The 72,089-nt window shown below is 39.2% G+C and overlaps 2 protein-coding genes across 3 annotated transcripts in view; both read left to right on the forward strand.

Moving 5' to 3' along the window:
• Positions 1 to 15,403: 15,403 nt before the first annotated feature.
• LOC116622775 (putative dimethylaniline monooxygenase [N-oxide-forming] 6) lies at positions 15,404 to 31,057 on the forward strand. Its single transcript, XM_032389431.1, is given in 10 exon segments — positions 15,404 to 15,535; positions 20,122 to 20,310; positions 21,427 to 21,589; positions 22,630 to 22,772; positions 24,141 to 24,186; positions 24,189 to 24,239; positions 24,242 to 24,338; positions 27,123 to 27,478; positions 29,246 to 29,318; positions 30,715 to 31,057. Coding segments are annotated over 10 exon segments (1,593 nt in total).
• A 37,145-nt stretch (positions 31,058 to 68,202) lies between these two features.
• Positions 68,203 to 72,089, forward strand: part of FMO2 (flavin containing dimethylaniline monoxygenase 2) — a 34,739-nt gene continuing 30,852 nt past the window's right edge. Inside the window, exons 1-2 of one of the 2 annotated variants that reach the window (XM_032389389.1) lie at positions 68,203 to 68,252; positions 68,618 to 68,755. In XM_032389389.1, the coding sequence (XP_032245280.1) occupies positions 68,624 to 68,755 (132 nt within the window). In that variant the 5' untranslated portion in view covers positions 68,203 to 68,252; positions 68,618 to 68,623. Of the gene's footprint in view, positions 68,253 to 68,617; positions 68,756 to 72,089 lie in introns of those variants that run through there. The other variant, XM_032389391.1, reaches the window with a different exon arrangement.

Below are 72,089 nucleotides of genomic sequence, written 5' to 3' on the forward strand. Positions count from 1 at the left end.
TCTTGTCAATGATGACTTTTTCCTCCCTGTGTCTTCACATGCTCCTTCCTCTCTGTGTGGCTGTGTTCAAATTCCCTCTCCTTAGAAGGACACCAGTCTTAATTAGGCCCACCCTAAGACCTCATTTTAACTTAATCACCTCTTTAAAGACCCAATTTCCAAATACAGTCACATTCTGAGGTACTAGGGGTTAAAACTTGAACATAGGAATTTGGGGAGGACACAGTTCAGCCCCTGACACCTCACCATCTGCCTATCCACAGCGTCAGCGAATGTTTTCACTTCTCTCTGCCTCCACAGCCTCTACCCTGGTCCAGGCACCATTAGGTCTCCCCTGTGGTTCTAAGAGCTTCCTACGTTGTGTCTCTGCTTCCGTTCCTGCACCTTCCACTTCCTGTGCAGCAGCAGGAGCGATCTTTCTCAAGCATGAATGGGATCTTGTCACTGCCATGCTTCAACTCTTACAATGGCTAACCATTGCAATAAGTATGAAACCCAAGTCCCATCATGACCTACAAGATCCCACTCTACCTTCAACCCCATTTGATACTTTTCTCCTCCTTTTCTATATTCCCAGGAGACTGGCCTTCCTTCCCATTACATTCATTCCCAATTGAGAGCATTTATTCTCTCTCTCTGCCTGAAATGCTTTATCCCAAGATCTCTGCATAACTAGCACTTTCCTATATTCAGATTTCAATTCACATAGGACAATCCCAAAAATGAGACGCCTTCCCTGGCCACCCAGTTTACATCAGCACAACCCTCTTTCAAATCATCCTATTTTGCGTCCTTCTTGGCACTTTCATTTCTGAAATCATCTTACTCATTTTTTTTACTTGTTTATTTTTCTCTCTCTATTTTTTTAGATTTATATTCAATTAATTAACATATAGTGTATTATTAGTTTCAGAGATAGAGTTCAGTAATTCATCAGTTGTATATAACACCCAGTGCTCATTACATCCCATGCCCTCCTCAAGGCCTATCACCCAGTTACCCCATTCCCCCACCCCCGACCCCTCCAGCAACCCTCAGTTTGTTTCCTATAGTTAAGACTCTCTTATGGTTTGTCTCCCTCTCTGATTTCATCTTGTTTTATTTTCCCTCCTTTCCCCTATGATCCTCTGTTTTGTTTCTTAAATTCCACATGTGAGTGAGATCATACAATAACTGTCTTTCTCTGATTGACTTATTTTGCTTAGCATAATTATCTATCATCCCCTTTCTCACCTGCAACTAGAATCTAAACATAAATATTGCTTGTTTTATTCTTCACAATATCCTCAGTGCTTTCAAAGTGCCTTGCACGTAGTAGACACTTAGTGAATATTTATTAAAATAATCAATAAATCTGCATGTATATTGACTATACACATTTAATATACATTCTTAATACATATTAATTTAAATAAAACTATTTAATATGTTCCTTCTAAAGTCATTTTTATTCAGTAAAATAAATAATATTGTTCATTACTGACCCTCCAAATGTCATATATTCATTATATAAAATGACACATCCATTGGCATTTGGGTAGTACAATATAAATTTATTTTTACTGCTCCTAAGTATTATGGTTGCCTTTCATCAAGGAGACTAATATCAAAATCAACCTATCATAACAAATTATGTCAATAATATTAAATCAATAAATCCTATGTGTTTTCTTAAGCACCTTCTTCTAATATCCAATCTACTATTCTTGAAAAGAGGTTTAAAATATGTAAAGTGATAGACCAGGTTAAAGTCAAATTTGCACTCTATTTGATATATTCATATTTATAAAAGTAATTGGGAATACTTAAAAAATACAAGTTATATTCTTAAAAACAATCCCTTTTTATCAGAGAAAGACATGTATCATATGATCTCACTGATATGAGGAATTCTTAATCTCAGGAAACAAACTGAGGCTTGCTGGAGTGGTAGGGGGTGGGAGAGATGGGATGGCTGGGTGATAGACACTGGGGAAGGTATGTGCTATGGTGAGCGCTGTGAATTGTGTAAGACTGTTGAATCACAGACCTCTACCTCTGAAACAAATAATACATTATATGTTAAAAAAAAAAAAAAAAAGGAGGGGAAGAATGAAGGGGGGGAATCGGAGGGGGAGACGAACTATGAGAGATGATGGACTCTGAGAAACAAACTGAGGGTTCTAGAGGAGAGGGATTGGGGGATGGGTTAGCCTGGTGATGGGTATTAAAGAAGGCACGTACTGAATGAAGGACTGGGTGTTATACGCAAACAATGAATCATGGAACACTACATCAAAAACTAATGATGTAATGTATGATGATTAACATAACATAATAAAAAAATCCCTTTTTTTTACAGTTATTCCAACTGAAGACTTTACTCATTTTGAAACTATTTGAGGGTTAAAAGTCAACTAATGAAAAGAAACCCATGTTACTATGTCATGTGGCAAATCAGCTTACTGCATGAAGTCCAAAACTACATGGTTAACCTGGTTCACTATTCTCACCATCTCTAGCAGATAACATTACCGTTCTCCAAGTTACTTCATATTGACCTTGTCCTTTTTTCAAAAAGAGCATGTAACCTGGCCAGGACATGCTCCCTGCCCATATCACTATGAGGAAATACATACACAAAGAAGTAGTGATATATCCAGAGATCTTCCTTCCCCGGCAGGGTGCAAGCTAATCCTTATGAAAAACCATAGGAGGGAAGCACCTATAATCTAGAAAACCATCTATCTGTTGACAGTTTCTTCAGGTTAAGATAACACTATCTAAGGGTCCCTAGGTGGCTTAGTTGGTTAAGCGTCTGCCTTCAGCTCAGGTCATAATCTCAGGGTCCTGGGATCTAGCCCTGCATCAGGCTCCCTGCTCAGCAGGGAGTCTGCTTTTCCTCTCCCTCTGTCCCTCCCCCACTTGTGCTCTCTCTCTCTCTCTCAAATAAATTTTAAAAATCTTTAAAAAAAAAAGTAACACTCTTTAATAAAGGAAATTCTGACTACGATTTCTAATCCTTAGATGGTGCCTACACTGCTCAAACCTTTTCCTAGAGACTTTTGTTTCTACTGTATTCACAACTTCTCACAGACTCAGTTATCAGTTTAAATATGGTTGAAGCCCTGAAGATAAAGAGCTTGCTAAATTGGAAACATAAGCTGTCAGGAAAATTGCCCATTTCTGATTGCCAAAGGGCCTAAGCTGTAATGCTCTAGCCTACGTGGAAACCTAGAGTGTCCTGCCTGTTGTGTAACTGGGTGGGTGTCTGACAAATAGAGACTTCAATTCCGGTTGAGTCCATGACACAGGTACGTAGAAAGCCCACAGCACTCCCTGACATTGGAACAAACTACGGCGGTAATGAGGTTTTACTTTGAAGTTACTGGCTTACCCTTTGGCTTTTGTGCTGCTTAGAATATTTTCTGTGTCGCTCAAATATCTACTGCTTTCATATATCTTCTGCTTTCACATTAATCCCAATAAATATCTGTAATTCACTCTTAAGGATTGCTGAAAATGTAACCTCTCCTAAAGAGAGTATATTTCAATTTCTCTTTTAGGTTATCGGTACTCTACCTCTTGATACACAGGAAGGTAGGACATCAGCTCCAGGCTGGTGTGAAGGGAGCAAGTCCCCACATCATGCAGGTTACAGCCTTATGTAACTATCCTGCACATTCCAGGATTAACACCACAGAAAGGTGGCCAGTGGTAAAAATTCCAGTTTCCAACTTAGATCAACTCATAGTTGATATCCAAGAGGAGGATAAGTTGATTTTTTGTCTCAGCAATAATGATGACAAGATAATGAGTTTCTAGGTGGTAGCAATAGTGAAATTCTTGCAGATAGTTCTGGAAGAACACTGTAATTCTAGATGGCCCACCCATTTAAATAAGAGTCCCACCAGAAGCAAATGGCATGTAGGAAAGATTCAGCATCTAATTAAAGAGGAGAGAATATTGCTGAGAACCAGAAAATATCAGAGTCCTGATCAAGTGACCTAGGGATCAGAATAGAAGTTCAGTTCTGATTTAAAAGACAAAGAGGGTAAAAGCCCAGTCATAGAGAATGAGTGTGTTAGTCCAGGGTTCTTCGAGAAGGATATGCCAAGACAGAACTAACCGAGCCAGGATTTTGTTAGGAGAAAGCCGTGAGAGGTAACAGGGAGGGAGCAGGGAGACAGGAACAGCTGAGAGATAGGGAGGTAGGTCTGAACAAAGCAAAGAGGGTAGGAGGGCTGGGTGAAGAGTCCTAGACTGCTGAGCAGTCTAAGAAAGGTGTGTCAGGCCTTAGGAGAATTGCAGATCTAAAGTTGGGCATCAGATGAGTCCTGTGTCTATAAGGAATAGAACCGCTTAGTGTCCCTGCCACTCTCAATCATCCTGGGAGCAGCTCAAATGAGCAAGGATGGCCTCAGTTTAAAGGCAGTGTGCAGTGAACAGCTTGGGTCCTTGGTCAGTTATGCTTCCTATAGTTGGAAATCTGTGCATTCTCGTGGCTGCCAGAGGGGCCAGTGCAGTAGGATTTCTCAAAAGGCTTGGTGAGGGGACAAGTGAAAAGCTTCTACCAGATACTAATATTACTAAAGCAAGACTCATCCCAGACCCTGCAGCTGGCCAGTGTGAACTTTCCACCCTGGGGCGTGGATCAGCTCAAGGACTGGCTCAAGGACTGACAGCAAAATGAACAGATTGAAAATTCTCTGTGTATAGGTGAACAGGTGCCTCTATGTGAAGGCATAACTGGAAATTATTAATCCTCCTTTCCCAAATGTATATAAATTCAGGGGAGGCTCTAAACTATCAATTTAAGACCCAGAGCTTTCAAATAAGGAAATAATAACTTCTTGAAAATTTTCCAACAAGATAATGGCAAACTCCTATCTAAATGTCCGTGTGTCACTTGCATCCTCAGATAACACTATTTGTATCCAGTGTTTCCTGTTATTCCCCTGACCTCTTCTCAGTCTTCTTCCTGCAGAACAATAAACAGATAGTACTGGAGGCAACAGAATCTGCTTCTTTCTCAGACTGCTGCTCTGCTACAAATAGCATTTCAATGTTAATGCTTCCAGCCCCAAAACCATTACCATGTTTTCCAGTCCAAAAGTCTCAGTAAAAATGATAATACTTAGGATAGAATTCATATTTTCTGTCAACAGTTATTAAATGTTTATTACATGCTAGAGTTTATCTAAGGCTTTGGGATCTACCAGTGAGTCAGATAGAAATTGTCCCTACTATTAAAAAGGTTACATTCTACTGGGGAAAACCAATCAATAAACAAATATACAAATTAATTTTTTAAATATCATAGAATAATAGAAAATAAAGAATATAATAATTAAAATATTTTATCTTATTTCATGTTATTATACTTCTAGGAGTTATCATTATATATTATATTTAATATTCTTTTAAAGAACAAAGGAAAGACTGGAAAGAAAGAATAAAGGGCCAAAAAGTGATCTGGTCCAGTCCTCTAGCTTTAGACGAAAGTGACCCAGGAAAAATGCAATGTTGATGGTAACCAACCCCAACAACCCTGCCAGAGTAATGCGTGTACTTGTCTCAATCTCTCCCCTCCACTGCCATTCTCCTCTGCACAGACATGTCCATGAAAGATGACCTATGAATGCTGGAACAGTAGTGCCTCCTTTGTCCCCACATCTCCTGTGACTCCTCAATAGCTCATTATCAATTTATTCACACTGAATCCCCAGTGCCCACAACTGGACTTGGCACATAGTAGGCATATATATTTTAATGAATGACTAAATGATTTAGTGAATGAATTTAACTGAATTGAATAGCAATCTGGGGAAACCAGGCTTGGCTGACACCAGGGGTTTTCAAATAAGGGAAAGCAGTAAGTCATCTTTGTGGAGTGACTGACCTAATCTCAAATTCAGGAAACTTCTCAGGATCTAACTCACTGCCTTCCCCACTGCTCCCTCAACCATGTCAGAAGGAATACGTATGCCAAAATCCCATGGATTTAAGTGGATCCATAACCCGAAACTAGTTTCACATAACACAAGAAATGTAGAGAATGTGTTTTGCAACCAATTCTAATGACAAAAAAAAATTTATTTGGCATGGGCTTGCCTGAAAAGATAAACATAGCGTATTATATTCAAAACAAAGGAAGAATGGCCCCAAGCATTCCTGTGGAAAGACATGAAGTCTGTTCCAAATCCTGTGGTACAGATAGTACCCTGGCAGATAAAGTTAATCACTATTCCGTGTCACTAATAAGGAAACACTTAGAAAGGGATCATCAGGTTAAATCCACATTTACTTATGGAGCTCCTGTTGAATACCCAGCTCTCCACTAGGTGCTGAGGAAGATCAAATTAAAAGTACACATGATAGGAAATATGAAATCTCTTTACAGAGGTCATTAACATTCATGAGACAATTAGCAGACAATCCTTAGAAGTCTGCAATGTTGAATAGTGTGGGACACAGTGTTTGATCTCTGGGAGCTCAGCAGCAACAAGTGCAGGTGCTAAGAAGCCTTCTTGGGGACACTGAAGTTTGTTCACAATCTTGACCCATGGATAAGACTTGTATGGACAAAATGAAAGTGGAAGGGCCCCCACCCCCAGCGTCAGAAAGACAAGAAGGAATGTGGTATGTGTGATGGGCATTCAGGTGTTAGACATCCTGATAGGCAGGGTATGTGCAGAGAAATGATGAGAGCAGTGTGAATGCCAGTGGGGCGAGGCTGTCAACCCCTAAAGAGGGGCTCAACATAATGGGTGGATTAGGAAGATTAACTTCCCCAATACTAGTTGAAGTCCCAACCTTAGAAGAACTTAGAATGATCCCTGAGAAAGAGAAAGAAACTTACTGCTACAAGTGAAAGATCTCCACTACAAGAACTGAGTTGAGCTTAAGTTCACTGGATGAGCAGGGTGGTGTCAAGAAGAGGAAGTAGTCACTGGAAAAGTGATCCTGCCCTTCTGGCCCTTTAGGCTTCCTCCCTTGGCCCAGGGCATCCTTCTGGCCAACATGAGGGGTCACTGCAAGGTGATGTACCAACATATCTGGTTATGGAAGGAAACTTCAGGAAAGGGAAGGCTAAATCTTTTCCCCTGTGTCCCTCCTTCTATCCCTGGGATAAGACAGAACCAGTGAGGCATGGGTCCAGACAAGGAGGTGCAGGAGTATGTCTGTGGTAAGAACTGGCCTGGAGATGTGATAGAATGAAGCCAGGAATCCAGAAATCATAAGAAATCAAGATCTCTGCATACAGTTGTAGATCCTCAAAAACTCCCTTAAATCTAGCAAAATGCAATAATGAGAATTACAAGATATAACATGATCTGGAAAATCTCCCCAGATCCTCATGCATTCTGCAATAATCAGCTTGTCTGGTGAGCACCAGGCTTCCCACACTTTACCACGAAGCCCAGAGTAAATTCTCTTATCCCCTCCAAAATCCTAGTTGTTGCCCAGGGAAGCCAAATAACAGGCACCCTGTGTAAACCACTCCTGCTCAGTTTGGTATTCAAACTACAAACTACTCATGGAATTTGAAAACTGGCAAGTCTATAAAAAATCCAAGAGCTTGACAAGGTAGTTGCTGCTGTCCCATCATCTTGTAACGTACTTAGTCACTTTGAAAGGAGGGACAGATTTTACAACCCTCTTAAATTCCTTGCAGCCCCTTCAAGGGATGGAACTCTGTATTTCCAAAACACACTATAATCCCCGGGTAGCTAATGAGTCATTTAATAAAAACATACTTATTGAACACCTGCTACATGCTTAGCAGTGCCCTAGGTAGAGAGATAGGAAGATGAGTAAGGCGTGGTTTTTGAGGTAAAGATGCTCACTACTTAATGGTTGAAACAGTGCACAGTTAAAGAATAGCTTAGAAAAAAAACATATAAATGACCAACAGTTACTGGAAAGATGCTCAACATCACCAGTCATCAAAGAAATGCAAATCAAAACCACAGTAAGACTTACCTCACACCTGTCAGAATGGTTTATGAAAAAGACAAATAATAAGAATTGGCAAGGAGGTAGAGAAAAGGGAACCCCTGGGCATTGTTGGTGGGCATTTAAGTTGGTGTGGCCACTCTGGAAAACACTATGGAGATTCCTCAAAAAATTAAAAATAGAACTACCATATGATCTAGCAATTGCACTTCTGGGTATTTACCCAAGGAAAATAAAAACAGTAATTCGAAAAGATATGCACCCCCATGTTCACTGCAGCATTATTTATAATAGCCAAGATATGGAAACAACCTAAGGCCCACTGATGAATGAATGGGTAAAGAAAATGTGGTATAGATATACAATGGAATATTATTCAGCCATAAAAAAAGAATGAAATTTTGCCTTTTGTGACAACATGAATCAAACATGAGGGCATTATGCTGAGTGAAATAAGTCATATAGAGAAAGACCAATACCATGATCTCATTTATATGTGGAACCTTAAAACACAAAAACAAAAACAAAAAAACCCAAGCTCATAGACACAGAGAATAGATTGGCGGTTGCCGGAGGTGAGGAATAAGGAGCAGGGAAAATGGGTGAAGGGGTCAAAAGGTACAAATTTCCAGTTATAAAATAAATAAGCTATAAGTATGTAATACACAGCATGGTGACTTTGGCTAATAATACTGTATCATAAAAGTTCTTATTATTAGAAAAAAATTTGAAACTATGTGTGGTGACAAATGTTAACTAGACTTATTGTGGTGATCATTTTGCAATATATAAAAATATTAAATAATATCATATACCTGAAACCAATATAATATTATATTTCAATTATGCATCAATTTAAAAAAACAATAAAGTATACTTCTTATAGTAAAAATAACAACAACAACAATAGTTTAGAATACTGTGAAACTGACTAGAAAAGGATTAGGAGGTCAGAAAAGAGAGAGTCTGGTGGAACCTAGAATTTTGGGAAAAGCTCCCCACAGTGCATCACCACCCACATGAGTGCAAAACCCTAAACACGCTGGGCAACAAGCCCAGTTGGAAACATTTGCTCTGAGTCAGAGCCTTGGGGAAACAAGGTGTTTGCATCATTTAAGAAAATGGTTCTCCTTGGTGGACTTGTCTTCTTACAAAGTAGAACCGTTCAATAAGTAAAATTAAGTCTTACAGAAGACTATTTTGCACTTGTACTGTAAGAAGTTTCCAGGAAACAGACTCTAATCTAAGACAGTAGCTACCAGAAAGAGAGCCAGCTGTGTTTGTAGAGGCTGAATGGGCCTCTGGGATGAAATCTGAACTAGGGTAAGAACATCTCTTATAATAAGTAGGGTGACCATATCAGTTTTCAATTAAACCAGACTACTTTTGTGAGTGAGAGAGGGCACTATTAATAAAGATGCCAACACAGCAGTTCCAAGACTGTGTGGAGTAAACCAGGATGCATGGCCACCCTGCTTATGAAAAACTACCCTCTCTACCAACCTGACCTTTCTCTAATGGTCAAAGTTCCACTGTTAGAAATACATTCCTTTGGTTTAAGACATTGCTGTCCCTTAAAAGCCAAATTCCCCTTTCATGAGTTGCCATATCAACCCTTTCTTAGTCATTCACCACTTAGTGTGACTGTTATTCAGATCCCTTGCAGAGACATCATTACCTGGAGAGAAGGCTTTGAAAGGTTCAGGTGGGAGATACACCTCCCTCTGACTCACGCATTCCTGTGCACTCTCCCAGGTGCATGCCCACCCTCCCTGTGCACTCTGACAGGTGTGTGCATTGCTCTTGTGGTCCCCAGGGCTGACAGGCTTTTCCTCTCTCTCTCACTACATTTTTTGTCCTCATGCTTCAAGACCTAACTCAAACACTGATGCCACTGCAGATCTTTCTCCAGTCCCTTCCCGTAGGGTAAACTCCTTACCCTTCTGAGTTTGAAAGACCCTTTTATAAGCCTCTGTTATTGTGCTAATCATCAAAAATGTATCAGCAGCAGCAGTGTGTGTGGCATACTCCCATCTTTATGTTCTACCACAGTGCCTGGCACCTAATAAATACTCCATGCACATTCATTCCTTTCCCCCTACCTTTGTTCCCCTTGAGAGGAGCCGGCAAAGGGTCACAGCCCTATGGCTTGTTAGCTGTGTGATCCTGTGCAGCTTAACCTCTCTAAGTCTCAATTTTTCCTCTGTAAAATGGAGACAGTAATACACCTGACTCCCCAGGTCCTTACAAAAATAAGTGAAATAATGTGTAATAGCATGGAGGACATTAGGAAAAGGAAGGGAAAAATGAAGGGGGGGTCAATCAGAGGGGGAGACGTACCATGAGAGACTATGGACTCTGAGGGGTTTAGAGGGGAGGGGGCTGGAGGGATGGGTTAGCCTGGTGATGGGTATTAAGGAGGGCACGTTCTGCATGGAGCACTGGGTGTTATACACAAACAATGAATCATGGAACACTACATCAAAACTAATGATGTAATGTATGGTGACTAACATAACATAATAAAATTAAATTAAAAAAATAAAATAAAATGCTTAGCTCACTGCCTGGTATGCAGTGAATGACCAGTCAACACAAACAATAGTGGTTATTATTAGTGGTAAATCCCAATACCACCCAGTCATTTCCTGAGCATCAGGCACGGTGCAAAGCATTTTACGTACTGTATCCTGGAGTCTGCACTAGAACAATGCATTCTTAGGGGCTGGTACTCTGTCCTCTTTTTGTTGTTGTTGCATCAAACAGTGCCTGGCACATCATAAGTGCTCCATTAATATTTGTTGGACAACCCTCTAAAGTATTATCTTCTCCATGCTTTCTAAAGTAGATATTCTCATTACACTCATTTTATAAGATATTGGAAAAGACACACCCTAAAGTCATAAATTTTTGTTGGTTTAATTAATTTGAACAGCTCAATTTCTTCATTAGTAAATTGAGAATCATGGTAATAATTATCTGACAAGGGTGTTAGGAGATAACAAATGGAAAGGAAACACTTTCTAAATAGTTGTTAGTATTCTACAAATGTTCCTTAATCTCAATCTGATCTTCATCCAGTTCTTAGAAAGTCTAGTGTGAACTTCGGGGTGCTGTCAGCCTCAGTGGTTTAAGCTACAAAAAAACAGCATGGTATTTTGAGGACATGGAGAGCTGGGGCCAACCAGGAGATCGACTCCCCACTCATGGGGAGGTGAAGGAGCCCTGGTAACGCCTTCCTGGTCTTAACACATTTCTGCCTCCTGGTCCTCCATCATGCTCAGGGTCAGAGCTGAAGAGGCAGCTCCAGGGCACTTCGAAAAATGTTCTCTCATTGTTTCTCAGTCGTGCTCACTTTAATCTATCACATAACTCTGAGGACATTTTCATTCATCTGTTTAAGTACCTGGAATACCACCACTTATGTCCCTAAAGATGCTGTCAAACTGCGGGAACTTAGAGGAAAAGACCCCCAAGCTCATGACTTTACTGATTACTTTTGGGTAATAGACATTTCCGCAGTCTTGTTAAGTCACAACCACACTCTTAATTCAGAAAATGGAAGATCCGGTCTCTCAGCAATAATCAAAAACTTGGACTTCATTTAAAGTTCTAATCTTTTCTCTAGTACCTCCACCTGGGCCTGCTGCTGGGGGAACCTAAGGTCCTGGAAGGGGGCATAAAGCTTTTCTTTACCACTTAATGCTTCCACTCTTCCTCCCCATGATGCCGATGGGGAGGTTTCTGAAGCTTCCAGAAAGGCCAGGAAGGGAGTAGAAAGAGGGAAGGGAAAGAGAGGTTTAAAAAAGGCCGAGTAAGGGACAGGGTGGAGGGCTGGTGGAGATCTAGTTTCATTGGTATTATCCTATTGCAGCTTCCAGGTCTCTGGGCAGGTAGATGTTTAAAACTAGTTCTTACTTGTATGGATGTCTTGGCTTATACTTCAGGCACCCCAAACAATGGTGACCTCTCCCCAATAATTCTCTTGACCCAGAAGAATGAACCCTATCCTGGCAAACACTTCTGTAGCCCTATTAGACGGGACCTAATATGGCCCCATACTTCCTCTCTCTTGGTGAATCACATCTGGCCCTCAGGAAACCCTTACACATGCTTTGTCTCAATAAACTCTGGGAATGCTGGCCAAACACAATATAAACACAACTCCCTGTCACAGTTAGCCAGCCCAAATCCCATCCTCTAGATTTCCCAGGCAAGATCAGGTAGACAAAAATTCCATGGAGCTCCCAAACTGCTCTCCAGGTGGTAGGATTGAGCCCCTTGCCTCATGTTTGCCTCAAGAAGCAGGTCTTTTGATTCCATTTCTTTGATGGGAAAACAACACACAGCACACCAACAGCTCTTTCCAAAGAGATCTACTCCAAAGATTCTCATGCTCCACGTTCTTGACTCTCTTATATTCTCAGTTCTAGTAGCTGAAACTTCCTTTTTAACAAGAGGCTCTCAGGAACAAATTAAATCAACTTTTTGACAGTTGGATATGTCGAACAAGAAAGATCCTCTTAAGCAAATGAAATGCATTTGTGTCATCTTTGGCTTATATTTTCTATTTTTAAGAAGGTTTACTGAGGCTTAGTCAATAAAGTAAGAGATTTGTGGAATGTTGAAAGGACTTCAGTAAATATCTAGTTCAACTTGTTCATTTTACAGAGGAGTGATCTGAAGGCCAATAAGAATTATCACAAAATATACAACCAAGGGGCGCCTGGGTGGCTCAGTTGGTTAAACGTCTGCCTTTGGCTTGGGTCATGACCTCAGGGTCCTGAGATCAAGCCCCATGTAGGGCTCTCTGCTCAGCGGGGAGCCTGCTTCTCCCTCTCCCTCTACCTGGTGCTCCCTGTTTGTGCTCTCTCTCTCTCTCTCTCTGTGTCAAATAAATAAATAAATATTTAAAAAAAAACAAAAAGTAACAAAAAGTTAAAAACTTGTTTAAAAACAAAAACAAAATATACAACCAAAAGAATAAATCACTGAGGATTTACTGTATTACTATTAGAGAAGAATAGAGTTTGTTTGGGTATTCTAAGAATACGGGAATGGCTCCCATTTAATACCACACATAACCCACTGTGCTAGACGGTGCCTAGTGACACTTGGCACATCGTCCCCACTACCCCCCCCCTTGGGTTCCCTCCTCCATCACAAGGACTGGAAGGCTAAAAACTATATTTCTAAGACTTCCTTGCAGTTAGGGCTTGGATGCAATTTAGGTTTTTCCAGTGAGATAGATATCTGGGCTTGGAAGGCAAAGGGAAGCAAAGGCTGAATTTCCGTGACTGTGTTGATCTGTAATCATTTTCCAACAGGTGTGTTTACATCAGCCAAACTCCACATCCCACCCTCTGGAGGTGTCTGTGGTGACAGCAGCAATTCCTGTCCGTTGGATGGTAGCTCTAGAGGTGTGATTTACAAGGCCTGTGGCAGGCAGACTCCTGGTTTTTGCTCCTCAACAGTCCTTCCATCTGTTGCACGCACCTAATTCCTGTACTAAGTCCCTTTCTTTGTGAACTAGAATGGTTACTGCTTTCTGCACTAAATCAAGAGTGATATGCATATAAATCACAACATAAAACCTCAAAGATGGAACGACCGCATTTGAGGCATCAAGTCTATAATCAGTCAACAGATTCCCAAACAACTACCTCCTAAATATCTCTTATGTCTCTCTATTCTCCATTCCCCTGACACTGCTCTACTTCAGGCCCTCAGCATCTCCATTCTAGACTATCGAAATTACCTCCTGGTACCCCTGATTCTAGCCACTATCCATATGAATCTAGCTATCTAGCTAGATGTCTATTCTGTCTAGCTTCCACATGAATCTGATCTTTTCTGATCTTGTCACTACCCTGCTCAGAATTCTTGAATGGATCACGATAACCTAGAAGATGGTATCCAACCTGTTGAGTGTAGCACTTCAATATCCTTCAGAATCTGGGCCCTGCATGTTCAATTTACCTTCTGCTATCCCCATTACCTATGGCTTCAGCAACACAGAACTAATTATAGCTCGCTCTATCAAGTTCTTGTACTTCTCTGTGCATTTGCACATATTTTTCTATCTGTCATGTGTTCCTTGCTCCTTGACTGCCTGGCAGGCATCTATTCTTCCTTCAAGACTCAGTTCTCTTCTCACTTCCTCTTGAAGCCTCTCTTATTCTTCTCTTAGGTGGACTCATGTTCCTGCCTGAGTGCTGGCACTCACTGAATCAAACTTCCATTGCAACATCAATCATCTCTCTCCATTAGACTGTCTGCTTCTGTGTGGAAAGCACTGAGTCTTTTCATCTTTGAATCCCCAAGAGACTACTATAACACATGACATATGGTAGGTACTCAGAAAAATGGAAGGAAGGGCGGGAGGGAGGAAGGGGGAAAAGGAGACTATAGAAGCAGGAAAGGTGGGAAGAAGTGGGAAGGAGCCGGAGACAAGATTCAGGGACTTCACCATTCTGTCCTTTGAGTTCACTAGTTTTACAAACTCAACATCTCCAATTACTAGCTCAGCTCCTCACATCATGCCTTCCTAAGCTTTCAGAAAATTGAGGGTTCTTTTCTAGAACCTAACAAACAGTCCAGGTGCACAGCCTTTGTTTATATATTCTATAGTTCCAAAGTAACAATAAATAAAAGAACCATTGTTCCTTTAATCTCCCAGAGGTTTCACCTTACAGCTTCGGTGAACAATATCAGTTATTTTTATTTTTTGGAACCAGGACCAGGGACCTCATTCTTGCCCTTCCCTTTCCCTTTCTTCCTCTGCTTCCCCATCCCCTCCCATGTTCTGCTATCCCTACCACACTCAGTGCTTCTCTTCCAGGTTTTATGGGGCACTACACCATGAAATATACAAGGAAAAAGGTATTTTTACTTTAAGACTAATAACTCCTCCCCCTTCCTCAGTTTTTACATCAAAAGACATTGTTAAACGCCATCTTCTACATTTAAAGAACTGCTGGTTCTCTGGGGAAAGGAAGGCAGTTCATTAAGACTAAGACCCCTTAGAACCAAGCATTCAAAGTGAGTAGGGATGATTTGGAACAGTGGATTTCATGCAGAAGGCTTGAGTTCTGGTTCCAACTTCTTTACTTAGCTGTGAGATGTCGAAGAAGTAATTTCTAATCTTCTTGGAATGATTATTGCTACATTTGTAATTGATAGCATTAGACTAATGAACTTCAAGGTCCTTCCTGCTCCAAAATTCACTGACTCCGCTATTTTGAGCATCTTGAATAATCAGGAGAAGAAGCCAGATTTATTATCTTACTATAGCAAAAGTGGTAAAAATAATAAGCATAACTTGTTAATGCGCATCTATGTCTTCTTGTGTTAAGGTGAGGATCCTGACGCACAAACCTTGGCTGGTTCTTCCTACTGAAAAATCCCAAGTATTCAGGGACACTCTTCTGAAGAAACTCTCTCCAGACCCTCTTTCCTGGCAACCATGGAGAAGAGAGTGGCCATTGTCGGAGCTGGTGTCAGTGGCCTGGCCTCCATCTGGTGCTGCCTGGAAGAGGGGTTGGAGCCCACCTGCTTTGAGAGGAGCAACGATGTTGGAGGCCTGTGGAAATTCTCGGTTAGTGGGACATCACTGTGATAACAATAGAAGGGAGATGGGTTCCTCTGTAAATCAAATCTGATTAGTTCTATTCAGACTTGGGAGGTAGGTCACAAAAGCTCCAGATCTGGAAAGTAAAATTTTATCTCTCCCATCATGTTATTATTGTCCAATAACTCAAAACTACTAGCTCATAAAACATTGTTACCTTCGTAACAGAGCCCAGATCTTGAGGCTGTAAAGGGTGCTAATGTCAGTAATTTATAACAAAAACAAAAACAAAAAACATATCACTGCCTTCCCTGTGTAACTGAAAGGATTCTATCCCTGTTCACTGTTGCTCAGAAAACCTAGGAACGTGGGGGTGGGGAAGAAAGAAAGAAAGAAAGAAAGAGAAAAAATTAGAGTCAGAAGTTCTGAGCTATAGTCTCAACCTTAGGTTTTCTGGGAAGATTAATTTTTTCTTTCTTTTTTTTTTCTGGACCTTAAATGCTCATTTGTCAAATGTTGAGGTTGGAGATTAGGTTTCCTCTAATATGCCTTCCAATTGTAATGGGATGTGATTCTATAATTAACTCATGTCTATTGCAAAGACATTGTAAGTTATGATAAATAATGATTGCGTGTGTTATGTGTGTGGTTATTGAATACTCTGCAAACCCCAAAACCAGAGAGAAAAATGATTGTCTTTGCCATTCAGTCTCATTGTTGGACAAATGATATAATCAGAAAATATTCATTATAAAAACAATTTTTAAATTTTGAAAGCCAGGTTGGGAAAACTTCTATCCTTTCTGTCCTGAATTTCCCAGCCATTGTGATTGAATGTAGATGATACATATTTGACATGAAGATATTATATCCACACCATTCGCCTTGTAACCAAATTCTGTCTTGGTCTCAGTACTTGCCCAAACCACAACAACATGTTGCTCTAATAGAACATATCAGTGCTAACTTAAGACATATTTATATTCATCTCAAGAGGTTTTTTTTTTTTTTTTAAGTGAGAGGTCTTATAATCCTGAATGTATCATATGAGATATAAGATCATTTCCATTAGGAAATAACCAATAGTTATTTTTTTTAAGGATGCGATTTTCTTTACTTACATTTGTTCAGGGAGATGTGGCCAGATTAGCCTAAATCATGAAATTGTTCTCTATGATCTCATCAGCAACAATTAAATGCTGCTTGAACACCTATTTTGGCAGAGTTTTGTGCCAGGTACTGAGGTGAAAAATATGTGACATAATTATTCTACATAAACGGTTTCCAATCCTTTTGGTGAAGGATCCATGATCCTTTGATAGAAAATGCACAAAAATTCCTTTGATGGCAAAATCTTTCCTGAAGTCATATGGTCAGAAAACATGAGTTGAATTTGACATTAGGCTAGTTATAATCTTTATTTGTCCCACTTTGTGTTTCACTGCAGAAATGTTCTTGCGTTTGATTATAGGGTGCTGTCCCAGATCTCACTAGAAGTGTTATGGAGAAAAATCCAAAAATCTACAAATTTCAAAATATTTCTAGCCCTAAGAATTTCAAATAAGAGGTTATAGAACTGTGCAACAATGAGATAGCCTTTCGTGATTGTCAACTTAATGAACAAGTGCCTTGAGATTTAGAAGAGGGCGGGGCAGGGCGGCGGTGGGGGGGGGGGGAGGTTGCTACCGAAATGTTAGCAGGCCAAAGGAAACTTCCTGCAAGGAGAGCACTTAGCTGAGACTTGAAGGATGTTCTCAGACAAGGAAAGTAGAGGACTATTACGTGACACAACTCCAGAGAGGGCCGTTCCCACTGTAGTCTGTGAATGGCACCCCATAGACAGTCACCAAGGCTGGTGGGGGAGGTTTCTAGGTAGGAGTGACAAGCATGAAAGGCACAGAGGATGCAGTGAGCATGGTATATCCAGGGATCTGTAAGTTAACCAATGCAACCAGATCACAAATTTTATTTAAGGAAGCAATAGATGACAGATCAGTAAAATGCAAAGTCAGACTCTGAGTTATCCACAAGACGGGATATTTCTTTCCCATCAGGTGACTGGTTATAAGCAGAATTATACTCCATGGCCCCATGGGCTTGTAAACACATAAAAAGACTCTAAAGTTTAGTCCCCTCCATACACTGCACCCCTTTCTTCTTTTCGAAGAAAAGGTGCTTGGTACATACAATCTATTCTCAGAAAGAGATTTTTGAAAAATATGTTACATAAGCTTTTATCTTACAAGTCCTGTTAGGCAGAAGGTATTCTGAAAGAAAGAAACGTGGTAATTCTGAACTTTTCACCATGTGCTTTTTCTGCAAAATGGAAACCAAATGAGGTTTAAACACTAGCAGGCTGAATGTGAACATGTTTTAAGTTTCTTATACTCCAATATTAAGACCTCGTGTCCTCAAAAGACTTTCATGCTGCTGCTATACAAAAGGGGAAAACAATGGAACCAGAACTATCTGGACTTTTGTTCCACTCACTCAACAAATACATTGGGAGTACACTATGTATAGGATACGATGTTAGGTTATGGCTCAGATAAGATGTACGGCAGGCAGCCAGCATCTTTAAACCAGAGAAAACAAGTCTTAGATTAACTATAATATACATGAATATGCGATTAGGGCAGTAAAAATGATCAGAGGTTGGTAGAGGTGGGGTCAGGACGACTTCCGGTTGATAAGAAAGAGGCAAGGAAAGGCATGATGGAGGGAGCGACTTTTGAGTTGGTCCTTGAGAGTATATTTGGACAAGTAGAAATGGGATTGATAAGCAGAGATGGAATCTGAAAGAAGATCAAGACAGACTGCTGCCATGCATGCACAACATTCTCGAATTAGCCTCTGACCTCGCCCTCCAGTTGCTGAGGTTCTAGTGGGGAAGATGAGACATGGACACAGTTATAACCCAAGACAGGCCGTGGTACTGTGACCACAGCTGCTTGGATCTCTGGGTCTAGGGCAAGCTCTCTCAGCCAGTGGCAGAGTCTGAGCTTAACTTCCTCCTTACCCGTTCAAAACACACCACATGCTGAAATTGAAAATATGAGCTCTCTGAAGCAATTGTCTGTTGTTATATAATACATCTGTTTTCCTTTGTGTGTAGAACAGCCCTTTAGGGAAAATTCCAAGGAGCTATAAGGGTACATATTCTTCCTCCTCCTGTTATGATTGGCTGGGGTCAAGAGGCAAAAGAGCAGAGATTCATTCATGATGGAAATAATCCAAGGTCTTATCCTCTGTTTCCCAAAGCAGTCTTAGATTTTTTTTAACCAGTCCCCTGCCTGGAGCTCAAGCCTCCCTCCCTTCAAAGCACAGCTGAGAAACCTCCCTCCCACTTCTCCTTCTCACAACCACCAACAAAAGGTATGGCTGTGGGTGAATGGGAAAGACTGAAGCTTGAAAATCTGCCAGGCATGAGCCATCACCCTTTTTCTGACCTTAGCAGAAATTTCAAAGTGAGGCTTAAAGAAAGTTAAAATCTCTGAGCCTGGTTATTTATGAGAAACATAGCAACCATGACTAGAGGAAGTTTTATTTTCAAACTGAGGCCTCAGGCAGCCCCACCCCACACACAAGCCTCTCAGTCCTTTCCAGAATTTTTTGTCTATAGCTTCCTGAGGTCAGTATGGGGCTGGAGGGAGATAGGTATCTTGAATCCAGCAGCAACATGTCATTCCAACCCTTCCCCACATTTCAGAGAGCTGCCTTTGGGTTTGGGGGAAGCAGAGGCTGCCAGATTTTTAATGTACTTTCAAGCCAGCACATTGTGTGAACTTTTATCCTGTCCTTAAAACAGAGAGGAAATGTTTGTTTTCCATTTAGCCTTCAACTACTTCTCAAAAAGAAGCCACTTTTCAATGATGTGGCTTCATGATGGAGTGGAAAGATTTACTACAAGTTCTGAGGCTTCTGGTTTCCTGTGTCTGTTTGGTGAGGGGTGAGGAAACCTAACTGGTGATTCAGGATCTCCTCAAGCACAGAGTTCATTTCTAATAGAGCAGTGGTTCTCAGAGTGTGGTTCCTAAACCAGCACCTTGAGCATTGCCTGGAACTGTAGGAAATGCAGATTCTCAGACCCCAGCCCAGGCACACTGAATCAGACATTCTGCAGGTAGGGCCCAGGAATCTGTGATCTAAGGGGCCCTTCAGCTGATTCTGACTAGGCCAAATAAATAAACCCTCCACTTCAAGAGAAGATTCAGTTGCGGGTAAAGCATTCACTGACTGCCATATAGCCGAACAAAGAGACTAAACACTGCCGCCTCCTTTGGACCACTTAGCTGTGTTTTTTTTTAACATGAACATGACATCAGAACCAGTTGCTGTGATTGAAAAAAGAAAGAACACTCTACGGGACTATAAACACAGAACTAATGTGGGGGTAATTCGAGTAAGAGAACTAAGGTGTAGGGCCCCAGCTCTGGGCAGGGGGCCATGCTAAGGGCTTTCTTTTCCACATCTTTACAGAGAGCTATGAATTGTTTTAGTGTCTTTTTTTTTTTTCTTACATATTAAAAAGGTTTCAGTTGACCTAAAATTGAATATTCGCTGAAGGGAACGTCATTCTTGGCTTCCTTTTTAAGCTTTATTCTTCTTCCTAGAACCATGCAGAAGAAGGCAGAGCCAGCATTTACCAGTCTGTATTCACCAACTCTTCCAAAGAGATGATGTGCTTTCCAGACTTCCCTTATCCTATTGATTACCCCAACTATATGCACCACAGCAAACTCCAGGAATACATAAGGACATTTGCTCAAAAGAAGAATCTTTTAAGATATATACAGTTTGAGGTAAGGGCCTTATAACTGATGCTGTTGAGATCAGTATGTTTATCGGTTGGGGGGGGTGGGGAGCACATTGCCCCTGTTTCTGTTCTAGAAATCAGAGCCAAATATTTGGATAGCTCACCAATCAAATGTTGTTTTGGATTATAAAGTATTCGTGTATTGTTTTTTTTCCCTAAACGTGTTCTCCATTAGTCTCTGAGAGCTTTTAGAATACAATAGAAAATATTAGAGAAGCCTATACCATCATAGTGTACATTCCACCCTCATACTGTCATGTTTTAGAAACAATCCCAAATTCTCTAGTCCATATTTAGACTTCTTGAGTTCAATGCCAATGAGCTGTAGTTCAAGAAGCCATGGCATTCTTTAGAAATTCTGCCATTATGAGAGTAAAATTTTAAATGAATGACTAACATAGTCATTGCTCTCATCCTTTGCCCACTTAGTTCCTTAGATTAGGAGACTTAGCAGTTATAGCAGAGATGACTTGGCTCCATAAATAACAATAATATTTCACATTTGTTTAGAATTCTTAATCTCAATTCATTACTGTTAAATACAAAGCATATATATGTAGTGAGAAAAATAATCAACAAAATTATGAATTAGGATTATATTTAATATAATTTCCTTTATTTATTATTTTATTTATTATATTTAATATAATTTTACATATATTTACATAATAGTCATACTATGGAAGTGGCTAATATTTCCAAGGGAGAGTATCTGTACATTGCAAAGGAGAAATAAAGATTGATAACCTTAAGATATTCCCATATTTATGGAATTGATAGAAAATGGGGTCAGAGAGAAAGAAGCCGGGAATGTCAGTTGAGGGTGGTAGTAAGCAAATGAGATGGCATCTTTCACAAGAATATTCAGTGTAATTTACCCCAAATCTACTAACTAGAGGTCAAAAAAAGTAAATATGCCCCACTGGGTAATTTCTCTTGGGAGATCTGAAGAATCACTATGACTCCCTACTTTAATGTTTTCCCATATATTTCTCAATGATCAGGGAGTTCATGACAATTATTTCCTCTACAGAAACACTGTGAGAAAATTAAAACCCATAGAATTGTAAATAGAAGGAATTTCTTTCTGGTTTTCTTTAAGACCCTGGTTTCTAGTATAAAGAAATGTCCCAACTTCTTAGTCACTGGACAATGGGAAGTTGTTTCAGAAAAGGATGGGAAACAGGAATCTGCTATTTTTGATGCTGTAATGATTTGTTCAGGACATCATGTATACCCCAATCTACCAACTGATTCCTTTCCTGGTAAGTTTGGAAAATATACAATAGTCTGGGGACATATAAAAATGTCAAGGGTTGAACTAGATCTTTCCATAGATTGTATATAATAATTATTCTTAAGGTTCCAAAGATTTCAAAACAAAATTTTGAAGTCTGATGATACGTGAAATATAGCAGTAATTGGCCTCCTGAACTCTTATGCTAAAAGAATCAAGGACCTGCAAGTCAGAGATCAGATGAAGACCTGTAGAGGAAAGGTTTGTGTAGAGGAAGGGTTTTTAAAAGTCATCTATAGGCACATTTTGCAAATTCACTTTAGAAATTTCAGTGTGTGTGTGTGTGTGTGTGTGTGTGTGTGTGTGTGTGTGGTTTAGTGGCATACTCCATTACTAAACAAAATGCCAAACATCAAATAAATACAATACACAAGCAACCATCCTTTCTCCTTCCTTCCTTCTTTCTTTGCAACAGGAACACATGTCCACTATAAAATATTAGACTTCCCATCTGCAAGCATGCTGTTCATAGGCCAAGATAATTAAAAGAGTAAGATTCAGGAAGAAAAGAAGATTGAAAGCATGAAGGTTTTAAGAGGCAGTATATTTAGGGGTTCTGAATGTAGCCTTAGAACACTCGGGCTCAACCTCTTATTCCACTAGTTCCTTACCATGTGACCTTAGATGAGTCACTTAATTTCTTTGTCTTGATTTCCTTGTCTTTTAAAATAGGGATACTAGTATCTGCCATTCAGAGATGTTATCAAGATTAAATGTTAAACTGTAAATCCTTTAGCAGAGGGCCTAGCCCGCAGTAAGTACTCAATAAATATTAGCTATGATTACTATCAAAATATGAGTTCCCATACTGCAGGTTTCTTAAGGCACTGTAAGTACTTAGTTGGGGGTTTATTGTCAAAAACCACTAAAAGGATAAATGCATTTCAACTAGGAAACTTTGTTTTAAAAATTAAGACTGATAATAGGAATTTTTTAAAAAATGAAAACAGTGAGTCTTCATCATTTCTCCTGAAAATCAACTCAAACCACTCCTCATGTTCCACTTAGGCCTACATCAGTTTCAAGGCCACTACCTCCACAGCAGGGACTATAAGGACCCAGAAGCCTTCAAGGGGAAGAGGGTCCTTGTGATCGGCCTGGGGAACTCAGGATCTGACATAGCTGCGGAGCTTAGTCCTCTGGCTGCACAGGTATACTCTGAGAAACAAAGCTGGGGTATAGCTATGCTCTAAAATCAAAGCTTAGGCTCTGCAGCTCGTGTTTGCCATGTCATAAGACAAGGGATCCACCTATTGCATAGGCCCATTGAATCAAGGAGGACTTAAGACATTCTCCCTGTGAATCAAGGTAATGTGGCCCAGGTTGGCAAGGAAGTACATTCTGCCGGACCCAGAGGTAAGTGTACGTGTGTATATATGTATATATAAGAGTGCATTTTTTGTTTTAATTTTGTGTTCTGATCACTTCTAAGCAAACTGTTGCTAGTCGGGATCCACCTTTATTTATATAACAGTATTTCTTATCACCTACCATACAAAAGGCATTGTGCTTATCATTCCAAAAGTCTGGAAGACATGTATGATTTGGTTCTTACTGTCATTTATCCACTCAAAAGCCAGTGCTCAACAAACACTGGGCACATGTTATATGCCAGAACTATGTCCGACTAGAAATAAACACAGAAGTAAGTCAGAATACTTCTTGACTTCCAGGAGCAGTCAGTGGGTGGAGGTGAGATGACAGGCACGAAAGGAGGTAATAAAAATGCCACACATTAGGTGTGGAGATGGCAGCACCATAAAAAGAGAACCTAGCTTAGCCTGGATGAAGTCAAAGAAGGCTTCCCAAAGGACTCTAAGCTAAATCATCCATGACCAATAGACCCTGAAGAACTTATTTTTAAGGAAATACATGTTCAATAAACAAATTCTTAAGTGGATGTAAATAAAACTTAAGGAATTTTTTGGAGTTCAATTCCCTTGGGTTGTCACAAAAGTGGCATAATAGACAAGCAGCTGGGCTTGTCTCAGAGCTGACACAGCTGCCTGGTTTGGGTGCCTAGCAGAGGTCATGGAGTGGGTATGTAAGAAGGACTGGAAGAGACTTCAGACAGAGAACTGAATTAACTCTTTGGCATCTCTTCAGCCTAATTTTAGGTAGAGATTTAGCTACATTTCTTCCACCCAATCCAGCAACTACCACCATCCACTACCACTGAGGCTCTGGACTGGCTGGTACCCACCAGTCCTACCATCGATGTCTCTGACTCTGTGAAGATTAGGCCCATCACAACTGAATACACAGCCCTCTTGTCCCAAGATGACAGGTTCTCATTATTTCAACAACTGTTCACTACCCCCGTGGGGTATAGAGGCAGAGTAGTTCTGTCTCTACCTAGTTTCAGTCATGGTCTATTCATCTTGACCCAACTCTTTAAAAATGCTTCTGCCTGGATATTGAGGGAAATGTATGGAGATGTTCACAGAACATGTCCATTGTGTCATATCTGCTTCTTTCTTACAGAGTGATATTGAAATCCATGTTGCCTTCCCCACCAGGTCATTATCAGCAGCAGAAGTGGTTCCTGGGTCATGAGCAGGGTTTGGATGATGGCTATCCTTGGGACATGGTGTATGTGACCCATTTTGCAACCTTCCTCCGAATGCCCTTCCTTCATTTGTCTCTGACTGGTTATATGTCAGGAAGATGAACACATGGTTTAAGCATGAGAACTACGGCCTGATGCCTTTAAATGAGTACTACAAGTAACTCCTATTTTATCATCCAAAAAAGTGGGGCACTAGTTTCAGTGGAAATTTTTCTCTCCAGGTCTAACTTTAATCAGCTCACTGAGGTTATTGGGATTAAACTGACGACTGCATAACTGACACAGTATACTCAGAGATCATGCATGTGGTGAAAATCTTACTGAAATGACTCTAGTGGGGAAACGTATATGGGAAAATACAAAATGGCAAAGGAGCAGACGGCTAGATACCCCTGACATGCAAGATTCATTTATGGTAGCTACAAGCTATAGCATAGAATTTTGAAGGCTGAGCCAATTCATGAATTGTCCTTTTGTGGAATATCTTATCCATGTTTTGGGTGAATGGGGATAGCAATAATAATAGCTACTCCCCAAGACTATCGTGGTATGCAGTAAGATAAAAAATTAAGGCATTTTGTAAACTATAAAGCTTTACAAATATTGGTTCTTATTAATCTTAAATTTTCCAATATGCTTCTAAAGAGCAATGAACAAAGTAGTGTTAATCAACATGTCTCAGAAAGCAGAAAATCTCGAAATGAAAGTGCACACTTCCTTAACCACAGAGTCTGGGATTTTAGCAGGACAGTCAGGATGCATGGAACATGTAAAACAATGAAGATTCATGGGCGCCTGGGTGGCTCAGTTGGTTAAGCGACTGCCTTCGGCTCAGGTCATGATCCTGGAGTCCCTGGATCGAGTCCCGCATCGGGCTTCCTGCTCGGCGGGGAGTCTGCTTCTCCCTCTGACCCTCCCCCCTCTCATGTGCTTGCTCTCTCTCATTCTCTCTCTCTCAAATAAATAAATAAATAAAATCTTTAAAAAAAAAAATGAAGATTCACAAAACTGATGTAGCCTTTAAAATTAATATTTGTTTATATACTTCTGTATAGAGACAGAGCCCAACACCTACTAACTAGAAAGGCATTCTAGGGGCACCTGGGTGGCTCAGTCAGTGAAGCATCTGACTCTTGATTTCAACTCAGGTCATGGTCTCAGGGTCGTGAGGTCAAGCCCCGTGTCCGGCTCCATGTGGGCATGGAGCATGCTTAAGATTCTCTCTCTCTCTCTCTCTCTCTCCTTCTGCCCCTCTGCCCCTCCTACCCCACTCACATGCTCCCTCTCTTAAAAAAAAAAAAAAAAAAAAAAAGGAAAGAAAGAAAGGAAGAAAGAGAGAAAAAAAGAAAAGCATTCTTGGCAGAAGAATCAGTATATCAATAAAAAAACTATTAAAGTGGGTAAGACAAGAAAGGACTCACTAAGAAATTTCATCTTGGCCCATGCTAACAAAAATGTTTCATTCTGGGGGCACCTGGCTGTCTCAGTCAATAGAGCATGCAATCTCAGGATTGTGAGTTCAAGCCCCATGTTGAGTGTAGAGGTTACTTAAAAATAAAATCTTTAAAAAAATGCTTCATTGTGTTTAGAGAATCAGATAAGGAAAAACAAGAGGAAACTGTAAATTGGAATAGCAAATGCCAGGTTTAGGAGCCAGACCCTCACTCCACAGCATTTATCCTACCTAGTCTGGCAGACCGCTACATCCTTAAAGAAAAAAAAAATGTTGATTTCATGCATTGAAAATTATGTTTAATGTAACAAAAGCTCCAAAACCTGAGCTGATTAAGACTTTTTGTCTTCTAAGAGCAACTGCAAATGATATTCTGGCTTTGCCCTTTAGACAATTGAAACATACATTCGGAAATCCATTCATTCCAAGAATGAAGCTCCCTCTTAGAAAAGGTTCCAATTACTCTAAGGTATTGATGACACCTTCTCACTCATCCCTTGGGTAGGGGGCAGGGGGAGAAAAACAGGTTTTATTGTGACCTACTTTTTGTCACCTTATAAAGCAAAAGAAGAGGTAGCAGAATTATAGACATAGAGAATGGTGTGGAAGTATATAGACAGATTCTAAGATTTATAAACTTTCTGAGTGCTTCAGATACTTGGAGTAAATTCCAAAATCCCTGAATCCTAGAATTTTGTCAATCAAAGTAAAGGAAACCAAACATGGCAATAAAGCAGCTCACCAAGCAAATTTGATTTTATCATAGAAGACCTCATTTATAATAATAGTTCACTTATAACAATGATGCTTGCAAGTGGCAGACACTGTTTTAAGTGCTTTACAGGTAATGTTCATTTAATCCTCACAACAACAGTATGAGGTAGATTCTATCACTATCCCCATTTTATACATAAGGAAACAAATACAGAGAAGTAGCCGCTCGTGAGAGACGGGGGTAGATTATAAATTTGGGCCATCTGGTTCCAGATTCTGCACTCTGAACCACTGATTATGTCTAGGAATTAGTCTTATTCTCATCTATTTGGTGAATCACCAAATCGTATAAGTACTCATAGGGAAATCTTCAAGCTTCAAAAGGCCAAAAGAGGCAGCTCAGACAGAAATTCTTTTTTTTAAAGATTTTATTTATTTATTTGAGAGAGAGAGAGCATGAGCAGGGGATAAGGCAGAGGGAGAAGCAGACTCCCCATTGAGCAGGGAGCCTGATGTGGGGTTCTATCCCAGGACCCTGGGATCATGACCTAAGCTGAAGGCAGACGCTTAATTGACTGAGCCACCCAGAATTTAAGGATTGTTGCAGACAATAGGAAAAAAAAACTGCCACAAAATGAGAGCTCAGTAGTCCTCATGCTAATGTTTAACTCCTCAAATTTGGTTCCAGTGCTATGAACTATTGCAGATATTTCTTGGAATTGAGGTATGTTACAGCAAGAGCCTTTGTATCTTGTTTCTGAACAGTCCCCTGAGGAAAGAGCCTGTGTTCAATGACGAGCTCCCATCCCGCATCCTATGTGGCACTGTGTCCATCAAGCCCAGTGTGAAGGAGTTTACACAGACCTCAGCTGTGTTTGAGGATGGGACCATGTTTGAGGCCATCGACTCCATCATCTTTGCAACAGGGTATAGTTACGCCTACCCCTTCCTTGATGACTCCGTCATCAAAAGCAGAAACAGTGAGGTCACCTTGTTTAAAGGCATCTTTCCCCCAAAAATGGAGAAGCCAACCTTGGCTGTGATTGGCCTTGTCCAGTCCCTTGGGGCTGCCATCCCCACAGCTGACTTGCAGGCTCGCTGGGCTGCTAAAGGGTTTGCAAGTAGGTGGACCATTCTGTCTTTTATCCATTTAGTCAATGAGCATTTATTGAGCACCTACTATATGCCAAGTACTGTGCTAGGTGCTAGGAATATAAAGGGAACAAGACATACTCTTTGACCTTACCCAGTCTAAAACAGAGCCAGGGGAATGTTACAATAGGGGAAGTCTTAGGGTGTTCTGTAAGGGAATATAAAACAGAGGCAAGCAGTGGTAAGAAATAGAGAAAGGGACTAGAGCACAGAGGGCCTTAAGAGCTGTGTTAACAGAGCTTAGACTTCTCATACAGAAATTGGAGGGATTTTGCAAGGCTTTAAGCAAGAGAAAAACAGCAATAGGTAGAGGCAATGTAAGATACACTGTGAAGGTTAGAAGGGCCCTGGAGGATGTTGCAGGCAATGCTAGAGATCTTACTGGTGTCAAACTGTCAGAACAGCAATGTCAGGCCACACCCACTCTATCGACAATCTTCTCCTCCTCCCTCCACTCTAGACCCCATGGTCTCCAGTGGCTACAAGTGTGCTTTTGTGAGGAAATCAAGAATATGAGGATTACATGAAGAAAGGCAATGTCTCAAATATATTGATTTAATTTACATCAATCATACCGATCATCCTTATTACTTAAAGTGTCTTTTTATTCAAGGGTTCAAAAACCTTGGCCAATATAGGTATACTTCACCTAACATATTGTCCATAAAAACTTAGACTATAAGTAATGAAGAAAATGTTACAATCATAGACTGTATGTTTTCTAAAAATGTCGTGGATAAATAAGCTATTTCAAGTGTACCACAAAGGACCATTATTTAAATAAACCCTGTCATGCAATCTTTTATAAGGGTGTTTTCTGTAAAATACTTCTATCGTGTTTTTCTCTTAAAGGCACAACAGTGCCAAACACCTGGGGTTTTAGAAAAAAATTGGCTACAATTCATAAACCCAAGAAATTTACATGAAACAAAAGGTATCATTTATTCATCCATCAAATACTTATTGAGCACTACTATGTGCCACACTCTGTCTTGGCACTTCAGACACAACATCAAACAAAGCAGACAAAAATTTTAGCAAACATCTGACCACTAGGTACTTCCAGGCTAGGTAAGATGCTACCAATGACTAGGAAGTGTTCTGCATCATGAATGTCATAATAGCTTTCTACCACTGTTACAAAGGCAAAAGAGCTACACTCAGTAATCAGATGACCCCTCCACAGTAATCAGATGACCCCTCCACTGCAGAACACTAACAATTTTCTGATGCCCCTTAAGGTCCCCTCTGGCTGCAGGCTGATGCTGGAAAACTCATGCTTCTTTCCATTGTTCCATTTTAATTGCCATGTCCCTCAGAGTGAACTATTTTACCAGATTATTTCTTGAAAGAATTATTAATAAGAGGATGCAAATCAGAAATACAAAGAAACTGTTAAGCTATTATGTGCATGAGGTGCATCTCAGGCATGTTGAGGATTAGGCCTTGCATGACATCACAGAAATATGAGGTTGGGTGATTTGAAGTCACAAACTTCTCTGCGGTCACTATCTCACTGCAGGCCAGCTTTGCCATTCACAGAGGGGGTTCATTGCCTTCTCAAGTCTTTATTTCTGTAAATTGTTATTCTACTAAAGATACCAAAGGCAGCTTCTCTTGATACAAAATCTTTTAGGGACATAGTTCATAAATACTAAGAAAAATTCATCATGTGTCATTATGTATTTCTGATTTTTTCATCTTTTTCAATATTTCTTTCTTCATTTCTTTTCTAGAATCATGTACCTTGCCAACTACAAGTGAAATGATGGATGATATTGATGAGAAAATGGGAAAGAAACTCAAGTGGTAAGAGATTGTACTTGCTAATGAAACAAATCCTGTTTTTCCTTTACATGTAGGAAAACATTTATATATTTTATAATATTTTTGCTAGTCAAAGTTCACATTTTTGGAACACTTGCTATGATCAAGCAGTATTCTATAGAAAATAATAGTCATTACACGTCACCTGTAGTGTAGACCAAACTACACTCTAGAGTACAGTTTCTCAAATGGAGGTGATTTTGATCCCCAGGGGACATTTTGCAAAGTTCAGAGATATTTTTGGTTGTTGCAAGTATAGAGGGCATACTATTGGCATCTAATGTGTAGAAATTAGGATACTGCTAAACATCCTACATTGCAGAGGACAGGCCTCCTAAACAAAGAATTATCCAGCTCAAATGTCTCCAAGAAGTCCTTTCCATCAGCCACGTGTCCACCAGCAAGTTAACTAGCTGGGAACCGAGCACTGTAATAAGAAAACCAAATGAAGAACTAAACTGAGTTCACCTGCCCTGGTATTTTCTTCTAAAAGAATATTCACTTCTGATTCATCCAAACACGGGTTCTCAAGTACACCATAAATGGGATTGGAAGAAAGTAATTTAAGTGGCTAGACATCAGATATTTAAATGTAATTTTTATGTTAATTACTTCTATATAAGTAAATCTTTTTCAAATTATATATTAAAATCTGTTGAAAGAATAATTAGATAATGAATCCCATTCAGATGAATAGGCGACTGTATAAGAAGTTTCTTTCCTCTTTCAAGCTCTAACACATCATTCACTGAGTGCTGCCAGGTAGTTGCTGGCGAAGGATCTAGAGAAGAGAAGACTTGGAACTTTCAGACTCAACAAAACCTCCCCTGCATCTCATCCAGTTCACAGGACAGCTCTGTGAAGTGGGCACCCTTGTGTGCTTGCAATTCACACAGCTCACTCACCATCCTTTATATTACAGGCCAGTAGGAATAAGGAGGAGGAAGAAGAGAAGCCCCAAAGTCAACCTCATTTCTTAAATGGTAGACTGTTCTTCAGGGCTCATAAAAGTAAATGAGGCCATGCCCCAAAATCTAACACTGGAGCAGATCCTAAGCAATGTTATGTAAAGAATAACCATGTGTTAAAAAGTAAACTAAGTTAATCAGTCATCTGGACACATGAAGGTCAGTTCTCTCCAGGCCAGAAGCAGAAGACCAAAATAACATCAAACTTAGATAGAGATTAGGAAGTAGAAAAAAAATCAACTCATTTATAGCCAAAGTACAAATGATAAATTCAATGCTGTGGAGAAAGAAGAGTGGGATAGTTTTGGAGGTGCTGACCAAAATGCTACTTTTCTGAGGTAGAAAGTAAGAAATCAGTTCTTGGTTTATAACTGTGACACTCATTCCAATATGTTCTTTTCTTTCCTCAGGTTTGGCCAGAGCCAGACTTTGCAGACAGATTACATCATGTACATGGATGAGCTGGGCTCCTTCATAGGGGCCAAGCCTAACATACCATGGCTTTTCCTGACTGATCCCCAGCTGGCCCTGGAGGTGTTCTTTGGTCCTTGCAGCCCATACCAGTTTCGACTGATGGGACCAGGGAAGTGGGATGGGGCCAGAAATGCCATCCTGACCCAGTGGGATAGGACAGTAAAGCCAACCAGGACAAGAGCTGTCAGTGAAGCTCAGAGACCCCGACACTTTCACAATTTGCTCAAAATGCTTTCATTCCCAGTGCTTTTGCTGGCTGTTTGGCTTACATTTTATTAATGAGAAAGTCCTTTACATCTCAGAGTTTAGCCTAGAAGTTTAATCACAGATATGTATGTAGTTTAACACTAGATATATACACATATGCATACATAAAATCTCAGAGCTACTCTTTCCCTTCCTGCAAATGTAAAAATGAATTCTGGCCCATTTAACTCAAAGTCTAAATAAAATGGAAACTACTCAGCCTCTCCCTTTCTGATGAAAATCTATACTCTAAAAAGGTTTTTGCATGCTGAATTGGCAAGTTTGGAGGTGCTTGAGATAAGGAAGAAGTAGGGTGAAGGGGAGTGAGCACAGATTTGCAGGATGAACAAAGTTTAGTAAATTTCTTAAGCGTGTTTTATCATGGGGAGAAATGACAACACAACAATGTTGAATCTTCTAACCCATGACACAGTATATCTCTTCATTTACTTAGATCTTCTTTAATTGCTCTCAGCAGTGTTTTGTAGTTTTTCGTGTATAGTTCTTACCCATCTTCTGTCAGATTTATCCTATGTCATATTTTTGGATGTTATTACAAATGGTAGTTAAACATTTTTTAATTTCCTATTGTCTACTGTTAATATATAAAAATTCAATCATTTGTTCTAGTAACTTCTTTGTAGGTTCCATAATACTTTCTACATAAATAATCATGTTGTCTAAAAATAAAGATAGCTTTACTTCTCCAATTTCTATTTGGATGTCTTTTATCTCTTTTTTCTTGCCTTACTGCATTGAAACTCTAGTATAAATATGTTGAGTAGAAGTGGTGAGATCAGACATCCTTGCCTTGTTCCTAATCTTAGGAATAAAGCATTGAGTCTTTTACCAGTAAGAATGATGTTATCTATAGATACTTCATAAATACCCTTTATTAAGTTGAGGAAGTTTTCTTCTATTCCTAGTTAGCTGACAGTTTTGGTCAGGAATGGAAGTTGGCTTTTGTCAGATGCTTTTTTTTTTTTTTAATTTTTTCATTGTTACGTTAATCCCCATACATTACATCATTAGTTTTAGATGTAGTGTTCCATGATTCATTGTTTGTGCATAACACCCAGTGCTCCATGCAGAACGTGCCCTCCTCAATACCCATCACCAGGCTAACCCATCCTCCCACCCCCCTCCCCTCTAGAACCCTCAGTTTGTTTTTCAGAGTCCATCGTCTCTCAGGGTTCATCTACCCCTCCAATTTCCCCCCCTTCATTCTTCCCCTCCTGCTACCTTCTTCTTTTTTTTTTCTTAACATATATTGCATTATTTGTTTCAGAGGTACAGATCTGAGATTCAACAGTCTTGCACAATTCACAGCGCTTACCAGAGCACATACCCTCCCCAGTGTCTATCACCCAGTCACCCCATCCCTCCCACCCCACCCCCCACTCAAGCAACCTTCAGTTTGTTTCCTGAGATTAAGAATTCCTCATATCAGGGCGCCTGGGTGGCTCAGTCGTTAAGCGTCTGCCTTCAGCTCAGGTCATCATCCTGGGGTCCTGGGATCGAGCCCCACATCGGGCTCCCTGCTCAGTGGGAAGCCTGTTTCTCCTTCTCCTGCTCCCCCTGCTTGTGTTCTGGCTCCCGCTGTGTCTCTCTCTGTCAAATAAATAAATAAAATCTTTAAAAAAAAAAAAGAAAAGAATTCCTCATATCAGTGAGGACATATGATACATGTCTTTCTCTGTTTGACTTATTTCATTCAGCATAATACCCTCCAGTTCCATCCACGTCGTTGCAAATGACAAGATCTCATTCCTTTTGATGGCTGCATAATATTCCATTGTATATATATACCACCTCTTCTTTATCCATTCATCTGTCGATGGACATCTTGGCTCTTTCCACACTTTGGCTATTGTGGACATTGCTGCTATAAACATAGGGGTGCATGTACCCTTTCGGATCCCTACTTTTGTATCTTTGGGGTAAATACCCAGTAGTGCAATTGCTGGGTCATATGATAGCTCTATTTTCAACTTTTTGAGGAACCTCCGTACTGTTTTCCAGAGTGGCTGCACCAGCTTGCATTCCCACCAACAGTGTAGGAGGGTTCCCCTTTCTCCGCATCCCGGCCAACATCTGTCATTTCCTGACTTTTTAATTTTAGCCATTCTGACTGGTGTGAGGTGGTATCTCATTGAGGTTTTGATTTGGATTTCCCTGATGCCGAGCGATATTGAGCACTTTTTCATGTGTCTGTTGGCCATTTGGATGCCTTCCTTGGAAAAATGTCTGTTCATGTCTTCTGCCCATTTCTTGATTGGATTCTTTGTTCTTTGGGTGTGGAGTTTGATGAGTTCCTTATAGATTTTGGATACTAGCCCTTTATTTGATATGTCATTTGCAAATATCTTCTCCCATTCTGTCAGTTGTCTTTTGGTTTTGTTGACTGTTTCCTTTGCTTTGCAAAAGCTTTTTATCTTGATGAAGTCCCAATAGTTCATTTTTGCCCTTGCTTCCCTTGCCTTTGGCGATGTTTCTAGGAAGAAATTGCTGCGGCTAAGGTCGAAGAGGTTGCTGCCTGTGTTCTCCTTTAGGATTTTGATGGACTCCTGTCTCACATTGAGGTCTTTCAACCATTTGGAGTCTATTTTTGTGTGTGGTGTAAGAAATGGTCCAGTTTCCTTCTTCTGCATGTGGCTGTCCAATTTTCCCAACACCATTTGTTGAAGAGACTGTCTTTTTTCCATTGGACATTCTTTCCTGCTGTGTCAAAGATTAGTTGACCATAGAGTTGAGGGTCCATTTCTGGGCTCTCTATTCTGTTCCGTTGATCTATGTGCCTGTTTTTGTGCCAGTACCATACTGTCTTGATGATGACAGCTTTGTAATAGAGCTGGAAGTCCAGAATTGTGGTGCCGCCAGCTTTGCTTTTCTTTTTCAACATTCTTCTGGCTATGCGGGGTCTTTTCTGGTTCCATACAAATTTTAGGATTATTTGTTCCATTTCTTTGAAAAAAGTGGATGGTATTTTGATGGGGATTGCATTGAATGTGTAGATTGATCTAGGTAGCATTGACATCTTCACAATATTTGTTCTTCCAATCCATGAGCATGGAACGTTTTTCCATTTCTTTGTGTCTTCCTCAATTTCTTTCATGAATATTTTATAGTTTTTTGAGTACAAATCTTTTGCCTCTTTGGTTAGATTTATTCCCAGGTATCTTATGGTTTTGGGTGCAATTGTAAATGGGATCAACTCCTTAATTTCTCTTTCTTCTGTCTTGTTGTTGGTGTATAGGAATGCCACTGATCTGTGCATTGATTTTATATCTCTGCCACTTTACTGAATTCCTGTATGAGTTCTAGCAGTTTTGGGGTGGAGTCTTTTGGGTTTTCCACATAAAGTATCATATCATCTGCAAAGAGTGAGAGTTTGACTTCTTCTTTGCCAATTCGGATGCCTTTTATTTCTTTTTGTTGTCTGATATCTGTGGCTAGGACTTCCAATACTATGTTGAATAGCAGTGGTGATAGTGGACATCCCTGCCGCGTTCCTGACCTTAGGGGGAAAGCTCTCAGTTTTTCCCCATTGAGAATGATATTCGCTGTAGCTTTTTCATAGATGGCTTTTATGATATTGAGGTATATACCCTCTATGCCTATACCCTGAAGAGTTTTGATCAAGAAAGGATGCTGTACTTTGTCAAATGCTTTTTCTGCATCTATTGAGAGGATCATATGATTCTTGTTCTTTCTTTTGTTAATGTATTGTATCACGTTGATTGATTTGCGGATGTTGAACCAACCTTGCAGCCCAGGGATAAATCCCACTTGGTCGTGGTGAATAATCCTTTTAATGTACTGTTGGATCCTATTGGCTAGTATTTTGGGGAGAATTTTTGCATCCATGTTCATCAGGGATATTGGTCTGTAATTCTCCTTTTGGATGGGGTCTTTGTCTGGTTTTGGGATCAAGGTAATGCTGGCCTCATAAAATGAGTTTGGAAGTTTTCCTTCCATTTCTATTTTTTGGAACAGTTTCAGAAGAATGGGTATTAATTCTTCTTGAAATGTTTGGTAGAATTCCCCTGGGAAGCCATCTGGCCCTGGGCTTTTGTGTTTTGGGAGATTTTTGATGACTGCTTCAATTTCCTTAGTGGTTATAGGTCTGTTCAGGTTTTCTATTTCTACCCGGTTCAGTTTTGGTAGTTGATACATCTCTAGGAATGCATCCATTTCTTCCAGGTTATCTAATTTGCTGGCATAGAGTTGCTCATAATATGTTCTTATAATTGTTTGTATTTCTTTGGTGTTGGTTGTGATTTCTCCTCTTTCATTCATGATTTTGTTGATTTGGGTCATTTCTCTTTTCTTTTTGATAAGTCTGGCCAGGGGTTTATCAATCTTGTTAATTCTTTCAAAGAACTAGCTCCTAGTTTCGTTGATCTATTCTACTGTTCTTTTAGTTTCTATTTCATTGATTTCTGCTCTGATCTTTATTATTTCTCTTCTCTTGCTGGGTTTAGGCTTTATTTGCTGTTCTTTCTCCAGCTCCTTTAGGTGTAGGGTTAGGTTGTGTACTTGAGACCTTTCTTGTTTCTTGAGAAAGGCTTGTATTGCTATATACTTTCCTCTTAGGACTGCCTTTGCTGCATCCCAAAGATTTTGAACAGTTGTGTTTTCATTTTCATTGGTTTCCATGAATTTTTTTAATTCTTCTTTAATTTTCTGGTTGACCCATTCATTCTTTAGTAGGATGCTCTTTAGCCTCCATGTATTTGAGTTCTTTCTGACTTTCCTCTTGTGATTGAGTTCTAGTTTCAAAGCATTGTGGTCTGAAAATAGGCAGGGAATGATCCCAATCTTTTGGTACCTGTTGAGGCCTGATTTGTGACCTAGGATGTGATCTATTCTGGAGAATGTTCCATGGGCACTAGAGAAGAATGTGTATTCTGTTGCTTTGGGATGGAATGTTCTGAATATATCTGTGAAGTCCGTTTGGTCCAGTGTGTCATTTAAAGTCTTTAGCTCCTTGTTGATCTTTTGCTTAGACGATCTGTCCATTTCAGTGAGGGGGGTGTTAAAGTCCCCCACTATTATTGTATTGTTGTCGATGTGTTTCTTTGCTTTTGTTATTAATTGCCTTATATAATTGGCTGCTCCCATGTTAGGGGCATAGATATTTACAATTGTTAGATCTTCTTGTTGGATAGACCCTTTAAGTAGGATATAGTGTCCTTCCTCATCTCTTATTAACGTCTTTGGTTTAAAATCTAATTTGTCTGATATAAGGATTGCCACCCCAGCTTTCTTTTGGTGTCCATTAGCATGGTAAATGGTTTTCCACCCCCTCACTTGCAATCTGGGGGTGTCTTTGGTTCTAAAATGAGTCTCTTGCAGACAGCATATCGATGGGTCTTGTTTTTTGATCCAGTCTGATAGCCTGTGTCTTTTGATTGGGGCATTTAGCTCATTTACATTCAGGGTAACTATTGAAAGATATGAATTTAGTGCCATTGTATTGCCTGTAAGGTGACTGTTACTGTATATTGTCTGTGTTCCTTTCTGGTGTATGTTGCTTTTAGGCTCTCTCTTTGCTTAGAGGACCCCTTTCAATATTTCTTGTAGGGCTGGTTTCATGTTTGCAAATTCCTTTAGTTTTTGTTTGTCCTGGAAGCTTTTTATCTCTCCTTCTATTTTCAATGACAGCCTAGCTGGATACAGTATTCTTGGCTGCATATTTTTCTCATTTAGTGCTCTGAATATATCCTGCCAGTCCTTTCTGGCCTGCCAGGTCTCTGTGGATAGGTCTGTTGCCAATCTAATGTTTCTACCATTGTAGGTTACAGATCTCTTCTCCCGAGCTGCTTTCAGGATTTTCTCTTTGTCTCTGAGACTCGTAAGTTTTACTATTAGATGTTGGGGTGTTGACCTATTTTTATTGATTTTGAGAGGGGTTCTCTGTGCTTCCTGGATTTTGATGCCTGATCCTTCCCCAAATTAGGGAAATTCTCTGCTATAATTTGCTCCATTATACCTTCTACCCCTCTCTCTCTTTCTTCCTCTTCTGGGATCCCAATTATTCTAATGTTGTTTCGTCTTATGGTATCACTTATCTCTCGAATTCTGCCCTCGTGATCCAGTAGTTGTTTAGCTCTCTTTTTCTCAGCTTCTTTATTTTCCATCATTTGGTCTTCTATATCACTGATTCTTTCTTCTGCCTCATTTATCCTAGCAGTTAGTGCCCCCATTTTTGATTGCACCTCATTAATAGCCTTTTTGATTTCGACTTGGTTACATTTTAGTTCTTTTATTTCTCCAGAAAGAGTTTCTCTAATAACTTCCATGCTTTTTTCAAGCCCAGCTAGTATCTTTAAAGTGATGATTCTGAACTCTAGATCTGACATCGTACTAATGTCCGTATTGAGTAGGTCCCTGGCAGTCAGTACTACCTTTTGTTCTTTTTGTTGAGGTGATTTTTTCCGTCTTGTCATTTTGTGCAGAGGAGAATAGATTAATGAGAGAACAAAATGCTAGCAGGGTAACAACATCCCCAGAAAATATACTCTAAACAAATCAGAAAAGACCTGAAGCAGTGGGAAAAGAAAGGGAAAGAGAGAAAAAAGAAAGAGAAAAAAAAAAGAAAAAGAAAAAGATAAAGATAAAAACAAACGAAAACAGAATAAAACAAACAAAAAAAAAACAGAATGTGATCAAATATGATCAGGCTGGTATATAGATCAGTGCCACACACTCGATTTGGGGTGTATTTTGGTCTGTTAGAAGAAAGTGCTTCCCAAAATTTTAAAGAAAGAAAAACTTATATATGTACAAAAATAAGGGTTGATATGATGAAGGGATGGAATATGACTGTAAAGATGGAAATTATAAAAAATTTTATAAAAGGAATTGATAAGAAGTTGTTTGAAAAAAGAAAGAAGAGGATTTAAAAAAAAAAAAGAAAAAAAAAGGGAGAGAATGTGATCAGGCAGAAGAGTAAAAAAAAACCATACACTAGAGATTTAAGGTATATTTTGATCTGTTAGAAGAAACTATCTCAAAATTTTAAAGAGAGAACAACTTATATATATATGCCAAAAATACGGGTAACTACTATGAAGGGATAGAATATGAATCTAAAAATGAAAAATAAAAATGTTTTTTAAAAAAGGGATTGATAAGATGTTGGTTGAAAAAGGGAAAAAGAAAAATTCAAAAAAAAAAAAGAAAAAGACAGTTAAAAAAAAAATTAACTTTGAAATCTAAAGAATCATGGTAAAAAAGCCATGAATTCTATGTGCAGTATTCCCCTAGCGCTGGAGTTCTGCCATTCTCATTGATCAGTAAACTTGGTCTTGGCTGGCTGTTCTCGCTGATCTTCTGGGGGAGGGGCCTGTTGCCGTGGTTTCCAAATGTCTTTGCCAGAGGCAGAATTGCCCCGCCTTTGCCCGGTCAGGGCTAAGTAATCTGCTGGGGTTTGCTCTCCGGAGCTTTTGTTCCCTGCAAGCTTTCCATACAGCTTTGGAGGACGAGAGTGAAAATGGCAGCCTCCCAATCTCCGCCTCGGAGGAGCCAAGAACTCGGGGCCCCGCTCCTCAGTGAACCCCCAGAGAAAAGCCATCAGTCACTCCCATGTCCCCGGTCTCTGGCCGCACTCCGTGCTCACCCGGCCTGTGACCGTGCGTTTCTATCTCTGGCACACGACCCTGTGTGGAGTCTCCAAACCCAGCAGATCCCTGCGGTGCGCTCCCGCACCGCTCCTCCCGGGGGAGGAAGGGGAGTCTCCCTGTATCTGCCACTTGTTGGGTCCCTGCTGGAGAAGCAGTGGCCCAACTGTGCCGCGGATCACGGTTTATGGCAACCCTGAGCTGAGAGCCCGCGCCTCGGCTCCATCTCTGCAGCCGGCTTCCCCACTCCGATACCTGGGAGCTCTGCCGCACTCAGGCACCCCTGGTCTTTCTGTGACCCCGAGGGTCCTGAGACCACACTGTCCCACAAGGGTTCCACCCCCCACTTAGCCACCGGAGTGACATCCCTCAGCAGAGCAGACTTCTAAAAGTTCCGATTTTATGCTCCGCAGCTCTATCACTTGCCGGAAGCGACTGACGGAGGCCCCTCCCCCGCCGTCTATCCTCCCGAATATCACCTCGGATTCCCTTCTCCGCACGTCCTACCTTCCAGAAAGTGGTCACTTTTCTGTTCAGAGAGTTGTTGCTATTCTTTTCTTTGATCTCCTGTTGAGTTCGTAGGTGTTCAGAATGGTTTGATCCCTATCCAGCTGAATTCCTGAGACCAGACGAAATCCAGGTCTCCTACTCCTCCGCCATCTTGCTCCGCCCCCCAGATGCTTTTTTTTTGCATCTATTGAGATGATCCTATGGTTTTGGTAAAAATATGGTGAATTACATTGACTATTAACCCAATCTTGCATTGCTGAAATAAACCCCACCTGGTCATGATATATTATCCATTTTATATGTTGTAGGATTATATTTGTTAACATTTGTTGAAGATTTTTGCATGTATGTTTATGATGGATATTGATCCGTATTTTATTTTTTGTAATATTTTGGCTTGGTTTTGGTATCAATGTAACAGTGGTCCCATGGAATGAGTTAGAGAGTATTCTGTCCTCTTAAATTTTCCAGAAGAGTTTGTTTATAATTGGCATTATTGTTTCCTTAAATATTTGGTAGAATTCACCAGTGAAACCATTTTGGTCTCTAGTTCTTTGTGGAAAAGTTTTTAAACTACAAATTCAAGTTCTTTAATAATATAGGACTACTCAGGTTATGTGTTTCTTCTTGAGAGAGTTTTGGCAGTATGTGTTTTTTAAGCATTCATTCACTTTATCTAAGGGAATTCAGTGGAGATATGACAGTCTTATCAACAAATGATACTAGAGCTACTGGATATTTATATGACATGAAGAAAATTCAATTAATACTTTGCACCATATACAAAAATTAACTCAAAATGGATCATAGAACTAAATGTAAAACCTAAAAGTATAGCATGGAGCATTGGGTGTTATACACAAACAATGAATCATGGAACACTACATCAAAAACTAATGATATACTGTATGGTGACTAACATAACACAATTTTAAAAAACTAAACGTATAAAACTTCCAGAAGAAAACATAAAAGAAAGTCTTTCAATTAGGCAAAGACGTCTTAGATATAATGTCAAATGTGCAATCCATGAAAAAGAAATTTTATAAATTAGGCTTTATCAAAATTAAGAACTTCCACTCTTGAAAAGACAATGTTAAGAGAATGAAAAGACAGACTACAGATAGGGAGAAAACATTTGCAAATACTATATCTCATAGAAGATGTGTATTCAGAATATATAAAGAAAGCTCAAAATTCAATAATAAGACACAACCCAATTTAAAAAATGGGTAGGATTTAAACAGATGCTTAACCAAGGAAGATATACAGATGGCAAATAATCATATGAAAAGATATTAAACATCAAGTCATTAAGAAAATGCAAAATAAAATGTTAATACATAGCTGCCCTGACCATAACAAGCATTACCAAAGAAATAAAGTAACTAGAGCTCATATGCTGCTGATAGAAATGTGAAATGGTATAACCACTTTAGAAAACAGTGTACCAGTCTCTTAAAAGTTAAACATATATCTGCCATATGATTTAATAATTCAACTCAGATATTTATTAACCTAGAAAAAATAAAAATATATGTCTATACAAAAACTGATATATAAATATTCATAGCAGGTTTATTTGTAATATCCAAAATCTATGCACAAGCTAATGTAATCAAAATGTTAATGGATGGGGCATCTAGGTGGCTCAATCGGTTGAGCAAATGACTCGATTTTGGCTCAGGTCATGATCTCAGGGTCCTGGGATCGAGTCCCTGCATTGGGCTTCCCACTCAGTGGGGAGTCTGCTTGTCTCCCTCTTCCTCTGCCCCTCCCCCTGCTTGCATGTGCACACGCACTCTCTCTCTCTTTAGAATAAATAAATCTTTAAAAAAATGTTAATAGATAAAGTGTGGAACATTCACACAATGTAATACTACTCAGCAATAAAAATGAATGAACTATTATTACCCACAGCAATGTAAATGAATCTCAAAATCATCATACTGAGTGAAAAAAGTCAGACAAAAATAAATACATACTGTATTCCAATTATATAAGATGCTAGAAGGTTCAAATCCATCTAGAGTGAAAGAAGTCAAATCAATGCTTTCCTAGGGATGGTGGGAAGCTGGGAGCTAGGGAAAGGTAGGCAGGAGGGATTACCAAGGGGTAGAGGAAATTCTGAGGGGTGATGGATACATTTGTTATGTTGATTGTGGTGATGGTTTCACAGATGTATGCATATGCCAAAACTTGTCTAATTGTACATTTAAATTTATGTAGCTTACTACATGTCAACTGTACCTCAATAAAACTATTTTAAAAATATAATGGATATTTGCTTTGGGAGACATAAACACAGAAGATTATACGATACTGCTTACACCTCTTGGCTGCCCTTTCATTGTGTACAGCTCTTCAGAGCTCTTTTTGATTTGCTAGATGGGATGCTGCCCAATTCATGAATCATTAAATAAAACCAATTAGATCTTTAGCAAATTAAATGGACAACCACATTACTTTTCACTAACTAAATTTGATGGAATGTTACTTACAACCTCTGTGTACTTGGTCCTAGGTAATAAATAGACATACATTTCTCCCTTCCCATCATCTTTACTAATTACGCAAAATAAAATGGGCAGCCCACCTGGTTGGCTGAGTCCATTAAGTATCCACCTCTTGATTTTGACTCAGGTCATGATCTCCAGGTTTTGGGATTGAGCCCCACATCGGACTCCATGCTGAGTGGGGAGTCTGCTTGAAGATTCTCTCTCTCCCTTTGCCCCTCCCTCTCCAATCCAGAGTTCTCTCCAATAGGTATTTGACCAGTTCCTACCATCTCTTCTAAAGAGCACATGAGGGGCGCCTGGGTGGCTCAGTCGTTAAGAGTCTGCCTTCGGCTCAGGTCATGATCCCAGGCTCCTGGGATGGAGCCCCGTATTGGTCTGCCTGCATGGAGGGAAGCCTGCTTCTCCCTCTCCTGCTTTTTCTTTCTTTAAAGAGATAAGACCACAACCTCTCCTGCTCCCCCTGCTTGTGTGTTCCTGCTCTCGCTATCTCTCTGTGTGTGTCAAATAAATAAATAAAATCTTAAAAATAATAATAAAAATAAACAGCACATGAGGGCATCAAGAACAAAAAGGACATATTTATATCACCACCCATGAAATAGTCTTCGTATATGGGAATACTCCTCAGAAATATGATTACATGCGTTGTTCACCTTATATGTGTGTAATGCATGTAAGTGTACATAAATACATACGTATACATGCATATATACAGTATGCATATGCATACATATGTGTATATGGTAGGCACAGTGCATTTAGTCAAATTTCCGAAGAGTACTACCTACTTTATATGTGATGTGTGTATATAGAGAGAGGGGTGTGCATATATGTGTACATATATAATACACAGCAAGATATGATCAAGATTATAAAGGAAAGAGATGTGAAGGGAGTAGTGTATAGGGAAGAAAGATTTTTCCAGGGCATTTTTAGAAAGGTTTCTCTGAGGAAGTGTCATTTGATGCGGACTATATTCTTCATGTCATGGGAGGGAATAAAAGGAACCATCCCTACTGAGAGACCATCTGCAAAGTTCAGGAGATATAAAGAAGCAGGGCAGATTTGAAGAAATGGTGGAAATTCTTCATGATTTCAGGGAGAGTTGGAGGGGGAAAGACAAGGGATGAGTCTGGGGAAGAAAGCAGGACCCGGCAGTGGAAGGGAGATTCTCTTTCTGAAGACTTAGCAAGCATCTGGACTTTGAGTAGAAGATCTGGAACGAAGAGACCAAATTACCAGGCTGCTATCGGGACCAATGGCAGCCCCTTGGACATAACACCCTGGGCTGTGTCTACTGATTTCTTTAAAGAGATAAGACCACAACCTGGTAATATAATACTTCTATAATCAACAAAGATGTATCTGGATGCAGTATTCTAATATGGCTTTTAGTAAAAAAAATAGTTGGAGGCAAAATGAATACTAGGGGAAAGTTTTTTAAAGCCACAAGGAAGTGATAACTGAAATTCCTGTGCAATTTAAAGTTTACATCTTACATTACGAGCTCATTCAATGGTCCTCCGCTTAGATTTAATAAGGTTTAGCTTCACTGATTACCTTTTCTTACCTTACATAAAAGAAGTATAACTAGAGCCTTAATGTCTATGTTTGTTAGGTACTCCTCCCTGCAGGGGAAAAAAAAAATCATCTTCAGGCATTTGAAGAATTACTTCATCACAGGGCCTTCACTAACCCACACTGCTAAGCATCTGATGAGTTTTGCACCTATTAAGGGACTGACTCATATGACAAACCTGCCTTAATGCATTACAGAAATCCTTAAACATCCCAACCTGGATGCCTTCGGGGACTAGACTCATAAATACATGAGTGAAGCAGGCAGATTGCATATCAATCATTCTACTGGCAAAGTAAACATAGGGAAGTTAATACCCTGTCACCCCCTTCTACTGTCCACACTGCTGCAAGTGTGGCTTGGCGAGTCCATCCTCAAAACCCTTCAAAAGCTTCCCATCACCCTTTGGACAATGCCCAAGCTCGAGGGCATACAAGGGCCTCCATGAACTGGCCTTCATCTCTCTCATTCTTATTTCTCCCTGCTTCCCTCTTTATACTCACGATATCGGGTCCTAGTTCCTAAACTCATACCATTATGATTCTCACTTCTCTGCTTTGGCCCATGCTACTCCCTTTGTCACAGATACCCTTCACCCCACACACATCTCCACTACCACCCCCTTGGATAACTCCTGCTTTTTGGTTATTTATTCTTTCTCCATAGTGACTTTCTCTGAAGGCCATCATCCTGACTCCTTTTTCCATAGACTCCCATAGACTTACCCCTCCCTATAAAAAACCTGTTTTCAAGAAAACAAATCTGACAAATTAATTTACACGCAATTTTTTAAGATATTTATTTATTTATTTATTTGAGTGAGAGAGAGAGAGACGAGAGGTAGGGATGGGTAGAGGGAGAAGGAGAAGCAGGCTCCCTGCTGAGCTGGAAGCCTGATGTGGGGCTCCATCCCAGGACCCTGGGATCATGACCTGAGCCAAAGGCAGATGCTTAACCGACTGAGCCACCCAGGTGCCCCCACACTCAGTTTTAAATGATTAATAACCCTTTCCAGACAAAGTTGCCAGACTTAGCAAATATAAATACAGGACAACCAGTTAATTTTAAAATTCAGATGAACAATAAATAATGTTTTAGAGTAAGTGCAACTGTGCAGAATTTGTATTTTATCTGGCATCCCTATCCCCTGGTCATCTAGATTTTATCAGGATTTAGCAACCAGCATGTGAGGCCCTGTGCTTACACAACAGGAGGGACAGAAGTATCAAAGCATCACCTAAATGAAATGGATAAAGACCCAAAGTGGGATTTCATGTACCAGCCAACAGATGGAGAAGCATTTGTCTGGCCAGAGCCTCCCACCACTCCTGAATCATATCCTTCAAGAAGGGTCTTCTCCTACATCTGACCTCCATCTGTTCAAACGTTCATTCTGCTGTAAGCCATCTTCTCTCTGCCGTAAATCTCAGCTCTGTTCTTATGGCCCCACATCTAGTTTTTGGTTCTCACTCTTGCTATTGTTTAGATCCAACGTTCATATTCTGCTGCCTCAGGTATCCTAGCACCACTTCTAAGACTGGATTTCAAATAGGCTACCCCAAGAAGGCTCTTGTTCCTGGTATAGGTTGGTCCATAAGGCTTAAAATCTTACAAATAATCTGTATTATCTCTGTCTCCTTAGCTATTTGTAGCTATTAAGTCACCAAGTTCTGAAAACAGAGACATCCAGAGGAATAGGAGAAAGAAGATCAAGCCACAAGATATACATATTCATCCTGCAATCCTCCCTCCAGGCACATATGCAAATCTGAGCGTGAAGTACATTGTACTGCCTTAAAGTAAATAAATTAACTCTTTTTTTTAAGATTCATTTTACTTTATTTGTTTGTCAGAAAGAGAGAGAGCACAAGCAGGGGGAGTGGCAGGCAGAGGGAGAAGAAGACTTGCTGCTGAGCAAGGAGCCTGATGTGGGACTCGATCCCAGGACCCTGAGATCATGACCCCAGCCAAAGGCAGACACTTAACCAACTGAGCCACCCAGGCATTCCTAAATAAATTAATTCTGTTGGCAACCTCTGTTCTTGTTCCTACTATTCCTTAAAAATACATCTAATTCTCTGAAGTGTTAGCAAATAATTCAGATGTTTCTGTGGGAAAACAAAGAAATATACCTGACCCTATAAGGCAAAACTTAATTAAAAATCTTCATTAGACATCTCTTTTTTCTCTCAAAGTTCCTCTTTGATGACATGTCACCCCCACCCTCTTCTCAGCTCTTCCCACAGCTGCTCCATCCCCTGGTTCCAAACCAACTGCCTCCCCTGTCTTCTCCCCACCAACTTTCCACTCTTTGATTATTGAAACAATTCTGTTTTCTCTGGCTTCTCCAACCAGCATCCTCACACCTATCATCTCAGTCAACAAATAAAGGATCCTCTACTGAAAACATTTGACAATTATCCATAACAACTACCTTTGCACATTTTCCATGTGTCATAACTGTGCCCTGTCAGGGGAAATCAAAGGCAGCCTCAAAAGGTTAAAGGAGACCCAAAGAAGCATTTTGCAACTAAGAGAAATAGCACAGCAAAGAGGAAAAGCGTAGTCACTTTGCTTTCTCTAGAACTTACTGCCAAGAAGGCTGTGGTTAAAAGCTTGAATTTTGTTCTGATATTTAGGGATTTTCTCCACATTTCTTTTCTGGATGTGTTATAATTCTGGGCCTCTATTTATCTTAAAACTCTTAACTTACGCAGGTGTTCACATTCCTTTTAAATATCTGGTTGTGACAGAGCTTACTGTTGATTAGATTTCACTGTTTCATTTACATATATTGTAACATTCTTTTGTTCTGTAAATATGTTACACCTGACAAAATGCAACTGGTCTAAAAAAATTTTTAACAAATATTAAAAGACAAAAAATCTTAATGGGAAACCAATGGGGGCTTTTAAGCAGGGAAGTGGTATAAATATTAAATTAACAATATAAGAAAAAAATCTGGCTTCAGGGTGGGGAATTTATTCTAAGTGGGCAAGGGTAGAAACAAGATCAGTCAGAAGGCCACTGCAATAATCCAGGCCTTATTTTCAACAGTTCTGAAGTTGTGATAATTTCAAAAAAGTTTTGGCTGAAGTGTCCCTTTATTTTATCTATAGAAGTGGAGTTCCATGAACTTTGATACTATCAACAAAATTGTAAGAGATAGCTTTAACTATTATAAAATACAAAATAGTTTAAATACTTTGGAAGCAATCATGTTCCCATGACAATGTGCTAGTTACAATTACTTATTTTTTACAGAACATTCTTGAAAGACTTTGCGCAACAATTTGTCCAGGAGTACAAGTAGGTGCAATACCTGGCACATGCTATATACTCAATAAATATTTACTAAGTAAACAGACATATTCATCAATTTTTTTAAAATAACCTCATTCAGGGGCGCCTGGGTAGCTTAGTTGGTTAAGCAACCAACTTGATTTTGGCTCAGGTCATGACCTCAGGGTCATGAGATGGAGCCCTGCATTGGGCTCCACACTTGAGGAGGAGTCGTCTGAGATGCTCTCTCCCTCTCTCTTCCCCTCCCCTCTCTCTCAAATAAATAAATAAATCTTTTTAAAAAATAAAAATTAAATTAAAATCAAATTAAAATAGCTCTTCATTCAGATGTTATACCAGTTAACTGACTTTATCCCCCCACCTTAATTTCTACAAATTAAGTCTTCTACCCATGAAATATTCTCATAGAATAAAGCATGATCTATAATCCCAGCATGTATTTTAGAATATTTAAGAATAGACCAAAAATTATCTTGACTTACAAACTATATAATTTTAAATTACACAAAATATAGTAGGATTAGAAGTTATGGATGTGTCTGCAGAGAAGATAACCATCAAAAATTCAAGTTGTTTATTTTCTCTGTCTTTTATACATGACTTGTATCTCTTTTTCTGGAAGGTCATGGGACTTTATTTTTATCCCTGCAGTAAATTCCATGGGAAAGTGCCCTGGTTTGGAGGCTTTTCAAATCTCTAGATCTGGAACTTCATCAGTTCAATTTCCACAAAGATCAAACCTCCAGTATCCATCCAGGATGGAGGAATGTCCCTCCCGCAGTTGTACAGGATGGAGGTGAGAAATATCTGTTCTGTAAACAAATTTTCAACCACTCATATTGTGTCTTTTTACTAACACCTTTGCAGCTCCTGATGCCTCCAACCCCTAAGCCTCCAGACTTCATGTGGTATAAATTCACCTTTAGGTGTTAGCATCCCCCTTGCAGGCACTCAGAGTTAACTCTCTCATTTCTGATGACTCATCAACTCACTTCCCATCTTCAGAAAATGTGCTGACATTTCTTCTCAACTATAATCTCTCTTGTTTTTGGTATCCTTTAGGCTTTTTTTTTTTTTTTTAATTCTCGTTTTTGTGGGAATTCAAAAGGAAGCAGAGAGAAATATATGTTCAGTCCACTATATCTAACCTAGAGTCTTCTCAATTACACCTGTAGTGTGAAGAATGAATGGGGGGAAGTGATAAGGTGGTTGGCAGTGATGGGCTAACACAGAGAGTAGGGAGATGAGAGAGACTTCCGGTTCAAAGTGATGACGATCTAACCTCCAATGGTAGCAGAAATAAGGAAGAGGACAAGTTTGAAAGAAACTAAATTGATAGAAAGAGCTGGAGTTAGTGATTAGTTGTAAAGGAGCAATCTAATAGGTACTGTAATCAGGTTGTGCAGGTTCAATTCAACAGTAGCAACCGTAAATTCTAATTTCTGGCTGGGGTGATCAGCAAAGACCCTCAAAGACGGGTAGGAGTTTGATAGGTGGAAGTGGAGGCAGGACATTCTAAACAAGGTGATCATTACCATTTACTTTTAACAAGTGTTCTGCAAAGACTAGACCTTAGAATATTTTGAAACTGAGAAAACTGCTATTTTGACAGATACATTTTCTATCTTGCTGAACTGAGACTATATCATTTGCCTCTTAAAGCAGACCTTCCCACTGTTCCCTTTGTCCTTTAGTTCATTGCCCTATCCTTTCATTTATTTATTTCTTGAGAGAGAGAGAGAGAGAGAACACGTGGGGGAGCGCACAAGTGGGGAGAGGGGCAGGGGGAGAGAGAGAATCTTAAGCAGGCTCCATGCTCAGCGCAGAGCCCCACACCAGCTCTATCTCACAACCCTGAGATCATGACCTAAGCAAAATCAAGAGTTGCTTGCTAAACCAACTGAGCCACCAAGGCACCCCTATTGTCCCATGTTTCAGCAATGATAATGCAGGACAAGTGTTCACACCTTACTTAGGCAAGCCTGGAGGAAGTAACCTAAATGAAGATGTTGTTTTGATCATGGACTAATAATAAGCGTTGAACTTATGTGTGTGTTTGTTTTGTTATAATAATTATATATTTTCATGATTCAAAAACTTTAAAATAAAGGTGAAAAATCCTGCTTTCTCTCCTGACTTCTATCTGCCCAGGTCCTGATCTCCTTCTTTTTAGTCCCCACCTTCTCTCTGGTCCCCTCAGGTAGTCACTTTTATTAATGTCCTGAATAATTTTTCAGAGTTTATTTATGCAAATATGAGAAAATTAAAATGTACTTTCTTATTTCCCCTTGTCTTACACAAAGTACAGCAAAATATATACACTGTTCTATACCTCGCTTTTTTATTTAATAATAAACCTTGGCAATAAGTGTACAGAGAACTTTCTCATTCTTTTAAAAGCTGCATATTATCCAACTGCATGCAGGCACTGTAATTTATTGAACTAGTCTCCTAATGGACATTTTGTTTGTTTCCAATGTTCTGACACTTTTCTTCAATGAATAATCTTGTACACAGATCATTTCTCATAGTATTCAACTCTATTTGTAGGATTAAATGTTTTGTTTAAAAATATAAATTGGGTGTTTTAGCAAAGCTATGATCCTTCAGAACTAGCGAAATGTTTGGCATTGGTTTTTTGTTTTGTTTTGATTTTTCATAAATCTGAACCTAGACCAACTTAGGCTTAAAACCAGTTGTTGCGTGTTATGTGAGCTTCTTTTTATTTATGATTTAGCTTCCAGCATACAAAAGTAGAAATGAGAATATAGCAAAAAGGAACATTTAGTCCTTCCCTGAGAGGAAAAAGTAAAATAGAAAAATATCCAACTGTTGGGGTTGCCCACATGGTGTTGAAGCTCCATAACTCCAACTTTGGGATAGCGCTACTGTCATTCTAACAGTATACCATTATTCTATTATATTCTCATTCTAGTACTCTGGTCCAGAGATAGGCAAAGTCTTGCACATGAATACATATAGCAGCATTATTCATGATAGCCAAAGGGTAAAAACAACCTGAATGTCCATCAACTGGTGAATGGATAAATAAGCTGCAGTATCTATACAATGAAATATTGTTCATCAATAAAAGGAAATACTGACACATGTTATAAATGGATAAGCCTTGAAAACGTTATGCTAAGCAAAAGAAGAGCCAGTCACACACAAAAAAAATATATGATTCCATTTTTATGGAATGTTCAGAGTTGGAAAATCTATAGCAACAGAAAGTGAAAACAGAAATTGGTGGTTGTCTATGACCAAGGGTGTTTGGGTAATTGCTAATGGGTACAAGAGTTCTTTTGGGGGTGATAAAAATGTTCTAAAATTGGTTGTGGTAATGGTTACACAACTCTGTGAATACACTAAAAACCACCAAATTACATATTTTAAATGGGTGAATTATATAGTATATGAATTATATCTCAATAAAGCTATTTTTTAAAAATCTGGTCCAAAGAACATTTCCTTATCTGAACTGCCCCAGGAAATATAGAGCATATAGAAGTGATGGGACTGTATACATCACACAGGAGATACAGATGAATTCATTCAAACAGAAGAAACTGAGTCATGGTGAAGGGACAATAAAACTTGTTCAGTTTGTCATTTGCCTAAGGTCCAAAGCAACTTAATGAGAGAACTTGTCCTCCCAGCTCAGTAATTCCTGTCCTCAGGGAGTGAGACATGGTTTAGTTTTTGTTTTGTTTTAGTTTTAGTTTTTGTTTTGTTTTGCTTAATGAGTTAAAATAAAATAAAATAAAATAAAACTTACCATCTTAGTCATTTTTAAGTGCAGGGTTCAGTGGTATTAAATACATTCACATTGTTGTGCAGCCATCACTACCATCCATCCCCATAATGCTTTTCACTTGGTAAATCTGAAATTCTCTATTAGACAATAACTCCCCATTCTCCCCTCCTTCAAGCCCTTAGCATCCACCATTTAATTTCTGTCTTTATGATTTGACTACTCTAAGTACCTCATGTAAGTGGAGTCATTTAATACATGTCTATTTCACTTAGTATAACGTCCTCAAGGTTCATCCATATTGTAGCATGCTACAAAACTTCGTTCCTATTAAGCCTGAATGATATTCCATATATACGTTTGTGTGTGTGTGTGTGTGTGTGTGTATACACAAAATTTATAAACATTTTGTTTATCCATTCATCAGTTGATGGACACTTGAGTTGCTTCCATGTTTTAACTATTGTAAATAATACTGCTGTGAACATGGGTGTACAAACATCTCTTTGAGACCCAGATTTAAATTCTTTAGGTTATATACCTAGAAGTAGAGTTGCTGGGTCATATGGTAATTCTATTTTTAATTTTTTGAGGAGGTTCCATACTGTTTTCCACAGTGACTATACCATTTTACATTTCTACCAACAGTTCACAAGAGTTCCAATTTCTCTACATCCTCACCAACACTTGCTATTTTCTGGGCTTTTTGATAGTAGCCATCCTACTGGCTGTGAGATGGTATCTCATCATAGTTTTGATTTGCATTTCCCTAATGCTTCGTGATGATGGGCATTTTTGCATGTGCTTATTGGCCATCCATGTATTTTGTTTGGAGGAAAATCTGTTGAAATCCTTCCCATTTTTTAATTAGGTTGCATGTTTTTTGTTGTTGAGTGTTAGGAGTTCTCTATATATTCTGGATACTAATCTTTTATCAGATACAGGATTCGCAAATATTTTCTCACAGTCTGTGGGTTGCCTTTTTACTCTGTGGAAGTGTTTCTTGATATGCAAATTTTTTAAATTTTTATGAAGTCCAATTTGCCTATTTTTTCTTTCATTGCCTGTGCCTTTGGTGTCATACCCAAGAAATCATTGCCAAAGCCAATGTCGTGAAGTTTTGTCCTATGTTTTCATCTGAGAATTTCATTGTTTTAGATCTTACATATAAGTCCTTGATCCATTTTGAGGTAATTTTTGTATATGGTGTTAGGTAAAGATCTACCTTTGTTCTTTTGCATGTGAATATCTAATTTTCCCAACACCATTTGTTGAAAAGACTCTCCTTTCCCCACTGAACGGACTTCACATCCTTGTCAAAATTCATTTGATCATATATTCAATGGTATATTTCTGGACTCTCTCTTCTATTCCATTGGTCTATATGTCTGCCTTTATTCCAATACCATGCTGTTTTGATTACTGTAGATTTGTAGTAGGTTTTTAAATCGGGACACATAAGTCCTCCAGTTTTATTCTTTTTCAAGATTGTTTTGGCTATTCAGGGTCCCTTGAAGATTACATAAGAATTTTAGTATGGGTTTTTCTATTTCTCCAAAAAAATGTTTATTGTATTAGAATTTAACAATATAAGTCCTCCCAATCCATGAACATGGGATGTGTTTCCATTTATTTCTGTCCTCTTTAATTTCTTTTAGCAATGTTTTATAGTTTTCATTGTACCAGTTTTTCATCTCCTTGGTTAAATCATAAGTATTTATTCTTTCTGATGCTATTATAAATGAAGTAGTTTTTATCATTTCCTTTTGTCATTTTCTTGGCTCACTGTTTGTATGTAGAAATGCAACTGATTTTTTTTAAATTTTTTATTGTTATGTTAATCACCATACATTACATCATTAGTTTTTGATGTGGTGTTCCATGATTCATTGTTTGTGCATAACACCAAGTGCTCCATGCAGAACGTTCCCTCTTTAATACCCATCACCAGGCTAACCCATCCCCCCACCCCCCTTCCCCCTAGAACCCTCAGTTTGTTTTTCAGAGTCCATAATCTCTCATGGTTCGTGTCCCACTCCGATTTTCCCCCTTCATTCTTCCCCTCCTGCTATCTTTTTTTTTTTCCTAACATATATTGCATTATTTATTTCAGAGGTACAGATCTGTGATTCAAAAGTCTTGCACAATTCACAGCGCTCACCATAACACATACCATCCCCAATATCTATCACCCAGCCACCCCATCCCTCCCACCCCACCCCCCACCCCAGCAACCCTCAGTTTGTTTCCTGAGATTAAGAATTCCTCATCTCAGTGAGGTTATATGATACATGTCTTTCTCTGATTGACTTATTTCGCTCAGCATAACACCCTCCAGTTCCATCCACGTCGTTGCAAATGGCAAGATCTCATTCCTTTTGATGGCTGCATAATATTCCATTATATATATATACCACCTCTTCTTTATCCATTCATCTGTCGATGGACATCTTGGCTATTTCCACAGTTTGGCTATTGTGGACAATGCTGCTATAAACATCAGGGTGCATGTACCCCTTCGAATCCCTACATTTCTATCTTTGGGGTAAATACCCAGTAGTGCAATTGCTGGATCGTATGGTAGCTCTATTTTCAACTTTTTGAGGAACCTCCATACTGTTTTCCAGAGTGCCTGCACCAGCTTGCATTCCCACCAACAGTACAGGAGGGTTCCCCTTTCTCTGCATCCCCACCAACATCTGTCCTTTCCTGACTTGTTAATTTTAGCCTTTCTGACTGGTGTGAGGTGGTATCTCATTGAGGTTTTGATTTGGATTTCCCTGATGCCGAGCGATGTTGAGCACTTTTTCATGTGTCTGTTGGCCGTTTGGATGTCTTCTTTGGAAAGATGTCTGTTCATGTCTTCTGCCCATTTCTGGATCAGATTATTTCTTCTTTGGGTGTTGAGTTTGATAAGTTCTTTATAGATTTTGGATACTAGCTTTTTATCTGATACATCATTTGCAAATATCTTCTCCCATTCTGTCAGTTGTCTTTTGGTTTTGTTGACTGTTTCTTTTGCTGTGCAAAAGCTTTTTATCTTGATGAAGTCCCAATAGTTCATTTTTGCCCTTGCTTCCCTTGCCTTTGGCAATGTTTCTAGGAAGAAGTTGCTGCGGCTGAGGTCGAAGAGGTTGCTGCCTGTGTTCTCCTTTAGGATTTTGATGGACTCCTGTCTCACATTGAGGTCTTTCAACCCTTTGGAGTCTATTTTTGTGTGTGGTGTAAGGAAATGGTCCAGTTTCCTTCTTCTGCATGTGGCTGTCCAATTTTCCCAACACCATTTGTTGAAGAGACTGTCTTTTTTCCATTGGACATTCTTTCCTGCTTTGTCGAAGATTAGTAGACCATAGAGTTGAGGGTCCACTTCTGGGCTCTCTATTCTGTTCCATTGATCTATGTGCCTGTTTTTGTGCCAGTACCATACTGTCTTGATGATGACAGCTTTGTAATAGAGCTGGAAGTCCAGAATTGTGATGCCGCCAGCTTTGCTTTTCTTTTTCAACATTCCTCTGGCTATGCGGGGTCTTTTCTGGTTCCATACAAATTTTAGGATTATTTGTTCCATTTCTTTGAAAAAAGTGGATGGTATTTTGATGGGGATTGCATTGAATGTGTAGATTGCTCTAGGTAGCATTGACATCACAATATTTGTTCTTCCAATCCATGAGCATGGAACGTTTGTCCATTTCTTTGTGTCTTCCTCAATTTCTTTCATGAGTATTTTATAGTTTTCTGAGTACAGATCCTTTGCCTCTTTGGTTAGATTTATTCCTAGGTATCTTATGGTTTTGGGTGCAATTGTAAATGGGATCTACTCCTTAATTTCTCTTTCTTCTGTCTTGTTGTTGGTGTATAGGAATGCCACTGATTTCTGTGCATTGATATTATATCCTGCCACTTTACTGAATTCCTATATGAGTTCTCACAGTTTTGGGGTGGAGTTTTTTGGGTTTTCCACATAAAGTATCATATCATCTGCAAAGAGTGAGAGTTTGACTTCTTCTTTGCCAATTCGGATGCCTTTTATTTCTTTTTGTTGTCTGATTGCTGTGGCTAGGACTTCAAATACTATGTTGAATAGCAGTGGTGATAGCGGACATCCCTGCCACGTTCCTGACCTTAGGGGGAAAGCTCTCAGTTTTTCCCCATGGAGAATGATATTCGTTGTAGGTTTTTCATAGATGGCTTTTATGATATTGAGGTATGTTCCCTCTATGCCTATACTCTGAAGAGATTTGATCAAGAAAGGATGCTGTACTTTGTCAAATGCTTTTTCTGCATCTATTGAGAGGATCATATGATTCTTGTTCTCTCTTTTCTTAATGTATTGTATCACGTTGATTGATTTGTGCATGTTGAACCAACCTTGCAGCCCAGGGATAAATCCCACTTGGTCGTGGTGAATAATCCTTTTAATGTACTGTTGGATCCTATTGGCCAGTATTTTGGTGAGAATTTTTGCATCCATGTTCATCAGGGATATTGGTCTGTAATTCTCCTTTTTGATGGGGTCTTTCTCTGGTTTGGGGATCAAGGTAATGGTGGGCTCATAAAACGAGTTGGGAAGTCTTCCTTCCATTTCTATTTTTTGGAACAGTTTCAGAAGAATAGGTATTAATTCTTCTTTAAATGTTAGAATTCCCCTGGGAAGCCATCTGGCCCTGGGCTTTTGTTTCTTGAGAGATTTTTGATGACTGCTTCAATTTCCTTAGTGGTTATAGGTCTGTTCAGGTTTTCTATTTCTTCCTAGTTCAGTTTTGGTAGTTGATATGTCTCTAGGAATGCATCCATTTCTTCCAGGTTATCTAATTTGTGGGCATAGAGTTGCTCATAATATGTTCTTATAACTGTTTCTATTTCTTTGGTGTTGGTTGTGATCTCTCCTCTTTCATTCATGATTTTGTTGATTTGGGTCATTTCTCTTTTCTTTTTGATAAGTCTGGCCAGGGGTTTATCAATCTTGTTAATTCTTTCAAAGAACTAGCTCCTAGTTTCGTTAATCTGTTCTCTGTTCTTTTGGTTTCTATTTCATTGATTTCTGCTGTGATCTTTATTATTTCTCTTCTTCTGCTGGATTTAGGCTTTATTTGCTGTTTTTTTTCCAGCTCCTTTAGGGGTAGGATTAGGTTGTGTACTTGAGACCTTTCTTGTTTCTTGAGAAAGGCTTGTATTGCTATATACTTTCCTCTTAGGACTGCCTTTGCTGCATCCCAAAGATTTTGAACAGTTGTGTTTTCATTTTCATTGGTTTCCATGAATTTTTTTAATTCTTCTTTAATTTTCTGGTTGACCCATTCATTCTTTAGTAGGATGCTCTTTAGCTTCCATGTATTTGAGTTCTTTCTGACTTTCCTCTTGTGATTGAGTTCTAGTTTCAAAGCATTGTGGTCTGAAAATAGGCAGGGAATGATCCCAATCTTTTGGTACTGGTTGAGACCTGATTTGTGACCTAGGATGTGATCGATTCTGGAGAATGTTCCATGGGCACTAGAGAAGAATGTGTATTCTGTTGCTTTGGGATGGAATGTTCTGAATATATCTGTGAAGTCCGTTTGGTCCAGTGTGTCATTTAAAGTCTTTAGTTCCTTGTGAATCTTTTGCTTAGATGATCTGTCCATTTCAGTGAGGGGGTGTTAAAGTCCCCCAGTATTATTGTATTATTGTCGATGTTTTTCTTTGCTTTTGTTATTAATTGCCTTATATAATCGGCTGGCCCATGTTAGGGACATAGATATTTACAATTGTTAGATCTTCTTGTTGGATAGACCCGTTAAGTAGGATATAGTGTCCTTCTTCGTCTCTCATTACAATCTTTGGTTTAAAATCTAATTTGTCTGATATAAGAATTGCCACCCCAGCTTTCTTTTGGTGTCCATTAGCATGGCAAATGGTTTTCCACCCCCTCACTTTCAATCTGGAGGGTGTCTTTGGGTCTAAAATGAGTCTCTTGCAGACAGCATATCGATGGGTCTTGTTTTTTGATCCAGTCTGATAGCCTGTGTCTTTTGATTGAGGCATTTAGCCCATTTACATTCAGGGTAACTATTGAAAGATATGAATTTAGTGCCATTGTATTGCCTGTCAGGTGACTGTTACTGTATATTGTCTGTGTTCCTTTCTGGTCTATGTTGCTTTTAGGCTCTCTCTTTGCTTAGAGGACCCCTTTCAGTATTTCTTGTAGGGTTGGTTTCATGTCTGTAAATTCCTTTAGTTTTTGTTTGTCCTGGAAACTTTTTATCTCTCCTTCTATTTTCAATGACAGCCTAGCTGGATATAGTATTCTTGGCTGCATATTTTTCTCATTTAGTGCTCTGAATATATCCTGCCAGTCCTTTCTGGCCTGCCAGGTCTCTGTGGATAGGTCTGTTGCCAATGTAATGTTTCTACCATTGTAGGTTACAGATCTCTTCTCCCGAGCTGCTTTCAGGATTTTCTCTTTGTCTCTGAGACTTGTAAGTTTTACTATTAGATGTCGGGGTGTTGACCTATTTTTATTGATTTTGAGGGGGGTTCTCTGTGCCTCCTGGATTTTGATGCCTGTTTCCTTCCCCAAATTAGGGAAGTTCTCTGCTATAATTTGCTCCAATATACCTTCTGCCCCTTTCTCTCTTTCTTCCTCTTCTGGGATCCCAATTATTCTAATGTTGTTTCATCTTATGGTATCGCTTATCTCTCGAATTCTGCCTTCTTGATCCAGTAGTTGTTTAGCTCTCTTTTTCTCAGCTTCTTTATTTTCCATCATTTGGTCTTCTATATCACGGATTCTTTCTTCTGCCTCATTTATCCTAGCAGTTAGTGCCCCCATTTTTGATTGCACCTCATTAATAGCCTTTTTGATTTCGACTTGGTTAGATTTTAGTTCTTTTATTTCTCCAGAAAGGGTTTCTCTAATAACTTCCACGCTTTTTTCAAGCCCAGCTAGTATCTTTAAAATCATCATTCTGAACTCTAGGTCTGACATCATACTAATGTCCATATTGAGTAGGTCCCTGGCAGTCAGTACTACCTCTTGTTCTTTTTGTTGAGGTAATGTTTTCCATCTTGTCATTTTGTCCAGAGAAGAACAGTTGAATGAGAGAACAAAATGCTAACAGGGTAACAACGTCCCCAGAATATATACTCTAAACAAATCAGAAAAGACCTGAAGCCGGGGGAAAAGAAAGGGGAAGAAAGAAAAAAGAAAGAAAAAGAAAAAGATAAAAACAAACAAAAACAGAACAAAACAAAAAAAACAGAATATGATCAAATATGATCAGGCTTGTGCATAGATCAGTGCCACACACTAGATTTGGGGCATATTTTGGTCTGTTAGAAGAAAGCGTCTCCCAAAATTTCAAAGAAAGAAAAGTTTATATATGTACAAAAATAAGGGTAAATGTGATGAAGGGATGGAATATGACTGTAAAGATGAAAATTATAAAAGATTTTATAAAAGGAATTGATGATAAGAAGTTGGTTGAAAAAGAAGAGGATTAAAAAAAAAAGGAGAGAATGTGGTCAGGCAGGAGACTAGAACAAAGCCATACACTAGAGATTTAGGGTATATTTTGATCTGTTAGAAGAAACTGTATCTCAAAATTTTAAAGAGAGAACAACTTACATATATATGCCAAAAATATGGGTCACTACTATGAAGGGATAGAATATGACTCTAAAAATGAAAAATAAAAATGTTTTTTAAAAAAGGGATTGATAAGATGTTGGTTGAAAAAGGGAAAAAGAAAAATTCAAAAAAAAAAAGTTAAAAAAAATTTAACATTGAAAGACTACAGAATCATGGTAAAAAAGCCATGGATTCTATGTGCAGTATTCCCCTAGCGCTGGAGTTCTGCCGTTCTCATTGATCGGTAAACTTGGTCTTGGCTGGCTGTTCTCGCTGATCTTCTGGGGGAGGGGCCTGTTGCCATGGTTCCCAAATATCTTTGCGGGAGGCGGAACTGCCCCGCCCTTGCCCGGTCGGACTAAGTAATCTGCTGGGGTTTGCTCTCCGGAGCTTTTGTTCCCTGCAAGCTTTCGGTACAGCTTTGGAGGACGAGAGTGAAAATAGCGGCCTCCCAATCTCCGCCCTGGAGGAGCCGAGAACTTGGGGCCCCCCTCCTCAGTGAGCCCCCAGAGAAAAGCCGTCAGTCACTCCCATCTCCCCGGTCTCCGGCTGCACTCTGTGCTCACCTGGCCTGTGACCAAGCATTCTATCTCTGGCACCCGACCCCGTGTGGAGTCTCCAAACCCAGCAGATTCCTGCAGTGTGCTCCCGTGCCGCTCCTCCCAGGGGAGGAAGGGGAGTCTCCCCGGATCTGCCACTTGTTGGGTCCCTGCTGGAGGAGCAGTGGCCCGACTGTGTTGCGGATCACGGTTTATGGCAACCCTGAGCTGAGAGCCCGCGCCTCGGCTCCGTCTCTGTAGCCGGCTTCCCCGCTCTGATACCTGGGAGCTCTGCCACACTCAGGCACCCCCGGTCTTTCTGTGACCCCGAGGGTCCTGAGACCACACTGTCCCAGCGAGGATTCCACCCCCCGCTTGGCCACTGGAGCGACGTCCCTCAGTGGAGCAGACTTCTAAAAGTCCTGATTTTGTGCTCCATGGCTCTATCACTTGCCAGAAGCGGCCAATGGAGGCCCCTCCCCCGCCATCTACCCTCCTGAATATCACCTCGGATTTTCTCCACACATCCTACCTTCCAGAAAGTGGTCGCTTTTCTGTTCAGAGAGTTGTTGCTATTCTTTTCTTCGATCTCCTGTTGAGTTTGTAGGTGTTCAGAATGGTTTGATCCCTATGCAGCTGAATTCCTGGGACCAGACAAAATCCAGGTCTCCTACTCCTCCGCCATCTTGCTCCGCCCCGAAATGCAACTGATTTTTATGTGTTGACTTTGTATCCTGCTACTTGCTGAATTCATTTATCAATTCTAACAGTTTCTTTGTGGACTCCTTAGGATTTTTTTTATATGTAAGATCATATCATTTACAAATCGAAATAATTCTACTTCTTTCCTATTCAGATGCCTTTTATTTCCTTTTCTTGATTAATTGCCCTGATTAGAACTTCCAGTACTATGTGAAATAGAAGTGGTGAAAACAGGCATCCTTGCCTTGTTCCTGATCTTAGAGGAAAAACTTTCTGTCTTCCACAATTGAGTATTTTGTTTGCTATAGGTTTTTCATATATGGCTTTTGTCATGTGGAGATAGTTTCCTTTCACTCCTATCTTTTTGAGTGTTTTTATCATGAAAGGATATTTAATTTTGTCAAATATTTTTTCTGCATCAACTGAGATAATCATGTGTTTTCTTTCCTTCGTTTTTTTTTTCTTCTTTTTTTTCTTTCCTTCATTTTTTTGATGTGGTCTATTACACTGATCAATTTGCATATGTTGTACCATACTTGCCTTGCGGGAATAAATCCCACTTAATCATGGAGTATAATCCTTTTAATAAGCTGCTGAATTCTGTTTCCTAGTATTTTACTGAGGATTTTTGCATCAATGTTCATAAAGGATACTGATCTGTAGTTTTCTCTTTTTGTAGTGTCTCTGTCTGGCTTTGGTATTGGGGTAGTTATGACCTCATAGAATGAGTTATGAAGTGACCCCTCCTCTTCATTTTTTGGGAAAATTGGAAAAGGATTGGATTAGTTCTTTAAATGTTTGGTAGAATTCACCAGTGAAGCCATCAAGTCCTAGGCTCTCCTTTGTCAGGACATTTTCAGTTTCTGATTCAATTGCTTTACCAGCTATAAGTCTATTTAGATTGTCTATTTCTTTGTGATTTAGTCTTGGTAGCTTTTTGTTTCTAGGAATGTGTCCATTTCATCTAGGTTATTCAATTTTTTTCCACACAATAGTTCATAGTACTATTTTACAATTTTTCTTATTTTTGTAGAATATATAGTAATGCCTCAGTTTCTTTTCTGATTTAATAATTTGAGTCTTCTCTCTTCTTGTCTTTCTTTTTCTCTCTTAGTCTATCCTGCTAAATGTTTGTCAATTTTGTTGATCTTCTCAAAGAACCAACTTTTGGTTTCACTGATTTTCTCTACTGTTTTTTATTCTCTTATTTCATATTTTTTCATTTATCTCTGCTCTAATCTTTATTATTTCCTTCCTTCTGCTGGCTTTGGGTTTAGTTTGTTCTCTTTTCTACTTCCTTAAGTTATAAAATTAGGTTGTTGATTTGAGATCTTTCTCATTTTTTAATGTAAGCATCTATAGCAATAAATTTCCCCCTTAGCACCACTTTTGCTGTGTCCCATAAGTTTTGGTATGTTGTTTTTATTTTCATTTGTCTCTAAGTATTTTCTAATTTCCCTTGTGATTTCTTCTTTGAGCCATTGGTTGTTTAAAGTGTGTTGATTTCTGTAATTTTGTGAATTTTCCAGTTTTATTTATGTTATTGATTTCTAAATTCATCCCCTTGTGGTTAGAGAAGATATTTTATATCATAATCTATCTTCTTAAATCTGTTGAGACTTAATGTGTGCCTAACATATACTCTATTCTGGAGAATGTCCCATGTACACTTGGGAAGAGCATTTATGCTCTTTTCATTGGAGTGTTTTGTACATGTCTGTTAGGTCTAGGTGGCTTACTGTGTTGTTTAAGAGACATGGTCTTAAGAAGAAATTTTCTGTTGAAACAAACAATAGAAAGCTAAAATTGAAGGAGGAAGAGATACAACAGTTGATATAAACATTATTCTTATGGGAGTAGCCATAATTAAAGGAGCTTGGACTCTTCCAGGAAAGGCTCATGAAAGTGACTGCAGGGCCCAAACCACATAGATAGGTGAATAGTGGCAACAGTTTCAAGTATACTTACAAATCCAATCTAAAGTCTTTTCAGCAACTTCATACCTATAATAGAATTGCAACTGATAAAGATAAAAATCTCAGATTTCAGACACTAAAATATTATACTTAGTGACCACTTTACTTCAGTATCATACCCTGCTTGCATGAATCCTCCTATTGTCCTGTAACAAGTGGTTATCTAACTTCTGTTCGAAGTGATAGGGAATTTACTACTTTACAAAATAGTCTGTTCCATATTTATATACCATTATTAGCCAGAAGTTCTTTCTTATATAGAGGCAAATTCACCTTTTCTGTAACATTCATATAGTTGGTCCTAGATAGACTTTTATGTCCACCCAAAATAGACTTATATAAACATTTCCATATAATAGCCTTTTGAAAACAATTATCATGTACATATATCCTCTAGGCTAAACATCAAAAGTCTCTTCAGTGGCTCCTTATGTGACAAGGTTTTATGCTCATTTTATCATCCAGGTTATTCTTTAACTTCCTAGTAGCCAAGCCAAGCCTGTTCCCATATCCATAAAATGAGGATGGATGATAATACCTATGATTCTAAACTAACCAAATGAATTAACGTATATGAAAGTATTTTTACACGTTAAAACACTTTGTAAACATGAAATACTATCCAATTGTATCTGCTTCCTGGAAGGCAACTTGGCAAAACATAGTAGAAACTTGCAACTCAAAATGTAGTCCAAGGACCTGGAGCATTGGCCTCACCCAGAAGCTTGTTTAACATAATTTCAGGCCTATCCTACAGCTGGTAAATCCACATCTGCATTTTTAAGAAAATCTCCAAGTATTTTATACACACATGAAGCATAAGATGCATTGTAGACTTTTTGTTCATACTTTTTCACTCCCAAGCATTCAGATGGTTAAAACATTTTCTAGCATATCCAGGTGTTTTGTTTTCTCTGTATGATTGTCAGGTACAATTATTAATTACAAGGCTTCTATTGAGATCATAATTCACTAAACAAGGGATAGTGAAGATAAAATTGGAGAATTATTCACAGGCTAGTTACAAACTTGTGACCCAATATCAATGAGGTGACTTATCTTTTTTTTTTTTTTAAGCTCTTTTGTTCCATGGTCATTGATCATCATCTTTGTTGTGTCTTTACTCCCGTCATGGAGTTGCTCTATTTGACAGAGAAAGCCTTTAATCATGACCCAATTCAGTTGGGGAAATTTCAGGAAAATAATGTTTCCTAAATACCCTATTTAAAATTATCAAACTATCCTCCACTCCTACACCCCAGAGCTCATTTTCTTTTTTCTCCTGAACACTTATCACCCACTACTCTACTTGTTTATTTTGTTTTATTAACTGCTTGTCTGACTCCCTCCACTAAAAGCAAGCTCCATGAGGGCAGGGAGTATTATCTCCTTGTTCATTGCTGTGTCTGTAGCATTCAGAAAATGTCTGATACCTAGGACATGTTCAATAAATATTTGTTGAGTGAATTTATGTTAAAAAAAATCTCACTGAAAGTGAGGGAGTGGAAAACCATTTACCATGCTAATGGACACCAAAAAAAAGCTGGGGTGGCAATCCTTATATCAGGCAAATTAGGTTTTAAACCAAAGACTATAATAAAAGATGAGGAAGGACACTATATCATACTTAAAGGGTCTATCCAACAAGAAGATCTAACAATCGTAGGGGCACCTGGGTGGTTCAGTCATTAAGCGTCAGCCTTCGGCTCAGGTCATGATCCTGGGGTCCAGGGATCAAGCCCTGCATCAGGCTCCCTGCTTGGTGGGAAGCCTGCTTCTCCCTCTCTTACTCCCCCTGCTTCTGTTCCCTCTCTCATTGTGTCTCTCTCTGTCAAATAAATAAAAAATCTTAAAAAAAAAAAAAAAGAAGAAGATCTAACAATTGTAAATATCTATGTCCCTAACATGGGAGCAGCCAATTATATAAGCCAGTTAATAACTAAAGCAAAAAAACACATTGACAACAATACAATAATAGTAGGGGACTTTAACACCCCCCTCACTGAAATGGACAGATCATCTCAGCAAAAGATCAACAAGGAAATAAAGACTTTAAATGACACACTGGACCAAACGGAATTCACAGATATATTCAGAACATTCCATCCTAAAGCAACAGAATACACATTCTTCTCTAGTGCCCATGGAACATTCTCCAGAATAGATCACATCCTAGGTCACAAATCAGGCCTCAACAGGTACCAAAAGATTGGGATCATTCCCTGCCTATTTTCAGACCACAATGCTTTGAAACTAGAACTCAATCACAAGAGGAAAGTCAGAAAGAACTCAAATACATGGAGGTTAAAGAGCATCCTACTAAAGAATGAATGGGTCAACCAGAAAATTAAAGAAGAATTTAAAAAAATGCATAGAAACCAATGAAAATGAAAACACAACTGTTCAAAATCTTTGGGATGCAGCAAAGGCAGTCCTAAGAGGAAAGTATATAGCAATACAAGCCTTTCTCAAGAAACAAGAAAGGTCTCAAATACACAACCTAACCCCACACCTAAAGGAGCTGGAGAAAGAACAGCAAATAAAGCCTAAACCCAGCAGGAGAAGAGAAATAATAAAGATCAGAGCAGAAATCCATGAAATAGAAACCAAAACAACAGAGAACAGATTAACGAAACCAGGAGCTGGTTCTCTGAAAGAATTAATAAGTTTGATAAACCCTGACCAGAAAAGAGAAAGGACCCAAATAAATAAAATCATGAATGAAAGAGGAGAGATCACAACCAATACCAAAGAAATACGAACAATTATAAGAACATATTATGAGAAACTATATGCCAGCAATTTAGATAATCTGGAAGAAATGGATGCATTCTTAGAGATGTATCAACTACCAAAACTGAACCAGGTAGAAATAGAAAACCTGAACAGACCTATAACCACTAAGGAAATTGAAGCAGTCATCAAAAATCTCCCAACAAACAAAAGCCCAGGGCCAGATGGCTTCCCAGGGGAATTCTACCAGACATTTAAAGAAGAATTAATACCTATTCTTCTGAAACTGTTCCAAAAAATAGAAATGGAAAGAAGACTTCCAAACTCGTTTTATGAGCCCACCATTACCTTGATCCCCAAACCAAAGACCCCATCCAAAAGGAGAATTACAGACCAATATCCCTGATGAACATGGATGCAAAAATTCTCCCCAAAATACTAGCCAATAGGATCCAACAGTACATTAAAAGGATTATTCACCATGACCAAGTGGGATTTATCCCTGGGCTTCAAGGTTGGTTCAACATCCACAAATCAATCAACGTGATACAATACATTAATAAAAGAAAGAACAAGAACCATATGATCCTCTCAATAGATGCAGAAAAAGCATTTGACAAGGTACAGCATCCTTTCTTGATCAAATCTCTTCAGAGTATAGGCATAGAGGGAACATACCTCAATATCATAAAAGCCATCTATGAAAAACCTACAACGAATATCATTCTCCATGGGGAAAAACTGAGACCTTTCCCCCTAAGGTCAGGAACGCAACAGGGATGTCCGCTATCACCACTGCTATTCAACATAGTATTAGAAGTCCTAGCCACAGCAATCAGACAACAAAAAGAAATAAAAGGCATCCGAATTGGCAAAGAAGAAGTCAAACTCTCACTCTTTGCAGATGATATGATACTTTATGTGGAAAACCCAAAGGACTCCACCCCAAAACTGCTAGAACTCATACAGGAATTCAGTAAAGTGGCAGAGATATAAAATCAATGCACAGATCAGTGGCATTCCTATACACCAACAACAAGACAGAAAAAAGAGAAATTAAGGAGTCAATCCCATTTACAATTACACCCAAAATCATAAGATACCTAGGAATAAATCTAACCAAAGAGGCAAAGAATCTGTATGCAGAAAACTATAGAATACTCACTAAAGAAATTGAGGAAGACACAAAGAAATGGAAAAACGTTCCATGCTCATGGATTGGAAGAATAAATATTGTGAAGATGTCAATGCTACCTAGAGCAATCTACACATTTAATGCAATCCCTATCAAAATACCATCCACTTTTTTCAAAGAAATGGGACAAATAATCCTAAAATTTGTATGGAACCAGAAAAGACCCCAAACAGCCAGGGGAATGTTGAAAAAGAAGAGCAAAGCTGGCGGCATCACAATTCCGGACTTCCAGCTCTATTACAAAACTGTCATCATCAAGACAGTATGGTACTGGCACAAAAACAGACACACAGATCAATGGAACAGAATAGAGAGCCCAGAAGTGGACCCTCAACTCTATGGTCTACTAATCTTCGACAAAGCAGGAAAGCATGTCCAATGGAAAAAAGATAGTCTCTTCAACAAATGGTGTTGGGAAAATTGGACAGCCACATGCAGAAGAAGGAAACTGGACCATTTTCTTACACCACACACAAAAATAGACTCCAGGGGCGCCTGGGTGGCTCAGATGGTTAAGCGTCTGCCTTCGGCTCAGGTCATGATCCCAGGATCCTGGGATCGAGTCCCGCATCGGGCTCCCTGCTCAGCGGGGAGCCTGCTTCTCCCTCTGCCTCTCTCTCTCTCTCTCTCTCTGTGTGTGTCTCTTACGAATAAATAAATAAATAAAATCTTTAAAAAAAAAAATAGACTCCAAATGGTTGAAAGACCTAAATGTGAGACAGGAGTCCATCAAAATCCTAAAGGAGAACACAGGCAGCAACCTCTTCGACCTCAGCCGCAGCAACTTCTTCCTAGAAACATCGCCAAAGGCAAGGGAAGCAAGGGCAAAAATGAACTATTGGGACTTCATCAAGATAAAAAGTTTTTGCACAGCAAAAGAAACAGTCAACAAAACCAAAAGACAACCGACAGAATGGGAGAAGATATTTGCAAATGACAGATCAGATAAAGGGCTAGTATCCAAAATCTATAAAGAACTTATCAAACTCAACACCCAAAGAAGAAATAATCTGATCCAGAAATGGGCAGAAGACATGAACAGACATCTTTCCAAAAAAGACATCCAAATGGCCAACAGACACATGAAAAAGTGCTCAACATCGCTCGGCATCAGGGAAATCCAAATCAAAACCTCAATGAGATACCACCTCACACCAGTCAGAAAGGCTAAAATTAACAAGTCAGGAAAGGACAGATGTTGGTGGGGATGCAGAGAAAGGGGAACCCTCCTGTACTGTTGGTGGGAATGCAAGCTGGTGCAACCACTCTGGAAAGCAGTATGGAGGTTCCTCAAAAAGTTGAAAAATGAGCTATCCTACAACCCAGCAGTTGCACTACTGGGTATTTATCCCAAAGATACAAATGTAGGGATCCGAAGGGGTACATGCACCCCGATGTTTATAGCAGCAGTGTCCACAATAGCCAAACTATGGAAATAGCCAAGATGTCCATCAACAGATGAATGGATAAAGAAGAGGTGGTATATATATACAATGGAATATTATGCAGCCATCAAAAGGAATGAAATCTTGCCATTTGCAATGATGTGGATAGAACTGGAGGGTATTATTCTGAGCGAAATAAGTCAATCAGAGAAAGACAGGTATCATATGATCTCATTGATATGAGGAATTCTTACTCTCAGGAAACAAACTGAGGGTTGCTGGAGTGGTGGGGGGTAGGAGGCATGGGGTGGCTGGGTGATAGACATTGGGGAGGGTATGTGCTCTGGTAAGTGCTGTGAATTGTGTAAGACTGTTGAATCACAGACCTCTACCTCTGAAACAAATAATACATTATATGTTTAAAAAAAAAAAAAAAAGATTGTAGGAAGGGAAAAATGAAGGGGGGGAAATTGGAGGGGGAGATGAACAATGAGAGACTATGGACTCAGAAACAAACTGAGGGTTCTAGAGGGGAGGGGGGTGGGGGGATGGGTTAGCCTGATGATGGGTATTAAAGAGGGCACGTATTGAATGGAGCACTGGGTGTTATACACAAAGAATGAATCATGGAACACTATATCAAAAACTAATGTAATGTATGGCGATTAACGTAACATAATAAAACAAAAATAAAAATAAAATAAAGAAAAATAAAAAAAATCTCAGGGTCCTTAGATCCACTGGTCTTGTTGAACAACAGAGTCCTTCATCTTCATCATTTAGACAATATCCAAGATACACAAAGATTTCCAGCCCCTTGATTTAGACTTCTTAATTGTTAGTGCCAATAACTGAGATTGTAAACAAAAGGAAGTTATCCAAAATAAAAAGAAGTTTTATTTATGAAAAATAAGTCATTTCTATATCAAGCCAAAAAGAGGTCAATGGACAGGAAGATCTTGGCCGTCCCAGTAGGTTTGTCTAAACCAGCACACACACAAGCAGAAACATGAAGATCAGATATAGGTCTGGGCAGGGTAAGCAATCTAGGAACATGTGAGCGTAGTATGCAAGGATCTCGATGTTGTCAAGTCTAAGAAAGCCAGGCCAGAGCAGGAATGTAAATTCCAGGAGACCAGGGACATAATCTGTTTCATTCATCTGCGTACAGTCATATGCCAGAAATAGTGCCTAACTAGTAGAAATGAAGATTTGTTAGATAGATAACTAATCCATCAACTAAATAGAATTCATGCAGCCATTAAAGTGTTGCTATAGATATAAAGGTATTGATATAACAGAAAGTGAAAAGTCAAATTGGGAATGACACTTGGAGTGTCATTCCATTTTTGTTCAGGTGTGTATATGTGTAGATATACAAATATCTGGAAAGATATACTAAAATGTCCATGTTGGTTATAATTATCTCTGTACAGTAGGGTTAGGGATAATTTTAACTTCTTTATTTATTTATTCATATTTGCAGCTTTGTTGATGAACATTGGTCACATCCATTATAAAAAGGTTTTTTTTTATACTATGTGTATGATATGTGTAAGTGTATAATGGTGTTACTGTAAAGATCATTATCCTGGACCTCAGAATATAAGCCTCTTGCTTAATTTCAGAGCTCCTAAGGAAGGCCCAGGAGTTTCAGGTTACAAAATGCTGAAGGAGTGAGAAGCTCCTCCTATTTCTCCCAGCCTCCTCCAACATTTAAAGCACTTCTGACTGCTTCCCAGCCCACACCCAACAGAGAAAACTATTGTGTCAAAGGGACAGCACCAAAAGGCAAAAGGAAGGTGAAGATAATAGCTGGGGATAGTAGCTGAAAAGGACATGCTCAGCACTCCAAAGAATGTAAAGAGATTTGGCTCATATGGCACTACGTTATTAAATGGTTTGGCATTGTTAAATGAGTTGGTTTTAAATGCTAAACCAAGATATCATAAACAAAGTCTGCAGCCAAGTCCGTGAAACAATTTGGCTTCTTCCAAGGAAAGGGATGAGGAGTCTGTGACTTGACTAGTGAAGTGTTTTATTAAGTTAGTGCTACTTATTTTATTGCCACTGCTACGGTGTTTCCAGCTGATTACTGACCACACTGTGAGAGCTTTCTTACCTCTTGTCCCAGTGAAGCAGTATTGATTGATCAACTTCTTGACAGAAGACCATGGCAAAGAAGGTGGCAGTGATTGGAGCTGGGGTCAGTGGCCTGGTCTCTCTGAAGTGCTGTGTGGATGAGGGACTGGAGCCCACTTGCTTTGAGCGAACGGAAGATATTGGAGGGCTGTGGAGGTTCAAAGTAAGTAAGATCTTCATGTTTCTTGAGCAGATTGTGCTTACAGATGGGCCTTATTGGGGATTTTCTAAGCAACTTTGATCAGACTTATTTCATGCAGCTACACAGGAACTAAAGAAATAGGCTGTCATCTCTCCCAGATCACTACTATCCTACCCCAGGTGGCCAACCCAGGCATGCAAAGGACTTTTCCTTATGGATCCTGCAATTTCCAGCCCACATTCTTGTGATTCTCAAAGCCACATAGTAATATTGGAGAGCATATTACAAAACAGAAGTGACAGGAATTCTTTTCAAGATGTCACTTCCATTCCAATCACTGAGCAGGTGCTTTTTCAGAGAGTGTGCTCTTACTACTACTGACTATTTTTCTCTGACAAATAAACCATGTTTGTTTGCTTAGCTTTACTGATGACACTCTAGGGTAACTGCTGGGAAACTCTTTAAAGATATTATTGGGGTGCCAGGATGGCGCAGTACGTTAAGCGTCCAACTCTGTTTCAGCTCAGGTTGTGATCTCAGGGTCCTAAGATCGAGCCCGATATCTGGCTCCATGCTCAGCGTGGGGTCTGTTTGAGATTCTCTCTCCCTTTGCCCCTCCTGCTTGTGCTCTCTCTCTTTCTCTCAGATAAATAAATAAATCATTAAGAAAAATAAAATAAAATAAAAAGATATTATTAAATATATTCATTCAATTCATTCTATTAGCCAAATCTAAATATTGATAATGCTATCCATTCAACAGTTTTTACATAAAAATTAGAAAGATATATAGATAGACAGCTGTATAGATTCATAATTATTCTTTCCCACAGTCTTTTGAATTTACGTACTAGCTTGCCACCTCCTCAGTGCAAGATCTTGGGCAAACTTATTTACATCCCTATGTCTTAGTTTTCTAAGTGTAACCGGGATAATAATAGAATAGTATAATTATTTCACAGTGCTGTTTTGAAGATTAAGGGAGATAATTCATGTAAAAAACTTAGAGGGCAATAAATGTTAGCTACAATAATTATATTTATATTTTATAGATAAGCAAACAGAAACTGAGGGAAGTTAAATAAGTTGATCATGGTCACACAGCTAGAGGAATTGGCATTCAAACCCAGGTCTCTATGACTTCTAAACAGCTAACCCCCTACTTATAACCATGCCCAACTTGCATTTTTGCTCAAAAAGTTTAAACAGAAGTTCCAGCTCAGAACTCCAGAGCAATAACTTTAGGATTGTGTATCAGGTACATCTAAGTGAGGGATAGAACAGGTGAGAACACTCTAGACAAAAGCAAAAGGTTTGAATATGCTAAAAGCAGATTCTGACATCAGCAGAGACCATCCAAAGAGCTCTGCCTGTAAGCCGACCAATTATGGAGAAGGCATGACATCTAGCACGTGCGCTTTGCGAGTTTGAAGTGAATTTTATGCCAAAACAGACTTTTTTGGTTTAAGGTTTTTAAGAAACCTTAGGTTTCTTAAATGTATATGACTATAAGACACACCCAGAGGGTTTTTTAAAGATACTTAACACCAAATAAATTATTTAATTAAATAAAGATACTTAACACCAGACCAGACTTCAGTAAGTAAGTAAGTGATCTTCAGTAAGATCAAAATCTTCTGAGGAGCGGAATCTGTTTTTAACATGAGTCCCAAATGAATCCTATGGTGAGACAAGTTTGCAAACAAATTGCACAAATACCGAATAAAAATCTATTCATTCAACTATACAAACACAATCAGAGCTAGTGATGTGAGATGTTGATCCTTATATAGGACAGGTAACTTGCAGAGAGGAAACTGGAAAAACATCTTGAATCACATTCATTGCTTACTAACAGCTGATCATTAGAAACATTATAGCTTTTCCTGAGAGGGTGATATAATAAGGTGGTCATCCCTGTCTTAACCAAAGATGTATTTTTTGTTGTTGTTCACTCTAGGTTCACAAACAGACTCCACTGAGGTTTCTTCCCCCCCCCCCCCCAGGTAGATTTTTTAACCTAAGGAAGAAATGTGAAGTTATAACAAATTAATATTTAATAATAAATTTTCACTCTTTTATTACCTGATTTGGGAGTTAATATCAAAAAGGCTAATGTCCCTTACTTGATTATCATCAATTTGGCAACAGAAGAGGTGAGAGTTATTTTGAATGATCTGGCAAAATATGATTTGATGAATTCCAGGAGGATTTCTTTCTGCCCCAAAATATTTTTCCTACACAGTTCCCAGTGTCTAATATTTCAGAATTAGAGATATCTTCCTATGAGTTAGAAAAGTTAGATTACAATTTGAATTAATTAAATCTTATTAGATATAAAATGCTTAAGTATATAATTTCCTGAAACCTGTAACAAGATCACATTTCAAACCTCTCAAAACTATATCCAATAAAGAAACATAAACAATTTTCTCAACTCAAACAAGACAAATAATCTCCCGCAATGTGAAACATACAGGATGCAAAATTTCACACAGGTGGCCACTGGAGCCATGTGAAGGTCTTGATTACCAACAGACTGGGTTGCTCAAGGGAGGAGGTACTGAAAAGGATGCTGGAGCCACCATGCCCACTCCCCCCAGAAGCTTTGCTGCTTCAGTACTCTACCATCCAGAATCAATTTTGGAAATAGGTTATTCTTTAATTTCTATATTTACACACAATCCTTCTAAGGTCACTTAATATATTTAGTGCTGACAAGTTAAAACAAAATTTAAGAATCCTTGCCCCATGCCCAGCTCAGAGTGCTGAATTCTTCCAAAAGGTTCTCCAGCAGCCCCTAGTGGCAGCTTTGGAACATGGGCAGGGTGGGTAATTAACATATTTTTAGCGTTTTTCCAGCGATGGAAAAGTACTTGCCATGCATCCTTTTTCTTCACAATACTCCTAAAAAGTAGTGTTGGGGAGCAAGAACTCCTGCCCCCTCAAAAGTCCTTCCAGCTGGACTGAGTCAGATTGACGTAAGACAGATTAACAGGAGAAAATCAAATTTAACAGATGTAGCACAGGGAATCCACATAGACGTGAATTCCAAAGACAAGCAAAATGAGGTGTGTATGTCATTCTGAACTAAGGAGAAGGGGGTGTGGTTCTGGGACTTCAGAGGAAAGGAATACATTTCACAGGGCCATAAGAAGAATAGATGCTTGGTAATTAGATACTTGCCCTACCATTCAGATGGGTCACTCAGATAAAATTTATCTCTGTTAATAACCCTTACTCTGGGAAATACCCACAATTTAGATTCTTCTGTGTGGTTAAGGGAGTACAAAAGTTTCTCTTGAGCCCATCAGGTCTCAAGTGCTTCCAGCTCAAAATAATCCTCATGCCAAAG

Source organism: Phoca vitulina, unplaced genomic scaffold (assembly GCF_004348235.1).
Source record: "Phoca vitulina isolate PV1807 unplaced genomic scaffold, GSC_HSeal_1.0 scaffold54, whole genome shotgun sequence".
Lineage (NCBI taxonomy): Eukaryota > Metazoa > Chordata > Mammalia > Carnivora > Phocidae > Phoca > Phoca vitulina.